Here is a 72,089-nt window from a genome sequence, read left to right as displayed (position 1 = left end):
CCGTACAGGTAATGCCTCCATATCTTAAGAGCATGCACTACAGCTGCTAACTCCAAATCATGCGTCGGATAAGTACTCTCATGGACTTTCAACTGTCTAGACGCGTAAGCTATCACCTTCCCTCGTTGCATCAACACGCAACCTAACCCTTGATGCGAGGCATCAGCACAAACAACGAAATCCTCGTCGCCATCGGGTAAAGTAAGGATTGGGGCTTGCGTGAGTCTCTTCTTCAATTCTTCAAAGGCTTCCTCCTGAAACTTCCCCCAACTGAATACTATCGACTTTCGGGTCATACCGGTCAGCGGTGCGGCTATCTTGGAGAAACCTTCGATGAATCTCCTATAGTAGCCAGCTAACCCTAGGAAGCTTCGTATATCAGTCGGATTCTACGGAGTCTTCCAATTCGTTATCGCTTCAATCTTAGCCGGGTCCACGGTTATCCCCTCCGGATTAATCACGTGACCTAAAAATTGCACTTCCCTTAACCAGAACGCGCACTTCGAAAACTTGGCATACAGCTTCTCTTTCTTCAGAGTCTCCAATACCTCTCTCAGATGCTCAGTATGTTCAGATTCGTTCTTTGAATAAATCAATATATCGTCAATGAAGACGATAACCGACTTATCCAACATCGGCCGACACACCCTATTCATCATGTCCATAAATGCTGCAGGAGCATTTGTCAGACCGAATGACATTACGAGGAACTCGTAGTGTCCATACCGCGTTCGAAACGCTGTCTTAGGGATGTCTGCCTCCTTCACCTTCAGCTGATGGTAGCCTGATCTGAGATCTATTCGTGAGAACCAACTTGAACCTTGCAGTTGGTCAAACAGATCATCAATCCTTGGCAAAGGATATCTATTCTTTACCGTAAGCTTATTCAACTCACGATAGTCTATGCACATTCTCATACTTCCATCCTTCTTTTTCACAAACAAAACCGGTGCGCCCCACGGAGAAACACTCGGTCTGATAAAACCCTTGTCTAGGAGTTCTTGCAGTTGGGACATCAATTCTCTCATCTCAGACGGTGCTAGACGGTAAGGCGCTTTCGCGACAGGTTGGGCTCCTGGTATTAAATCTATCTGAAATTCTATTTCTCGCTCCGGTGGCAACCCCGGAAGATCCTCAGGGAATACTTCTGGGTAGTCGCGCACAATAGGAACATCTTTCATTTCTTTCGTCTCGGCCGTAGCGTTGACAACATACGCCAGGTAGGCACCACACCCTCGCCTTAGTAAACCCTCAGCTTTTATCATCGAAATGGCATTAAGCCCGGAACTTTCCTTATCACCATAGACCGTTACCGCGCTACCATCCAATGACTTTAACCTTATAATCCTACTCTTACATACTATCTGAGCCTCAAACCCAGACAACCAATCCATACCCAAAACCACATCGAACCCTCCCAAGGTCATAACGTACAAGGTAATCGGGAACTCATGTCCCTCCAATTCTATCTTACAGTTCTTAACCATCTTTGTTATTTTAACCGAAGTGTCACTAGCGGTTTCTACTATAAGGGTCTCAGACACTCGGCAACATTTCATTTTAGCTAGTTTACTAAATGGTGTGGCTACAAAACTTTTGTTTGCGCCCGAATCAAATAATACAGTAGCGGAAACACCGTTCACGAGAAACGTACCTGTGACAACATCCGGAATCTGCTTGGCTTGTTCTTGAGTCAGCATGTAGGCTCTAGTCCTTGGCCTGGCTTGATCAGCATCTTTCCTTCCACTACCTCCAGCTTCACTCTCGGTACACTCCCTAGCAAAGTGACCTGTCTTACCACACTTGTAGCATGCAGGCTTAGAACTGCACTCATGAGCATAATGACCTGCCTTCCCACACTTGTAGCAAACATTCGACCCAAATTTACATTCCCCGGCATGTATCTTTCCACACTTATGACATGTATCCGAACCCTTTCCCCACCTACACGCATCACTGTGCGCCTTGCCACAAGTCTTGCACGACCTGTTCTCCCAAGCTCTCGGCTGTTTGTTCTTAGGGTTCCATATCTGGGTACCGGGTCGTTTAGCAGGAGCGACCCATTTCTTCTCTTTCTTCTCATCTCCCACCACCACATCATCCGCAACCAGGTCTGCATAAACCATTTCTGCGAGTTCGACAGCAGAATCGAAAGTAGTAGGTTTACTTGTTCTGACTAACATGCGAACTCTCTGTGGTAATCCCCTCACATAACACTTGATCCTTTTTGCCTCAGTGTTGACCATATCGGGCACCAACCTGGACATTCGATTGAACTCGGTGGTGTACTCACGGTGTGTCATTGTCCCAGCTTTCAAGTTTAAGAATTTCATCTCCGCCCTTTCAACCTCGGCGTCAGCACAGAACTTCATCATCACTAACTCCTTCAGATCATCCCACTTCATCTCTTTGATCTCTTCATGGGTCTTCCTCTGCTCCACACTCTCCCACCAATACATAGCCTCATCTACGAATGACTGAGTAGCATAACCCACAGCTTGGTCGGGACGGCATTCGCTAATGCGGATAACCTTGTCCATAGCGGTTATCCATTGGAGAGTAGCGATTGCGTCTCCCAACCCGGTCAGCTTTGGCGGGTCGCATCCTTTGAAGGACTTATAGCTGCACCCACCTTGTCCTCTTCTCCTATCATCGACTTTCACAGACTTATCCCCACTCGAGGCCCCTCTTTCACCTTCCCCATCCTTCCTACCATCACCCCCCCGCCCCTTCAGCAGTTCGTTCACGGCTTCCAGCAGATCCTTCGGGATTCAGGTTCTTCACAGCAGCAACTACAGCCTGAACAATGGCTGCTTGAACTGCAGGGCTAAGTTGAACTTCCTCGTTGTTGTTCTGGTCTCCTCCAGCTGCGCTTCCTTCATCTTCGGTGTGGGAAGCTTCTTCTACCGAGGGTTGCCGGACAAGACGAGGCCTGCCACGACGCCCAGTGCGACCCCCAGTTTCAACAAATTCTCCAGCTCCAGCCATTTGTATTCTAAAGGGGAAAACACAAACATCATCACTCAAGGAACTATTTAGTACAAGGATAGTAAGGCTAACAGGTAATAACAGTGGCCAGTTGTGACTAGCTGATCACGTTACTTTCCGTGTCCTATACACTTCCCTTTATGAGTCTATTTGTGCTGGTTCTACTTAAGCAGTTTGTCAAAGTAAACAATCAATTATTCCTATCCCTGCCGTTCACATATCTTTCCTTTCTCATTAACATATATCATTTAATCATACACCTTACCTTTACTGTTCTTGCTTGAGCAACACATGGCATTCTTGAACTGGCATCTTCTTTCCTTTCTTACTTATATCTCATACTCTGTTCGAGTCTAAGCATGTAGGATGCTTAAATCTCTCGAACTTTGCTCTGATACCAACTTGTAAGGCCCCGTTACCGGTAGCCCTACTTTCGTGTTGGATTTACTCATAAACACAGTTCTAAATATCAGAGTTAAGTAAAACATTTATGCGGAAAATAAAACTTTCATAAAACTTTACATAATTCATAACTTGTCTCAAAACATCCTTTGTCTTTCAACATTTAAGCATTAAATTAAAACATCATAAGTCTTCAGATGCCAGATTCTTGTTCAGTACCATGTGTCTCCTCAAGCGAGCTGCCTCATCCTACTCACCTGCGTGCATACTAAAAGTCAGCTACGCTGAGTGAGTTCTAGATAATCACATAATCATACCATTCACATAACATTATATTCTTTCATTCATACTTTTATACTTTCATACTTTCTTACATTCATACTTTCTTACTTTCATACTTTCATACTTTCATACTTTCTTACTTTCTTACTTTCATACTTTCTTACTTTCTTTTGTATTATCTTACTTTCATATCTTATGTTATAAAGAGCATTACGCCCTACATTCCTCGAGTATTATTAGGGCTCGGTACCCTCTTTCCTCGAGTATTATTAGGGCTCGGTACCCTCTTTCCTCGAGTATTATTAGGGCTCGGTACCCTCTTTCCTCGAGTATTATTAGGGCTCGGTACCCTTCTTCCTCGAATATTAGTAGGGTTCGGTTCCCTAGTTCTCGAATATTAGTAGGGTTCGATTCCCTCTTCGTTACCATACAACCATACATCATACCTCGAGTATTATTAGGGCTCGGTACCCTTTTCGTAACCATACAACCACACATTATCATTTCTTTCTTCTATTATCTCTATCATGTTCATACACATAAACATACATAACATACTTACCTTATACATAGCGTTACAACCTGACAGTACGTGCAATATCCGAAGATCGTTCACGTACCATCAAGCAATCATTCATACATTTCACATTATCCACATAAGGCATACACTTATCTCTTAGGATAAGTGTATTAACAAACATATTGAGTATGCACACAGCCCCGAAAACGTAACACATAAATGGGGCTAGAAACTCACCTGAACACGGTTACGTTCTCCGTTGATCGTAATCCCTTTCTTCAGTTGTGCACGGCTGACTGTATAACAAGTATACATATCAATTTAACTATCACTACTTATAACATCTTTCTAGTCTTAATTACTACCCACAACGAACGGGGGTCCGGGGGCAGCGCCCCTGGCAGCAGGGTCTAGGGGCGGCAGCCCCTAGCAGGGTCCAAGGGGCAGAGCCCCTGGCTGGGGTCGAGCTGCCAGGTCAGCTTGGAAAAATTTTATTTCCATTAACTGTCTTAACACATTTTCCATTACGTTTTTAATTTATTTTCTAAACGAACTTCACTTTAGGCGAAGTTAAACCTCGGGCGAACTTGGCTTCAGGCGAAGTTAAACCTCGGGCGAACTTGGCTTCAGGCGAAGTTAAACCTCGGGCTAACTTAGCTTCAGGCGAAGTTAAACCTTAGGCGAACTTGGCTTCAGGCGAAGTTAAACCTTAGGCGAACTTGGCTTCAGGCGAAGTTATCCTTAGGCGAACTTGGCTTCAGGCGAAGTTATCCTTAGGCGAAGTTGGCTTCAGGCGAAGTTATCCTTAGGCGAACTTGGCTTCAGGCGAAGTTATCCTTAGGCGAAGTTACGCTTGAAGGCGAAGTTACGCTTGAAGGCGAAGTTCATCAGGCGAACTTAATCTTAAAATTTTTAGGATGTTACATTTACCATGGGTGAGTATGCACAATTTCATCTGTCGGCTTGCAAACGTTGTGTCCCTTGTATTCCGTTTCTTAATGGTAATAAGACGCGAGTAAGGGGACAACGTGTGTCTAACAGCGGATTTTGATCAAGTCAGTAGTTTTAGTACATAAGTACTTTTGCGATCAAGTTTAATGACTTATAAAGCAGCTTAGTCTGCGGGTTTGCTTTTAAAGCTTGTTTTAAATATTCATTGAAATGAATACCCAGATGATAAACCGCATAAAGACCCGATGGATCCAGGAACCTTAAAGCATCCCATCAATACAGGATTTAAGGCCATAAAACCATACATCATTGAAGCATTAACCACTTACTGATAGCTATGTTTTAACAAATTTAAACAATCATTCAGATTTAAAAGGCTTGAGTATGACCAGCTATTACATTTCTGCCATCATTATCAAGACTTTTGTTAGAAACTAATACCCCATCAATTTGGAAATTTTTAAGTTTATATCACTTATTTTTCCTTACTTGTTTGTTTTAAAGGTCTACCAATGCATTAATACAGTTAAGCAAACAGCCTTTTATGCCTACTTTTTACTGGATTTGGGACGAGATGATCAATGTACTATCATCTTCCCTTTTGCTTCAAAAAGTCATTTTGAGGATCAACATTTTTTCAATGTTTTTGGGTTTTTCACATTTTTCAATGTTTTTGGTTTTTCTTTGAACTATTTTCAATGTTTTTGGATTTTTCAAATTTTACAATGTTTTTTGTTTTTTTTTTAAATATTCTCCCCCTAAAATCAAAAACCGTATGAAAAACTATTTATAAAAAGAAATATGACTCTGATGTTCAGGATCACAAGGTATCCAACACACCTGTAATCTCGGTAACCCCTTTTTCAACACCGACCAAAACTTTTAAACCATTAAGTTTTAATAAGTATTGAAATCGTGACTCATCAAAAGCTTTGGTGAAAAGATCTGCTTTTTGTTCATCGGTGTGAATTCTGTCTATAGTAATCAGCTTCTTTTCGTAACAATCATGAATGAAGTGATACCGTATCTTAATATGTTTAGTTTTAGAGTGGTTTACCGGATTCTTAGTTATCGAGATAGCTGCATTATTATCTACGAAGATAGGGGTAGTAAGAAAATTCAAACCGTAGTCCCGCATCTGTTGTTGTATCCAAAGAACCTGAGAATAGCAACTGAAAGCAGCTACATACTCAGCTTCACAGGTAGATAACGAAATCGTGGTCTGTTTCTTGCATTGCCAGGTGAGAAGTCGCTTGCGGAAGAACTGACACCCTGCCGTTGTATATTTGGCATTCAACTAAAAGCTTCCATAATCTGAATTAGAATACGCCCTTAACACAAACTCATCGTCTTTTGGATACTAGAGACCGACCCCCTGACATCCCTTGAGATAGCGTAGTATTCTTTTAACGATCATGAGATGTGAAACCTTCGGATTTGACTGATATCGGGCACACAAACAGGTAGCATACAAGATGTCTGGCCGAGAAGCAGTCAAATACATCAATGAGCCTATCATAGATCGGTATAAAGTTTGGTCAACCTTCTCCCCGTTGGGATCAGGACCGATACCATGATTCAATGGTAGAGGAGTGCTGATTGCCGATGCATCAGCAATGTTGAACTTCGTCAATATGTCATTGACATACTTTGTCTGATGGATGAAGATTCCATCCGGCAACTGTTTGACTTGAAGTCCAAGAAAGAACTTCATCTCCCCCATGGCACTCATTTCAAATTTCTTCTTTATGACTTCTTCAAATTGCTTGCACAGAACATCGTTTGTTTACCCAAAGATAATATCATCGACATATATCTGCACGATCAGTAGATGTCCATCAACAGATTTGGTGAAAAGTGTACAATCGACTGTACCTCTGATAAACCCGTTGTCCAAGAGATGTTGGGACAACGTCTCATACCAAGCTCTCAAAGCTTGATGGAGACCGTAAAGGGCCTTATCAAGGAGATACACTTTGTCATTGTGGATCGGATCGACAAACCCCGGTGGCTGTCCCACGTAGACTACTTCACTAATCTTCCCGTTAAGGAATTCTGACTTCACATCCAATTGATAAACTTTGAAACCTTTCCAAGAAGCAAATGCTAGAAAGATCCGAATTGCTTCTAGCCTTGCAACTGGTGCATACACCTCATTGTAGTCGATACCTTCTCTCTGGTTTAATCCCAACACAACAAGTCTTGCCTTGTTTCTAACAATGATTCCATTCTCATCCCTTTTGCACTTGAACACCCACTTGGTGTTAATCTGTTTCTTGTCTTCAGGTAAGTCAACCAATTTCCAGACGCCGAGCTTCTCAAACTGCATAAGCTCCTCTTGCATAGCATTGACCCAGCTTTCTTCAATTAGGGCCTCTTTATACGTTTTCGGTTCTACCTGAGAAATAAAAATTTTAAATGAGAATTGATTTTGTAAAGGAGAAACCTTAGAATAGAAACACCGGAGATTCTGATCGATTTGACGTCTTATTTGCACTCCAGCATTCAAATCTTCTATTATATTATCCTCAGGATGGTATGATAAAGTTCTCGGCACCACCTTGGTAGATACTGACACTTCAGTTTGGAGATTATTCTCACACACTTCAGTAGAAACAGTGGATGGAGAAATAGCTTCAATAATCTCCTCATCTGATTCACCATCATCATCAAAAACTGGATTAGTTTCTGGAACATCATCAGAATGAACATGGTCAGGAACATCTTAAGGAACAGACGCAGGTTCTTCAGGCAAAGTCACTTGATTTTCCGACAATTGTTGATTGTAAATCATCGTCAAAGTTTCTTCAGAAAATCTTCCTCAGGGAGTTTGAAACTCTCCCAAAGATTCTCATAATCAAACAGCCATGAATCTCCTGGTCGTTGCATGGTAGGAGAGTATCGTTGACAGTCGACATTTTGTACTTGAATAATCTTGAGGAGGCTAGGAATGTAGACATGTCTAAGTGGACTAGCATACCCCACAAAGAAACCTTCAATAGATTTGGGACCAAATTTCCCATTTGGGTCAAGAACTGTACACGTTGATCCAAACGGTTCAAGCCACTTAAAATTTGGTTTTCGACGATTAAGTAACTCAAAACACGTCTTGCCAAATTTCTTTACTGTATACCTGGTTGAGTGTAGAACAAGCTGCCGCCACTGCTTATGGCCAAAAATTAACTGGTAATTTTGAATCTGAAAGCGTAGTTCGAGCTGTTTCAATCAAGGTTCAATTCTTTCGTTCAGCTACCCCGTTTTGTTGTGGTGTGTAGGGCGCACTGAATTCATGAAGAATCCCCCGTTCATTACAGTATTCAAGCATCCTGTTGTTCTTAAACTCCGTCCCATTGTCACTTCTTATTCGACGTATCGGTAGATTATACAAATTCTCCAGCTTTTTGAATAGGATCATGAGGGAATCATATGTCTCATCTTTTGATTCCAAAAACATCACCCATGAAAATCTTGAATAGTCATCAGTGACCACAAGACAGTAAAGTTCTCCTGTTATACTTTTAGCATTCACTGGACCGAATAGATCCGTATAAAGACGTTCAAAAGGTAGGTTGATGGAATTAACAAGTTTCTTTGGATGACATTTCTTCATTTGCTTTCCCTTCTTACAATCCATGCATTCTTCACTTAACTGAAAATTCCTCAAGTTAACTCCTTCTACCAGAGTCTTGTGAACCAGATGGTTCATTTTCCTCAAACTTATATGTCCCATCCTCCGATGCCATAAAATGGATTCCCGTTCAGATGCTCTTAAAATGAAACACTGAGCAAACCCTGGAGACATTGATGCAGTGCTCATGTTCATTACGTAAAGATCATTTACTCGTGGAGCCCGCATAATGATCCACACTTCAGGTATTTTGAAATCCAGTTTCAAAATCAAACACTCTCGGTCCGTAAAGTGTGTAGAGAAGTGTTTATCACAAATCGATGATATACTGAGCAAATTATTCTATCTCAGAAATGTAGTTGACGTTCTCGAATGTAACTTTTCCATTTGTTAATTGCCCTCTCCAACTATCTGTCCTCCTTGGTTTCCAACAAAACTGACATACCCTCCTCTTATTGATTTGACATCATTCAGCAAGTAGAGAGTACCTGTCATGTGCCTAGAGGCTCCATTATCCAACGAGAATCGTGGGATCTTGGAAGCCCCTGCACATACAGTTAACAGATTAGTGAAACAAGGAAACCCAAGCCTTCTTGGTCTTGGGTTGTTTGAATCTCTTGTATAACAACTTAATTTCATCATTTTCTGAATCACACGAGAAAGAATCTCCACTGGTTACATGTGACTTAGACTCAGTTAATATCTTTTCAACAACCTCTGGTGGTTTAACAGCATTTTTTACCACCCAGTTTTGACCTGCAGCTTGTCTTTTGTTATAAAATGGTGTTTGAATTGATTTTGAAATTTTTGATTTTGAAACATCATTTTTAACAATATTTTCTCCATTAATTTTAGCAGGCTCATTTCGTCTTAAGAATTTTACATTTTCTGAAACATTCATTGTTTTCTTCTCACTTACATAACCTAGGCCAGGTTTCTTGCTCACAGTCTTTTGAGGCGGAATGTGATCATGTTTATATCTATTGGGACAAGCATAAAACACATGCCCAACCTCATTGCAATTAAAACAACGTCTCCTATCAATGAACTTATTGATTTGAGATGTAGTTTCAACTTGTTCACGTTCAGCTTTCAAACGATAAAACTCATCATTTGATTGATTTCTAAAGACCGCTTCTTTCTCAGATTCAGAAGTTTTGCCATGCACAAACTTAATCTTTTTATCTTGAAGTGGTTTAACTCGATTAGATTGCTTGTTATTAAAACTTGTTTTAGCAAATCTTTTAGATTCTACAACTTCTTTTTCTTTACCCGATCCATCAGTAACCATTTCCTCAGTCAACACTGATTCTGCCATTTTTACACCAGTTGACAGATCACAACCTGAACTTTCATTCTCATTCTTTTCAGACTTATCATCAGCAAGCTTTGAATTATCATGATGTGGAGTGTTAATTTCCACATTCATTGCCTTTTAAAACCTTTTGGTTTCTTGGGTATATAAGCATTCCACATTGGTGGAGGCACGACATGATAATCTTCTTTTATATTCTCATTCTCATTTTCCTTATGAATTTTTTTTTGGGATAATGTGATCAAGAACATAAGATGATGATGCATAGCTCACTAATTTCAAATTCACCCTTTCCGTCTCAATCCTTGAGTGTTTGAAGCTCAAGTTTGAGTGCAGTATTCTCGTCTATGTGTCTGTTAATGGCAATTTGTTTGTCTTCAACCATGTGTTTTAACATTGAAATGGTTTTCTGATCTTGTAAATTCCTTTCCCACAAATTCTTTTCACACAATTTAAGTTTCAAATATGCCTCATTAACAACATTCAGATCAAACAATGATTTGTCATAGTGTCTTTTTAACTCTTTAATTTCAAGAGTCTTAAAGTCACATTCATCGCAAGGTAATTCACACTATTCACATAAATTTGAGTTTAGAGTTACCTCATTTGCCATGAATGCTTGATCGGTTGGTTCATCACTTGAAATTTCTGAATCTTCATCAGTGATGTCTTTCACCACACTTTCAACAGACTTTTCCTCACCAGTAGCTGATTCCTCTTATTTGACTTCGGGAATTTCCTCATCTTCTTCCACTCCAAATTCAATCTTACCTTGAGGTACATCTTCTTCATAGAACCATCCTGCAAAACTTTCTATAATATCAGGAGGAAATAATGAAATAAGATAGTCAGAAGGAACCTCATGAATTTTATCATATGTTCGAGGAAGTTCTTCATTGGAAGTATCATGATCAACGTCTTGCACAACCTTGTAGATTTCTTCGTTCACAACCTTCAACACCTTGTCCAATCTTTCATCATTAATCACTTGATCTTTACCCAAATCATCTATCATCTCATCAGACTCTTTAATCACAGTCTCAACCTTATCCTCAACCTCACTCTCATCCATTTCTTTTGTTTATTTTCATCAACCACTTGATCCACATTAGCTTGGAACATCGAGTTCCAATTGAAACCTTCATCAACTTGAGCTGTAGCTGCCTTTTGTTATGAAGTTGATGCTTCAATAGGTTTCTTTCCCTTTGATGATTCTCCATCTGGACGGTGATATATTGCATGTTTGTAGTAATCTCGTCCAAAAGGATTTGCATCATTATCCTGCACACTTTTGCTAGTGCATTCCCTCTTGAAATGTCCTTTCTCTTTGCAACGAAAACATCTCACTTTAGACTTATCAAAGCCTAATTTTGATGTTGTACCATCAAGCACATTCCTTCCAGTGATTTCTTTGAATCTCTGAGCTCGTCTTATCACACTTGCCATGCACCACCTTATGTCAATCATCTCCATATCTTCTGGGTCGATCTGATCATAATCTTCTTTTGTCATATTATAGTTGCCTATCCGTCCAGCAACCAAACATTCATAGGATTCCAGAACTGATCCGAGAAAATCTATGTGTTCCTTGATAGTGTCAGTGGTCATGTTTCCCATATTTTTCAAATTCACAGCTATATTGCACTGTATAACTTCAGAATCTTGTATACTTGTAGCTGGAATTGTTCCTGAGTAACTACTACTGTACTGAGGAGTAGCAAAAACATTTGTCACACATGCTTGGCTAATTTGTTCAGCACATAATGCAGTAGGAATTTTGGGATTTGAAGAAACACTTGATTGAGAACCCTTGTAATATAATCCCACATCTTGTGATACGGCTGTCAATTTCATCTTTTGTTTCTTTCTTAGCTCCAGGTCATGAGCTTCAAGCTTCTCGATAAAACTTGCAAGATTCAAACGGGCATAAGCAATGGGGTTTGATTGCTGAATCATGATAAAGGTACCCCATTCTTCAGGTAATGCATCTGCAAGCTTATCAGTGTACTCATATTCTGGCTTGTCAATCTTCAGCCTTTTCATTTCATTCACCAGGTAGCAGTATCTTTCAATCAACTGTGCGAAAGATTCACCCTTAACTTGAGTAAATATATCGGCTTACTCTTTCTCATGTCAGGGTTTCCACGATCTTTGTTCAACAATGCATGCCATATTGAATAACAAGAACCATTATGCTGCAATAGTTGAAAGATCTCGGCTTTGATGGCTTGTTGAAAGAGATTTAACATCTTTTTCTCCTTCAGGAACAAAGACTTTCAGCATCAGCAATTTGAGATAATCAGTAATTTTCCCCGTTCTCATTCTTGGGAATTATGTACTCTTCCTCCACGGCAGTCCATGTTTCGTAGTTCAAAGCTTAAACATTCGTCTCAAACTTGTCAGCCCATGAAGGATAATCTTCCATTCTGAGTAGCTTAGGAGGTTTGTTGACTGTCCCCATTTCATTTTCCAAGTTAATGTTTTGAAGTAGGATAGACAGTTGTGATACGAACGTACTTAGGTTTTCCATTTTGATAAAAGTCAACGGATATGTATGAAATCAAAGAAAGTCAACGGATAAGTGGATGGTCAACGTATATGTCTCTGGTCAAAGAATGGTCAACGTATATGTATCAAATCAACGTATATCTAAACACCGTATAACATATGCGGCGTATATGTTATAAGCCGTATATGTTATGCATGCGTGATCAACATATACGGTGCTAAGGCATAAAGCTCTGATACCACTTGAAATGACATGTGATCTTGATATAGATTACAATTATGATCTCTGACTGTTACATATTGAATCTCAAAGTGCGGAATCCATTGAGATTGAACTCACTCAAGTAAACATTAAGCTCATATTCATTAATAACATGAAAGATTACAAGATATGACACTTTTCGTACTTTCTCTCTCTACTCTCTCTCTCTCTCTCTCTGAAAATGACCAAAAGTCTACATACAAACGCATAAGTCCCCTATTTATAGGAAACAACATGAAGACCAACAAGTCCGTATATGTTATATGGCGTATAACATATACGCCGCATAAGATATGTGTTCTTGTGGACTTATGCGTTGAACAAACTATACCAAATACATTTGACATGTTAATCCCTATACAATCATATCTAATACATCTAAGACCCTAGCAATAGACATTATACTCTAACACTTTTCTTCAACTATAGCTCAGCTGCTACCTTCATTAAAACCTCAACAGGTGCTGCTAACTATAAAAAATTATTATTATTAGGGTTTTAGAAAGCAACCCATGATAATATAATAAATAATGTTCAAAAACTCGAAAACCAAAATTTCGGTTGTGTAGTTTGGTTTTAGCCTAAAACCAAACCGACGGTGCTGGCCTACGCGCACCCCTAATTTACACTTTAACTACTTAAAGTCTCTAAAACTAAACCATAATTCACAGAAACCTAAACTCAAGAAACACATTATTATTTGAGCATAAGCATAAACAATTCATATTAATCCACTCACATCAGCACATAACATATTAGGCATGTTTCAATGATTTTGCACATAAAATATTTTGAAAACGTATTTCAGATTGAATCGAAACTCACCATATTGCTAAACACCAGCAACAGCACACAGTCAGCCCCAAGGTCGACAACTGAGTTCCATTTTTCAATCGATTTTTTATTATCAGCAGGTTGTACAACGCTTTCAGACAATAGTTCATGAGTCCTAATTGCAGAGGCAACGTGTAGAAGCTTTGATGAATCGGGCATCTGGGTATTGATCTTTGTTTTGCACCACCGATTCCACAGGGTTCGTCACGTTGAGTGAATTAACCCTAACTAAATTCAACTCAGCAAGTTATATATAATTTAGGTAACTAAGTTTTTATAAATCTGATTACAATATTTCAATTCACCATAAAATTGACAAAACTACAATATTTCAATTAACGGTGCAACAGGACTGCAAATATATAAATCTAAACATATAAAACAAAATTAGGGTTTTATAGAAACAAAGGTATACCGCAAGTTCTTCCTTCATCATTATAGGCGGCCATGGTGACAGAGAGATATATAGATTAAACGGAATCTAAGATGTAGGGTTCAAAGTCATCAATGTAACAATCAATTGAAACAGAGGAGTGAAGAAGGAGAGGAGTAAAGGCCGTTGTGGATGGTTAGGGATAGGATTTGAGAGGGTGGAAGCAAAAGAATTGGGAAGAGGACTGGAAAGAGAGAGAGGAGTTGTTGGATCTGTTGTAAAGGAATGAGAGGTTTTAACCCATTTTTCTAATATGGGTACCGAGACCCGTAGATACTGCCCATAACCCTCGAATTTTATAGATTTAAATCAACGAGAAGCCATCATTTTCAAATGAAGAAATCTGGTGGCACGAGAGGGGGGAGCGACGTGAGGGCTCCAAATGTAGGCAATTACATATATTGATATAAATAAATATATATATATATATATATATATGGGAGGGTTAAAACGAAAACCCTCCCCACTTATGAAAACCATGAAAACCTTATCACAACCATTCATTCAATCTCATCAATGATTGGGATTTAAAGAAGAAAAAGGTGTATATTAAATTCATTCAAATAATGCATTATAGTACCAAAATGGTGTTAAGGTAATTTGGTATTACAAGTCTCATTTATATAGTACTGACAGGTAGAGGTGTTCAAAAAACCGGTTGGGGAACCGGTTTACCGGTTTAAACCGGAAACCGGTTTTTACGAAAACCGGTTTTTTAAAAACCGGTTAGACCGGTTATTGAACCGCCGGTTAGTACTTCGGTTACTCATTCGTGGACAAAAACCGGTTATTGAACTGGTTAGTAAAAAAACCGGTTAAATTTAAAAACCGGTTATTAAAAAATCGGTTAACCTAAAAACCGGTTAACGGTCAAAAACCGGTTAACCTAAAAACCGGTTAACCGGTTTTTAGGTTAACCGGTTTTTGACCGTTATAAAACGGCCATATGACCGTTTGGGTCCTTTTTTGCCCTTTTTTTCTTGATTTCTAGCCGTTTTTTTTAACATTTTACCCCCACAAACAACTATATATAGTTTAGGTTGGGTAGGTTAGCTCACACTCGATTATACAACTCTACTAGCTCTAAACGTTTATTTCATACGCGATTATTTTGTTATCTCACACTCAATTATACCACATTACCACTCCATACGCTCTTATTTCGTAGTCGTTTATTTCATACTCGTACTCGTTTATTTCATACTCGATTATACGCTCTTATTATCATGGCCTCCCAAAGTGCTGCTTCATCCGTCAACATGGGTGCCTCGAACACAGACATAACGGTCGTTCGGATCATCCCCACGAAACGAAACCAAGATGTGTGGCAACATTTCGACCTATGCGAACTGTCTAACGGTCGCCAAAAAGCTCGATGCAAGCACTGTTTGAAGTTCTATGCCAAAGATGCAAACTCCACTTTAAAAGCGCATATCCAACAGCGCTTTTGCAAGGCCTTGAAGGACGAAGCGGGAAGTAGTTCGCAGCCGGAGATGACGAATCAAGGAGGGGTGTTTACGTACGACGTTGAAGCGGTACGTCAACAGTTTTCAAACTTTGTGATTCAACAAACACTTCCTTTCAACCACTTCGACAACCCTCAATTCACGGAGATGATGCAAAACTATGTTCAACCACGCTACCAACACGTAAGTCGTTCGACCCTTAGAAGAGATTGTCTTAAAGCATGGAAAAACGCTAAATCCGAACTAATTTCATACTTTTCAAACTTACAAACTGGTGTAAACTTAACAACGGATGTTTGGTCGGTACCTCATGGTTCGCCCGACTCATACATTTGTGTGACGGCTCATTGGGTTGACCCCGAGTCGTGGCAAATGATGAAACGAATCGTTGCGTTTCAATTGTTTGATTACCCGCACACGGGTAGAAATATTTTTCAAATCTTGGATAAAGTCATTCGACAATACAAAATTGAAAATAAAATCTTTTCAATTTCGTTTGATAACGCGTCCAACAATACGGCCGCGGTTGGCCATTTAAAATTAAAGTATAAACCTATTTGTGATGGAGCGTTTTTTCATAGCCGATGCATTGCACATATTATCAACTTGGCTGTGCAAGATGGGTTAAACGTGATCGAAACGCAAAGAAACAGTTTTAAAAGAATGTTACGAGATGTTTTTAGCAACAATAAAACATTTTCAAGATACAAAAAATTTTGTGTAGAAGCTAATTGTCAATGGTTGGGGCCAAATTGGGATTGTCCAACAAGATGGAACTCGACTTGTAATATGTTTGAGAAAGCCATCCAACAAAAAGAATCATTAATTGCGTTTCATCAAATTTTGTCAAGTAGGGGTAAATGTGCACCATATGATCCTAGAAACTGGTTATTGATTGAGATCGTTACGGAGGTCCTTCAAATTTTTAAATCTTGCACAACTAGTTTATCCGGGGTTTACTATCCAACAAGCCCCATTGCTTTACCAAAAATTGCTGTCATGTGCACAAAGTTGAGTGAACTTGATTGTAGGGGTGCACCTTATTTTGATATGGGTGTAAAAATGAAAGAAAAATTTAGAAAATATTTTCAACAACTACCCGCTGTTTTGACATGTGCTGCTGCGTTAAACCCTTGCATCAATGTTGGTGGTGTTGAAGCTTTAATAGAAAAAATTTGTGATGAGCTTGGGTTAAACGACGATCAAAACCCCTATTATAGCCAAACTTTAAAGAATGCTTTCAACACCACCTTGTCAAACATGTATGATGTCTACCTTACAAAATACGGGTCGTCTTCCCAAATTCATGACTCGTTAAGAGCTGTTGCCCAATCCCAATCCCAAACCGACCTTGAAATGGGGATGTACTACATGATTTGGGAAGACGCCGGTAAACGTCAAAGGGTAAACACCCCAAGCAGTGAACTTGGAAGGTATGGTGGTACCAACTTTGTGAAACACATGACTCCGGATGAATTTAGAAGTCTTGATTTGCTGGCTTGGTGGAGAGGTAAGGAGGATGAGTTTCCGATCCTCGCCGCTATGGCCAAAGATTTACTAACGGTCCAAGCTTCCACGGTAGCTTCGGAGTCTGCTTTTTCTGTTTCTGGCAGGGTTATATCGATTAGGAGGACTCGACTCACTGCACCAGCTATAGAGATGTCGATTTGCTACAAGGATTACTTGGACTCTTTAGATAGGGCACAACATCAACGCTCACTCGAGGGGGAAATGGAGTATGAAGCGGGCTTGTATGAAGACGAGGTCAATGAAGGACACACTCAACCAATGACCGATGAAGAAGCCGCGTACGACGATTACCTAAGAAATAGCTCGGGATCGGGTAGCGAAGAAAATTAGTTAAAGAAACAGCAAACATGGAGGCAAATCATGAGTAAGAAACAGCAAGTTGTTCATGTAATCGTGTCTAAGCATTCTTTTTCCTAATATGTGTTCTTATTTACTTGTTGATTTGGATTTTTCTAATTTAGTTAAAGAAACAGCAAACATGGAGGCAAATCATGAACAAACTGCGATTGGGAACAACAGGAGCATCTGCTAGTTCACGATTTAATGTTTGTATTTTTGAGTTAAATCATGAACAACAGTTCTTGGCAGAGATTTCTTCAGTGTTAATGATTTAATGTTTGTATTTTTGAGTTACGAATATGCGATAACGATTTAATGTTTGTACTTTTAATGTAAAAACTATAAATGAAAGTTATGTGTTTTTAATCTTTGGTTTGTTGAAAACACATTCACCAACACACACTCATACTCATCTTCCAAGCAAAGAACTCTAACAACGAAAGCAAAGAATGGCTTCGGTCAGTCCGTTTTGCCTTGTAGTTACCGGTTTGTTTATACTGTGAAAAAATAATGGTCTTCATTAAGTACAAAATATAAAAAACAAATATTCGTATTTGAAACCGCGAAATTTAAAAAAAAAAAAAAAAAAACCGGTTATTAAAAAACCGGTTAATAAAAAAACCGGTTTATTAACCGGTTCTAACCGGTTTCTAAACCGGTCCTAACCGGTTAGACCGGTTAGGGTTTTGACAGAAAAAACCGGTTATTAACCGAACCGATTTTTTTCCGGGCCAAAAAAAACCGGTCCGGTTAATAACCGAACCGGTTTTTTTAAAAAAACCGGTTTGTGCACATCTACTGACAGGTGTCTACTCAACTTTTCTTTTCTCAAATTATCAAAAGTCAAAACCCCACATTTCACTTTTTAATTAAATTATCAAAATGAAACCCCTATCATATTCAACAAAGAGACGAAAAAGAAATGCTTTTAGAGATCCTATTATAATTTATAAAAATCTCCAGTTCACTTTTCATCCAAAATTTCATTTTACTCTCTAAATGTGTTAACTTTAAAATTTTTACATATAAATATGGTTAGTAAAAATGTAATAAATATGTTAATTTTAGTATATTTAACAAATATATTATATAAGTTTATATGTAAAAAAGTTTAAAGTTTTATATATATTTACTTTAAAATTTTTAAATATGTAAAAAAGTTTTCAATATATGTAACATATTTTTTACCATATTAAACAAGTTTATATATTTTTTAATAAATATATAAAATAAAGTTTATATATTTAACCAAATTTCAAATATGTAACAAAAAACATACTTTTATAGTATATGTAACAAATATATTATATAAGTTTACATTTTTTTTTAAATATTTAAAAAAATATCTTATATAAGTTAACATATTTTTATAATTAGTAAAAAACATATTATATAAATTTACATATTTATATGGTTAGTAAAACATGACATAATAATCGTAAAAACAAAAATACATATATAATATTTATAATAACAAAATTGCAAAATATCAACATTCTTAACAACATTCGATAAAATATTCACATTTTTATTATATAATATGTTTTCAGATTATAAAACAAGTAAACTAAAAATAAAGAAGGTGTGAGAGAGAGATTGATATTTCTGTACTTTTTCCACACTTTGTATTTATTTATTTTTAAAAACCAAGTCATCCTTCCACCGTCAACACATTTAGTTTCCTAAATCCATACATTTCGATTACCAAAAAATGAGATCTAAACTTAAATACAAAGATAAGATCTGAACTAAAAATAGAAAAATGAAACTTGGATCTTTATTTTTAGAAAGAGAAAACATGGGTTTCCGGTGACGAGACTTTCAAACGGTGGTGGCAAGGCGGCGCCGCTAGGGTTATCAATGGAGCAGTTGTTGTTCTACATTTTCTAGATGATGATGATGATAGGACGACGGAGGTAAGGAGGAAATGTGATATCACCTGTGGTGTTGTGCCTTTGGTGGATCTTATGTGTTACTCTTGGAATATTAGAGAGAGAGAGAGAGAGAGAATAATCATTTATAAGTGGAGAGAGATGATAAATGGAGAGGATGACTAGATGTTGTGCACATGACATAGTAAAATATCCAAACAAAAAAGACCTTTATACCCTTAGTCTAATAATCTAACAAAAAGTGAAAGAGCATATGTGGCAAAATGTAGATCAAGTATTGAGTTTCCAAAGTTTCCTTAAATGAAATAGGTTTATATTTTATACATAGCATGCATATATATTGTAACGCCCGTCAATTCCGGTTTCAAGAATTAAGGATTGTAGAGTATGTATAATTCTCGGGATTTATCCGACGTTCCTCAGAAGCCTTTACGGCATCCTGGTACGTCTCATCGCTTAAAATTTCTTCCAAGTTGCATTATTATTATTTTCCGGGGGCTAGAATGAAAAAGTTTTATGATATAACACTAAACAAAAAAAAAAACTAAACCCTAGTTCAGCATTCTGTCCGATCGGCCAAGGTTCCAACCTCCCTCTCTTCTTTTCTTTGACTTTTTGATCGATTCCAAGCTCCTAGAAGTAGTTCAAGGTAAGTACTACAATCCCCAACACTCTTTTTGCTCACCCCTAATCGTTTTGATGCTCAATTTTGCCGAACTTTTCGTTGGACGGATTTTCGGCCAAGGTGTAATTGACCCGCTTCCCATGGATAAAAATTAGAGTTTCCGGTGTTGAAAGATCCCCAGGTATGGAATTTACATCATATTAAAATTTCGTGGTCATTGGAGGTGTTTAGGTCGGTCAATCGATTTTAGTTCAAAAACTAGGGTTTATCGGGGGTAGATTTGCAAATTGTTGAGTTTAATGCGTTAATTGATCAGGTGACCGACTGAATCAGTTTGTACAGCCCAAGGGGGGTTTAAGAGCTGTGGAAAATTTACTTTTTTTATGCTCGGGGCTGTTGTGGTTAGTGCTTCGTCAATCGAGTCGGCGGTGCGCGAATTTTCGTTTAAATGTTAAAGTAAGAGTTGTAAAAAGGAACCGTCAACCCTATCAACTCGGGTGACATAATCTTGATGAATGAAAAGATTTAAAATGGAATTTGGTCCATTTGGGGCTGATTCATTTAACAAATGGTTTTAAGGTTTATTACACGCGCATTCGACCCGATTTGATTACCCTTGGGCGGGCCTTGGGCCAAGGGTTGGGCCTTGGGCCAAGTTGTTGGGCCTTGGGCCAAAGTGTTGGCCTTGAACGGCCCATTAGGCAAGAGTGTTCTTACGGTCTAGTTTAGTAACGTGTTGTGTATAATTTACAGGCCCTTGCTTGTGATTGTGCACTTAGGGATTTCCTAGCTCGTTGCAGGTGTTCGATTGATTTCAGGTGAGTTCATGATGCCCTTTTTACTCTTTTTACTTTTGGGCTAGCATGCACACCTAAGTGTTTTCTTACATGATGAAATGTTTTTAAACGAATTTATATAGGCTTGCTAGCATATGGTAGGCCTTGGGATGTTATATATATATATATATATATATATATATATATATATATATATGTATGTATGTATGTATGTATATGTATATACATTATTGCTTGGCCTATATTTGGAGATGTTGTAATCGTTTCTACTACTGATGTTGTGTATGCTTACTTTGTGTTTGCATGCACTGATGTTACGTGTTTGGGTTGTACGTTTGCTCGACCCTGATGTTATATATGGATGTTATATATATATACTGTTATATATATAGAGATGTAATTGAAAGGATGTTTACATATACATTTTGTATATGTATGTATGAGGATGTTTAGTTTTCGGTAATGAAGATTTGATGGATGCACCCTTTTACTTTTTTAAAACTTTTGGTATGACTATCATAACTATTATTACTGATATTATTTACTTAAAACTTGAACTCACTCAGCTCAAGCTGACTTTGTGTGCATGTTAGTGTGAGTTTCAGGTTAGGAAAATGATGCCTTATCGCTTGGACGTGTACGAAGCTACTTGGATGGTGAAGGGCATACGGGAATTGAAGTTTTACTATTAAACATTTATTTTTAAAAGTTTTTATTTAAAGATAACTATGTGGATTTTGGGCAAAATTCCCGGGTTTTGGGAACTTATTTTATTATTTATGTTTTCCGCTAAATTATACTCTAAATTGCTTATTTTAATGAAATGAATCATTTTTAAGTTTAAATATTTTTACAAGTTTTTTTAATGATTACCAACTGTGGGGTTCCCGGGGTTCGGGGCCTTACAAGTTGGTATCAGAGCCTTGGTTCGAGGGATCCCCGAATGCTTGGACTCGAACTGTAAGAAAAGAAACCAGTATGCCCACCGTGAGTAGCTGCACGCCAAGAGGTAACTGTTAATTAATTAGTCATTCCTTTAAATTTAAAAGTTCCCGGTATGTGATTAACTTTTTAAGTGTTAGATGGAAGGCTAACGAGGTTAGGGGCAGGGGTGGTTAGGATGGGCGGGTAAAGTAAACGACTAATTACACTTGATCAACGTCATTAGCAGTTTACCCTTACCTTAAATGTTCTAATTACCACTTGTACTTGACCGTGTTAAAATTCCGTCTTTGTAGGGAAAAGTTATGGTTAATACTCGAGCAGCTAAGAGAGGTGGCTCTAGTGTTCGTGGTCGTGGTCGTAAGCCACGTGCCGAAGCCGAGAGTGAGATTCCTACTTCCTAGCAGGACACCCCGATTCATGAGGAGGGGGATAACCCCGCCTTAGATCCTGCTATGCGCGCAACTATCGCGGATGAGGTTTACCAGGTGCTCCATAGCGCCATTCCTGAGATCGTTGCTTCTCACTAATACCTTTCAAGAATCGTCACCTTCTCATAGTCATCGGTATAATACTCTGGTTAGCCTCAAGCGACTTTCATTTCGTTTTCAATATTATGAGCTTTATCTATGGTTTCCGGAATCGATTCAGGTTTTGTAATTTGGGGGTCGCCAATTTTCAATTGAATAAGGTAGCAAGTTACATTCTTGCTCATATAATATCTATATCTGTGTATCGAGGATTGAAATTACTGGTCTCACTTTCCTCTAATGTTTGAATATTGATTGTTTGTTAGAAGATTAAAGACCGTATTGGGGTCAATTAGGGATCTAAGTTTCATACATAACTTACTAAGGATAAGATTTTTTTTTATTTTTTTTTTCAGTTGGGTAGTTGTTACAAATCAGAAGAAGGTATTTGGAGTGGATTAGTCAGGGAACTATCATTCAGCTTGAATTGCTTTCTTAGGATGTTTAAGGAACACTTGTTAAGGGTTCCATTTTAGTTTGTTTCCCACTTCCAATGGGGTATCTCGAATTGTTGTAGCATTTCCGAGGATTTTTAGTATTCCCCCAGAACTTATAATAGTGCACCCTTTACAACACATGAGCCTATGATTCCTTCATAGATTTCGCTTGCATCTTTATACTAGTACTCAGTTTATCCAAACATCTGGCCTGACTTTTCCTTGTTCATCACTCGGTTATTAAGACTATAAAAGTTTAAAGTTCAAGTTTTGGTTACGGATAGTATAGTTCTTCTCATCCGTGTTTCGTCATTGGGGTACTAGGTTTTGTTCCGTGTACGGGATCACTTCTTTATCTAGAAGAGGCAGTATAACAGTTCTATTTCTATATATAACCTTCATTTGAACTCAATTAACTAGTCCATACTGACTATTACACAATGACTCCTCACTTCCACCGGGAGTGCATCGATAGGGAATAGCTAGTTATTTAGGTTAAGAGGGTAGTTTTTCTAGTAATATGGTTAGTATTTATAGTCTTACTTTTGGTGATTTCTATAGTATACAGGATTGTTATTTACTAGACGGTATATTTTCCAAGGTAATAACTTATAGGAACGAAACGTCTATCAGTGTTCATAATAAATAAACTAAAGTATATTAGGCATTACTAAGAACGTACATGTCACTACATTTGTTCTATCCGGTTTATTCACAATACATGACCCCTAGTCGAGTTGGACGTCGATGCCGGTCCTTGCCTTTGTCTTTCCATCACAATTGGGTTCAATCTAGGGCAGTCTTTCTTGATGTGCTCCATACTACCACACTCATAACAGGCATTACGGTTTATTATGGGTTGGTTTTGGTAGACTGGTTGTTGTCGTGTTAGTTGAGGTTGGGGTAGTTGTAAGTCCTGGAGTTGGGTTGGTGGATTTATAGTATTCATAACGGTTCTACAATTTCGGGCATAGTGTCCCACCTTCCCACATTTGTGACACACATTGGTCCGACATTCACCAACATGATGATAACCACATTTTCCACATCTAGGAAAAGGCCCGTTATACTTATCTTGCTTCACATCGGAACTGATCATAGCGTAATTTTGTATTGCAGGGCGCGCACATTTATTCTGTTGTCTTTCTTGTATTCCCGCTCCATAATTGGTTTGTTTTGTACCAGATGATTCCCCGGGCATTCTTAACGCACCACTTCTAATCAAATCAGAAGTTACAATGCCGGCTTGTAACACGGCATTTTCGAAAGTTACAGGGCCAGTTGAATTAACCAAACTCCTGACTTCGGGGGCTAAACCCCAAATGTAGCATTCAGTATGTTTAGATTCTGGAGTAACTAACCATGGGACTAGACGTGCCAGTTCGTTAAAGCGATGGGTATACTCCAAGTGATCTGCACCCTTCATTTCTAGATTCCAAAGTTCTTGCTCTAATTTCTGAATTTCGTTTATCGAACAAAAGTGTTTTATCATAAGATTTTTAAGTTCTGTCCAATACATACGATTGGCTGCCTCTTGTCCTCGAATTTGCACAACAGTATTCCACCACATTAGCGCGTGGTCTACAAATGTAGAAGTAGCAAATTTGACAATACAATTTGGTGGAAAGTTAGTGATATTAATGATGGATTCAGTCTTTTCGATCCACTTTACCAGTCCATTTGGTCCTTCAGTACCGCTAAATTCCATAGTTTTACCTAGCATGAAGTTCTTAAGTTGATATCCGTGTTGCGGGGGATTTTGATTGTTACAACTATTGTTCAAGTTCGGTGGGAGATTATCATTATTGAAAGTAATATTGGTATTCAACGGGGGAGTATTAGTTGTGATAGTATCAGTATTTATCGGGGGAGCATTTGTGGTTGTATTAGTATTTGTCGGGGGATTAGTATTTACGGCCGCGTTAGCGTTCGGCCCTTGATTTGTATTCATAGTTGTATGGATACCAGCAGCGAATTGTGCTGTTATTGTCGGAAGTACTGTTTGTAGTTGTCGAGCGATCATCTCGGCTATATTTGCCTCAGACAACGTGTTTACTTTCTTCGGGGCCATTCTATAACAATAACCGATTATCCCACAATTAACAAAATTTACATACGCTAATAATCAAAAAAGGAATTACAATAACAAGTAATCAGGTATTTCAATTAACACGTATATATCACACGGGTTTGTTCTCGAGTTTGAATACTAAGGATAGTACGTAAAATTGGCCTAGCAACCGCCAAAGTTTGCATATATATTAAAGTTGTCATCTCATGACAAGAAATTTTAACCCAATAGGGGTCAATGTTTGTATTAAAAATGCCCAAATCGTCCTCCATATTAGTATAGCGCACCACCATATGCTTGTATGGAGTATCAGAAGCTATACACGACAATACCGTACTATCCTTATCTATCAAAGCACGCGTTATAACAATTATAAATAGTTCACAATTTGTACGACAATTGTTCCTATACGATCCCATTATTGGGAAGCTGTTTTTGTTCGGTCTCTCCCGTAGGTAGATATTTGCTCGTTACGAGTTTAATCAGTACGTTATAATGGGAATGCATGTGTATATTCCACCTGACTTCTGAATGTTTGTTAACTAATATGGTAAAATATATTCTTTCGCCAGGTCATTCAGTATTCGTAGGCATGTCGGACTTAATAAAATTATTAGTTTGCTAGTTAGAGGTAAGTAGGTTCCATTCCAGTCGGGGCACGTCATCATTTCGTGATTATGGGGTTTTCATTTTATAATAACCGATTGAAATCGTGTAATATAGGAGAGGTTGAAGGTTGTAGAACATAGATGATTCGAAAAGTTTGCTAGTTAAGGAGGTTCATCAGAATTAGTTGTACTGGTGATATGTAAAGGAAATTATTATGATTAATATTTCTTTTTGAAATATCATTAATACATTATATGTACTGGTAGTCACGTTCTGTTTATAGAATTAGGGACTCAATAAAGTAGTTATTATATTTATAATTCAATAAGTTAGATTCATCACTAAGTATTTCCTCCAGGGATGGTGTTTATTTTTCAAACAACAGAAATCGAAGGGTGACCAGAAAATAGTTTAGTTTAGTGTCAAAGAAACGAGTACATAAAATAAAGGTTAGACCCATGCTGAGAGATATTATATGTATATATATATATATATATATATATATATTCTTGAAATCATTGTCTATAGAACACACCTCCCATGATTCTTTCCCAGGCCTTGCATATTAAGTTCCTTAGTGGTTTCGTCATATCACCAGATTTAATTTGAACTCGGTTAAGCGTTCTCGTATTCTCATTTACAGGGAACACCGGTTCATTAGTTGTCATAAGGCTACCCGATCTCGATATCCTTTGGTGTAATAGTTAGTCATAAAATAGCATTTTCCGATAGCTTTAATCAGAGGAGAAGATATTATTAATTAGGGTAAAAATAAAATATTTTATTTATTATGTATACATATTATATTAATTGTAATAAAATATAATATTAATTTTAGTAAAATATAATTTTAATTAATATAGGGATTAGTATTGATCATAACCGATTATAATGTTCGTTTCGATAAGATTCCATAATATCGGTAGTACCGTATGTACACGTTCCCTATACCTCGTTTCAGATTAGCACGTATGCACCTTACATATATACTCATCATCACCTTTATACATATATGTTGCCATTTTTACCTATCAGTATGTTCCGCGACTTCTTCCTGAATTCCCTCGTACAAGCAAGTCTGTTATTACGTTCCGGACCATAATAACTCACTTGCCCTACGAGTTCATCCCGGCATCCATCAGTATCTATCGTTACTCATTATTAAATTTCCCAGTGATAATCGAGCCTACGGTTAAATTATAGGTATCCTAAGGGATAACCTAATCCTTTATAACCAATGGCTCTGATACCAACTTCTGTCACACCCCGTTAAGAGAATTACATAAGCGTAAAACGGAAATGCAACAGATACAACTAGTATCAAATACATTGTTCATTAAGAAACATTACTAACTAATTTACAATATATTACATCGTTCTAACATCTTTTACAAACTAGGTGATACAATCAAACCGGTTCTTCAATTAATTTACTTCTAACTCAAATGCCCATGACATCAATCACCAATCAGACACGTAACGCACAGGAAATTACTTCTCATATCTGATTACCTGAAAAACATGTTAAAACAGGTCAGCTACAAATAGTTGATGAGTTTCATAAGTTTTAACGAAATCAGTTCTGCGCACCATACAGTCATAGTTTGTATGTACACGCGTATATAAGAAAATGTATTTATATTTTATATATGTATATCTACGTCTTTATATACTGATATGTATGTGTATAAGTTTATGATAGAGTTTGAAACTACGATAAAATCATGACTGCTCATTCATACTTCGTGTCTTCATTTTTCAAATAAAATCAACCCCTGTGGCCCCCTTTCCACCAACAACGCTTCCACGTAAAATCACCACTATGGTCCCTCTTCTGACCACAATGGTTTCACTTAAACTCAAACATTACACGTTGTATACACAAACAATTATTATTTTCTACACATAGAATTTCCTACACCTATCCACATAGTATGTATATATATATATATATGTACACAATACACAAACACATATATATAGTATTTATCACGTATTACTAATCATTGTGGCCCCCTTTCCGCCCACAACATATATAATCATAATATTTTCTTAACACTCATGTCATAATCAAGTTATTTCGTTTATTAAGTTGCAGCAGGACTTGGCTCATAGGCCATACTCAACTTTAGTTTAGTACTATTGTGGCCCCACCTCTTTCACCCACAATAGCCCCATGGCCATTACAGACCACGTTATTCACCAATGGCCATTACAGACCACGTTATTCACCAATGGCCATTACAGACCACGTTATTTCCTCAACCTGTTGTGTTTAGCATTATATAGCGTATTTGTATAAACAGGTTGTCGCGTATGATTTCATTATGTTTTGGCATTCGTAGTGTTTCCATTTAATATATCAATCACGATAATAATCACCTTTCCTCAGCACGTAGTTTATCATTATGTTTGTAGGAATTTTTCATATATGAAGGTTCAGGTATTTTTCGTTATGAACCGTTTTCAGATAGATAATGCATATGAACATGCTTTTCACCCCAAAATTTTGTAAACAGTTTGAAAAGAGGGGTCATGAAACTCACGGTTTTGTAGGCACTCAGTGCGAGATCAGCACGGGGTTCGTTTCCCTTGCTATCACTTAGTCCCTATAGTCCATATTATAATAATATTAATATTTTAATATTATTATAATCTCAGTACTAAATTGGGCTGTATAACTAATTTGGATATAACTGGAACGCCCAGAAAGTGACAATAGGCTTAGGTTGTGATGTTGTTCAATGTCTAATACTTAAAACCGAACTTGGCTCAGATTCCCGTTTTCCCAGCTGGGCCAAGTTGTTTGTTTACGCGTTCAGAAAACAGTTATGGGGAAATAAGCTTGGGTAAATGTATTGGTTTATAAAATGATTAAGTTATAAAGAATGATCACATACTGGGGTACCGGATTAGCCTCGGGGCCCGTTTCCGTTTATTCAGTTTGATTTAAGAAGAAACGTGCACAATCCATCCGGATTGTCCAGGTTTCTCATAGAAAAGTTCGTTTTTACTTAATTAATCCAAAAATATGATTTTTGATCACTCTTGGTGTTTTGATATTCCCGCAGGTTCGTTAGTCGCGAACTTGCCGGTTTTTATAAAAACTGAATTTGTTTAATCTTCAAATTAGCATAATTAATTAACCATTAATCATTAAATTATAAAAATTTAGCTACTTATCAATTAAAATATGTGGATTTTAATAAAAATATTCTGGAATTATTTAATGATTTATTAATTTATAAAAATTCATTTTATCAGCTATATTTCGCCTGAAAATCGTCCGTTTATCCCAAACAATTTCCAAAAATTCCACAAAAATTCCTGAATACTCAAATCATATCTCAAAACAACCTGTATTAATTCCAGAATGTAAAAAGCTTGTTCAATATTCTTTTTGGCCCAAATTCGGCTATAAAAATTCGCACGAACGCATATGTACAAAACACCTTTAGACTTCTCCAAATGATCTCAAAATTCATATGTGATCAAAATACATCAAATATGAGTTCCCAGAAAAATTTCATAATTTTTGGAGCATTGTAACTATTTTTCCCCATTAAACGTCCCAATTCAGTTATAAATTCGCCAAATATTCTCGGATGGTCGAAAAATTACCAAATTTTAACAGGTACTCAATGACATGGTCCCTGATATCCCTGAAACATTTCAAGGCCTAATAATATGCACATCACAACCTTAACCTAAACAGCCCGTAATCGAGTAAATCGGTATTACCTTTGCGGTTTTGGTTCCTTTTCGCTCTCTTAATCCAATTTTCGGGTTCTTGTGCTTCTATATAAGCTAGGTACAGATCCTATATCACAAACCAAGTAGGTTTCATCAATAGAACAGCCCTTTAACTTAGGGTTTCGGCTAGTGCACAAAAACGAACTTTTTAAACCGTAAAAACGCCGTTTTAACCCTTTAATCCGTGTTTATGGCCAAAAAAACTATTAAACCAGGTTCCTCACCATGTTTATGATCAAAAAATGTTTATGGACCATTTTTAAGGTTTTTACATGGTTAGGAATTATTTTTGGCAATCAAGCTATGTTTATATGGTATTAATCTAGTTTAAACGAGCCGAAAATCGATTATTTATGACATCTTTACCTAGTTCTTGCTGGGTTTTGAAAAGACCAAGTTGATATCCAGATTATTCACAAGAAAATGACTTCAAAATATCTTGAACTTGTTTAATATGTAAAGGAAAACCAAGGGTAAAAAAGTCTTTTGGCGGGCTGGGCTTGTTGGGCCCTCTTTTGGGCCCATTTGGCCCACTTTTCTTGATTTACGTGCCCAAACGTGAAATGCCGAGTCCAAATTTATTTCGGGTTCGGTTTTTGGCGACAAAAATATATCGGGTGCGACAAACGGAGCGAAAACGAGTGTTTTTCGGCTAGTTTTGTGTAAAATTATAAAAACATACTATACATTTGTAAAAATCAAAAATATTTTCACGGATCGCTTAAAACATTTCAAATAAGTGTTTGGTAAGTCTTTTTCGGTTTAACGGATGATACAATGCTTGGTTTGTAACTATCTTTCGCGTTTAAATCTATAGCGGGTAGTTAAACGAGCATATTTTCATTTAACTTGTTTGCTATCGAACTAAGACCATATTACTAATATTTTAGCTTATATTAAACGTATATCTCTTATAGCGGGCCCCTCGGGATATCCGGTTCATAACCATACCCGTTCGGTTATTCGTTTGCTTGTTATGCAATAAACGGTTAAACGCTTATTTGAGTTTGTAAGAACTACGGTGTATCCGATTTTCTCACGAATGTCACACATTATTTGTACGGTGTTCTTTGCGTTATTTAGACCGACCATAAGAGTTTAAAATACTTATTTGAACAAAAGGAACTGAATATGCGCCAACGACGATGGTTGGAGTTGATTAAGGATTATGATTTGGATATTATGTACCACCCCGCTAAGGCTAACGTGGTGGCCGACGCGTTGAGCCGGAAGGAGAGACCGAAGCCGATTCGTGAGAAATCCTACCAGCTTATTCTCAAACCCGACATTTTGAAACAAATAGCCAACGTCCAGAATGAGGCGTTGCAGGTGGAATGGATTATGTCAGAACGTGTTTGGGGTCAGGAGAAATTGTTGGAAGACGTCGGTGACGGGGTGAAGTATAAGGATGGTCGTTTATGGGTACCAAGGTATGGGGGATTCAGAGATAAAATTTTGGATGAGGCACACAAGTCGCGCTATTCTATTCACCCGGGGGCGACCAAGATGTACCAAGACTTGAAGAAAAACTATTGGTGGCCTGAGATGAAATTTGAGATGGCTCAGTACGTGAGTAAGTGTTTGACGTGTCTACAAGTTAAGGCCGAGCATCAGAAGCCATTTGGGAAACTTCAGCCGTTGGAAATACCTGAGTGGAAATGGGAGCATCTTACTATGGATTTTGTGACTAAACTGCCTCGTACTCCTAGGGGTAATTATGACACCATTTGAGTAATCGTGGATAGATTGACCAAGAGCGCCCATTTATTGCCGATTCGAGAGACTTTTAATTCTAAGCAGCTGGCCGATGTGTTTATTCGTGAGATCGTCTCTAGGCACGGGGTGCCGGTATCTATTGTTTCGGATAGGGATACGCGTTTCACCTCCAGGTTTTGGAAAAGGTTTCACGAGGAGATGGGCACCAAACTCCTCATCAGTACTGCTTATCACCCGCAGACGGATGGTCAGTCCGAGAAGACCATTCAGACTCTCGAGGATATGTTGCGGGCTTGTGTTATCGACTTTGGTGGTAGTTGGGACCGTCACTTACCGTTGGTGGAGTTTTCGTATAATAACAGTTATCACGCCACGATTGGGATGTCACCGTTTGAGATGTTGTATGGTAGGAGGTGTAGGACTCCAGTCTGTTGGGGTTCCATTGGTCAAAAGCAGTTGGGTAGTTTAGAGGTGGTCGAGGCTACGACTGAGAAGCTCGACAAGATCAAAGCATTTATGAAGGCCGCGCAGGATCGTCAGAAGTCTTATGCAGATAAAAGGCGAAGGCCTATTGTGTTTGAGCTTGGGATCGGGTTATGATAAAAGTTTCTCCCTGGAAGGGCATTATTCGTTTTCGTAAGAGGGGGAAGCTCAGTCCGAGGTTTATTGGCATGTTCCGTATATTGGCCCGAGACGGTGAGGTAGCATATAGGCTGGAATTGCTCGAGGAGCTCGCGGGGATTCATCCTACTTTTCACGTCTCCCATCTGAGGAATTGCCTAGCGGATGAAGAGGCCCATGTGCCTCTTGATGATATCGAACTCAATAGTAAGCTGAACTACATTGAGCAACCGATTGCTATTCTTGACCGTCAGGAGAGACGTTTGAGAAATAAGGTGGTTAGACAGGTGAAGGTGCAGTGGAAACACCGTAGGGGTTCCGAGGCCACTTGGGAGTCAGAAGGCGATATGATGAAGCATTATCCGCAGTTGTTCCTGTCGCATCGGGATTCGGGGACGAATCCCATTGTAAGGGGGTGGACTTGTAATGCCCGTTAATTCCGGTTTCAAGAATTAAGGATTGTAGAGTATGTATAATTCTCGGGATTTATCCGACATTCCTCAGAAGCCTTTACGGCATCCCGGTACGTCTCATCGCTTAACATTTCTTCCAAATTGCATTATCATTATTTTCCGGGGGCTAGAATGAAAAAGTTTTATGATATAACACCAAACAAAAAAAACACTAAACCCTAGTTCAGCATTCTGTCCGATCGGCCAAGGTTCCAGCCTCCCTCCCTTCTTTGCTTCGACTTTTTGATCGATTCCAAGCTCCTAGAAGTAGTTCAAGGTATGTACTACAATCCCCAACACTCTTTTTGCTCACCCCTAATCATTTTGATGCTCAATTTTGCCGAAACTTTTCGTTGGACAGATTTTTGGCCAAGGTGTAATTGACCCACTTCCCGTGGATAAAAAATAGATTTTCCGGTGTAGAAAGATCCCCAGGTATGGCATTTACATCATATTAAAATTTCGTGGTCATTGGAGGTGTTTAGGTCGGTCAATCGATTTTAGTTCGAAAACTAGGGTTTATCGGGTATAGATTTGCAAATTGTTGAGTTTGATGCGTTAATTGATCGGGTGACCGACCGAATCAGTTTGTACAGCCCTAGGGGGGTTTAAGGGATGTGGAAAAATTACTTTTTTTATGCTCGGGGCTGTTTTGGTTAGTGCTTCGTCAATCGAGTCATCGGTGCGCGAATTTTCGTTTAAATGTTAAAGTAAGAGTTGTAAAAAGGAACCGTCAACCCTATCAACTCGGGTGACATAATCTTGATGAATGAAAAGATTTAAAATGGAATTTGGTCCATTTGGGGCTGATTCGTTTAACAAATGGTTTTAAGGTTTATTACACGCGCATTCGACCCGATTTGATTACCCTTGGGCCTTGGGCCAAGTTGTTGGGCCTTGGGCCAAAGTGTTGGGCTTGAACGGCCCATTAGGCAAGAGTGTTCTTACGGTCTAGTTTAGTAACGTGTTGTGTATAATTTACAGGCCCTTGCTTGTGATTGTGCACTTAGGGATTTCCAAGCTCGTTGCAAGTGTTCGATTGATTTCAGGTGAGTTCATAATACCCTTTTTACTCTTTTTACTTTTGGGCTAGCATGCACATCTAAGTGTTTTCTTACATGATGAAATGTTTTTTAAACAAATTTATATAGGCTTGCTAGCATATGGTAGGCCTTGGGATGTTAAATATATATATATATATATATATATACACACATTATTGCTTGGCCTATATTTGGCGATGTTATAGTCGTTTCGACTACAGATGTTGTGTATGCCTACTTTGTGTTTGCATGCACTGATGTTACGTGTTTGGGTTGTACGTTTGCTCGACCCTGATGTTATACGTGGATGTTATATATATATATATATATATATATATATATATATATATATATAGATGTAATTGAAAAGATGTTTAAATATACATTTTGTATATGTATGTATGAGGATGTTTAGTTTTCGGTAATGAAGATTTGATGGATGCACCCTTTTACTTTTTTAAAACTTTTGGTATGACTATCATAACTATTACTACTGCTATTATTTACTTAAAACTTGAACTCACTCAGCTCAAGCTGACTTTGTGTGCATGTTAGTGTGAGTTTCAGGTTAGGAAGAGGATGCCTTATCGCTTGGACGTGTACGAAGCTACTTGGACGGTGAAGGGCATACGGGAATTGAAGTTTTACTATTAAACATTTATTTTTAAAAGTTTTTATTTAAAGATAACTATGTGGATTTTGGGCAAAATTCCCGGGTTTTGGGAACTTATTTTATTATTTATGTTTTCCGCTAAATTATACTCTGAATTGCTTATTTTAATGAAATGAATCATTTTTAAGTTTAAATATTTTTACAAGTGTTTTCAATGATTACCAACTGTGGGGTTCCCGGGGTTCAGGGAATATATATATATATATATATATATATATATATATATAGGTTTAAGTTCGGGAGAAAAATGATATTACTGTGAGAAATGAATATGGGCCACTAGATTTATTTTATGTTTTAAATAAATTAAAAAATGTAAGTACAACAATAAATGCATTCTCTCTCTTCAATTAATACAACTAATATAACCATAATAAATCATCTCTAATTAATAAATATCAAAACATATTTTTTTTTCAATTGATATACTTAGAAAAATTATTGTTATAAATAATAATAAAAAAAATATCATACAAATGTGTTCATTAAATATAAACAGTAAATATACAACCTACACAAAATTATATAACATATATTTGTTTTGAGCAATAAAAACGTACAACATACAAAAAAGTATACAACTTACATATGTAATTCGACATCAACAATTATATAAACTAGACAAAGATACGCACATCCTATACGTGTGTAGGTTATATGTTTTTCGTGTGTAAGTAATATGTATTCTTATTCTTAGAACAAATGTATGTTATATGTTTTTGTGTAGGTTGTATATTTTTATTGACATTTAATACTAACATATGTAAGATAGTTTTTTGTATTATTCATGCCAATGTACCTACGTGTTGATGGATATTGATATATTGAGTTGGAAGAAATTGGTTTTGGATAGAAAAAAAATTTAATCTATGAATAAATTGTATTTGTGTAGGATAAAATTTTCGAGTGTAGGTTATATGTTTTTCATGTGTAGGGTATACGTTTTCGTGTGCGTGTATAGTTCATTGATGCTGAATTTTGTGTGTCGGTTATATGTTTTCTTATTCTTAGAACAAGTGTAGGTTATATGTTTTTGTGTAGGTTGTTTGTTGATATTTAATGCAAACACGTATAAGATAGTTTTTTGTACTATTCATCACAATGTAACTACATGTTGATGGACATTAATATATTGAGTTGGAAGAAATTGGTTTTAGATAAAAAGAAATTTTAATGTATAAATAAATTGTACTTGTGTAGGATAAAAATTTAAGAGAGAAAAAATAAGTTATAAAATTAAATGAATTCTTAATATTTTCCAATTATAATAATTTGATTAGTTATATTAATTAAATACATAACTATTACATTTATTAGTTATATTAATTGAAGAGAGATCATGCATTAATAATTTCCTCTTTTATCTTTAAGCATTTAAAACATAAAATAAAACTAGTGGTCCATATTCATTTCTCACAGTAATCTCATTTTTCTCTTGAACCATCCCTATATATATATATATATATATATATATATATATATATATATGGGTGGGATCTAAAGAGAGCTCCTTTTAAATATAGAACTAATAAAGAATTATTTTTAACTTTTTAAAAAGAATATTTTGTGATTTTTTTTTCTTCTTCCTTCTAATAAGATGATATTGTTCCTAAATAAAAAGACCGTCGATGCAGTGCATATGTGCACTAATGTGTATTGCATATAATACAACACAATTGTATTACACAATACACACTATTTTGAATATATGTAAATACAACACTAATAATTGTATGCAATACACACGATCGCATATACGCAATACAACACTAATGCACATATGTACTATATCGATTTTTTTTATTTTTGTATATAATATAAAACTATTGCACTAATACAATGCAAAAAATTGCATATATACTATTCAACATTATTGCACATATCAAAATACACAATAGTGCACATATGCAATAAAAAAAGTCGATATACTGCATATATGCACTAAGAGTTTTTTTTATTTTTTTATTTTTTTATTTTTATATTTTTTTCTAGTGAAGAATGACAACATATAAGAAGGATGAAAAAAAATTAAAAATATATTTTTTAATTAAATTAAAAATATTTCTTTATTAGCTCTTTAGTTCTCTCTTTAGTAAGAAATTCTCTTGATCCTCTTCCTATAAAATCATATGTATGATTGATATATATATATATAGAGAAACATGATCAAATACATTTTATTCTTAACATGAAAACAGTGAGAACCAATTTGCTTTTATTATTAGGTTTGTTTTTATAGGTGTTTGTTGTTATTTATTGTTTGCATTTGCTAATTTTCGATTATGAGACGCTATTAGTATTTGCTGATTTATATTTTGTTGTTATTATTAGATTTTTTCTTTTGTTGTTATAAGTGTTTGCTGGTATTTGCTTTTATTATTTTGTTCTTGATTTTATATTTTGTTGTTATTATTATATTTTTTCTTTTGTTGTTATAAGTGTTTGCTGGTATTTGCTTTTATTATTTTGTTCTTGATTTTGATTCTTTTGTTGTAATTTTTAGGTTTTTTTTCTTTGTTATTACAAATCATTGTTTATGTAGATTGGTATTGTGGTTAGTATTGTTTCTTACGTTCTCGGTTTTTTATAAATTGGTATTATTTCCTACGTTCTCGTGTTAAAATTAAAATGTACATGAGCCTTCTCCATATATATATATATATATAGGGGGTGAGATCCAGTGAAAACTCCTCTTAAAGAGAAAACTTAAAAACTCATAAAAAACTATTTTTAACTTTTTTAAAAAAAGTTTTTGAAGTTTCTTTTTTTCCACTTATTCTTCTATGTTGTTATTAGTTCAAAAAAAAAGAAAGAAAAAAGAAAAAACCCTTGTCGGTAACCTCGTCGGTGTAGTGTACATGTGTAATAGTGTGCATTGCATATATGCAAAAGTGTTTGTATTGCATATAATACAACACTATTGCACATATTTGATACACACTATAGTATATATGCAATATAAGACTAATACTCACATCAAATACACATTAGTACGTATGTGTAATACAACATTAACACACATGTGCACTACATCGACTTTTATTTTATTTTATTTTTTTCATATGATACAAATACAACACTCTACACATATACAATACATATATATTGAATATATGCAATTAAACGCTATTAAACTTAAAAATACATAGTAATACACATGTGTAATACAACGATATCGACAGTAATACATATGTGCATTACAACGGGTTTTTTTTCATTTTTTTTTATTTTTTTTATATTTTCGAGCAAAGGGTAAGAAAACATAAGAATAATGGCAAAAACAGAAATTTGAAAAGATTTTTTATTTTTAATTAAAAATAATTCTTTAAGAGTTTTTAAGTTTTCTCTCTAAATATGAGTTTTCTTTTGATCATCTCCCTATATATATATATATATATATATATATTAATGAAACCCCTAAAATCCTACATGTCGCGATATGGTCACTCCCCCCTTTATAGAAGCCACCAGATTGCTTGATTTTTAAATGGAGACCTCTCATTGATTTAACCCAAATTCATAGGTATGAGTTTTACCAAAATCAGATAGTTCTTAAACAAGTTATAACATCTCATTAAATTAAAAATTAATCTTACCAATTATATCCTATAAAATAGGGATATATTAAAATTTAATATTCAATTTAAAAAGAAAAAGATATTATTTATAATTAATAAACAATTTTATAGTAAAAAACATAAGCGGGTCATGGGTCACCAAATCGAGATAGCTTTTAAACGGGTTATACTATATCATTTATTTATGAAACTCTTTATCATCAAACCCTAAGTATATTAGAAACTTTTTTACAATAAAGAAAATTAAAATCCAAAAAATAAATATTAAAAAACAAAAAATGTAAAACAACCATTCTCTCAAGCCATCAGATTACTGTATTTGTAAATGAAGGCTTTTCACGCATTTGACCCGAATTCATGGGTAAATGTCTCACCAAACTCAGATAGCTCTTAAACGGGTTATAACATCTCAATTAAAAATTAATCTCATCAAATATTTGATATGAAAATCCTACAAAATAGGATATACTAAAAATTAATATCCTATTTTATGTAAAAAAATATATATTATTTATAATTAAGAAAAAAATTTATAATAAAGAAAATAAACAGGTATGGTTATCACCAAACCCAGATTGCTTTTAAACCGGATTATAACGTATCATTTATTTGTGAAACCATTTTATCATCAAATCTCAAGTATATTAATTATTAACTTTCTTACAATAAATAAAATTAAAATCCAAATATATATATATATATAAATATATAAAAGGAATAATATAAAACAACCCCCGTAATACGGAGGATAAAATCTAGTATGTGTGTGTGTGTGTGTGTGTGTGTGTGTGTATCAATCATACATATCTACCTATATAATAAAAGAGTGGGTTTTCAAGAAAACTTCTTTTTTTATAATTAACAAAGGGTCTTCAAAATGCCATATGGCAATTCCTATTATTTTTTAATTATTTTAAATTCAAAGCACAACATCTTTCTTTTTATTTTAAATTAACAAGAAGTCTTCAAAGTGACACGTGCCAAGTGGATTTTTCATCAAATTCTCCTTTTATGTTTCACCAAATTTCTTTAAAGTATCACATGGCATTTCTTAATTACTTTAATTCAATTTCAAAATCAAACTTGCAATGCTTATCATATTCAGAATTTTTTTCATTCCAATTCACATGTTCTAACCCTATCAATCATTATCTACCTATTACATTGAAACTCATCAGTATTCAAGATAACTATCAAACCTTTGTAATCAGATTCACATATCCAATCTTATTCCGCTCACGTTTTGAGTCCTGATTAAAGGAAAATCGAAGGATAAGAAAAATGGTTTGTAATAACAAAAGGAAGAACCACTCGCAAATATCTTATCAGTCTACACATCATAATGCAACTTTATATCACCCTTATCATACAGTTAATTGTAAGTATTTTTAAATGACCGACTTGAGTTCATGTTTAGTTTAAAATAATTGTAAGTGGTTTTATTGAAATTTAATTGATATACATTAAAAATTTTCGATACATATGTTGCGATGACTGTAAACCAAAGTCAATGAAATGTTTTGAGAATTGTAATATATATATTTACTTAAAGTAATATAATTGTTTATATAATATGAACCTATTATCTATATATATATATATATATATATATATATATATATATATATATATGTTTTTTTATTTTATTTTATTATATTTTTGGTCAACCTGTCCCGTATGAAACACGGGTTCAGACATAATGATTATAATAATATTATTGCTTTTCATACTAACCTGGACACGCACCTTTGTCGCTCCCACATTTGTAGTCGGGGGCGGTGTTGATTTGGTTAGTTTCAGTGTTTACCCACCCGTGATTGTTATTGTGCATTTTAAAGTGTTTCCGTCCGTCCACCGCTAGCAATCTAATCTAATCGTAGATGACGGTGCTGATAACGGGCGTCAGCAGAGGTCTGGGGAAAGCCCTCGCCCTAGAACTGGCCAAGAGAGGCCATTCGGTCATCGGCTGCTCTCGCTCTCAAGACAAACTCAAATCTCTACAATCCCAACTCTCTAATTCTTCTTCTTCTTCTGAAGACGACGACAGCAAACACCTCTTCCTTAATGTTGACGTCGTAAGTTCCTTCCTACGAATTAACCCCAAAATTAAAACCCTGGCCTGAATATATATATTTATTTGTTTCCTCCAGTGTTGAAGAACTGGCACGACTTGTCATGGACAAGAAGGGGGTTCCAGATATCATTGGTAATCAAAAATTTACTTGTTATTTTTTTTTTACTAGCTTCAGTTTATGATTATGATTATTATTATTATGTAAATATTAGTTTCTACATTGTCTCTCTCTCACATTTGTTCATGCCTATACTTTTTGTTTTATGCCTTCATTTCCATAAATAAACTACTAATCTTACCCTCGGATGGGCAAAAGTGAAATTGCACTAATTTTGACGGTATTTTACTAATCTCGTGAAAATAACGTTAAAAGTGGCGGAAGGTTAATCAGGCATCATGTGGTGGCGTTGATAGTCGAAAGACAAGGGTACATGCACCAATCTACTGGTGTCCCGATGGTTGAGTGTTATGTGCCTTAGTCCATGGCTTGATGCAAAACTACTATCGAGCCAGGGGTCTCATCGGAAGCAACCTCGCTATTCCTACGGGGTAGAGGTAAGGTTGTCTACATCTTACCCTCCTCAGACCTTACCATAGCTTTGCTATTGGTGGGATATACTGAGTACGATGATGATGATGATTTCCATAAATAAAAATAAGTTTGTCTGACATCTCACCAATGGCTGATTTTGTGACTTTCTCAAATTTATTTATTTTGCTTATAGAACAAGTATATGTGTACAGTAAATAATGCAGGTACCATAAACAAAAACAACAGATTATGGGAGGTGCCAGAAGAGGAATTCAATGCTGTCATAGATACTAATTTAAAAGGAATTGCAAATATGTTACGACATTTTATTCCCCTTATGATCGACAAAGAACAAGGGATTATCGTCAATATGTCATCTGGCTGGGGAAGATCGGCTGCAGCACAGGTAACAACACATTTTGAAAATTACAAAAAAATTAATTAGTTTTAAGTTGTTACATTCATTGGTTGTGATTTTGTAAAAATGGAAATAGGTGGCCCCTTATTGGTCCGCCGCTCATTGGACTTCGGTCCTCTTTCACGCTGCTTGCAAGACCACGGTCCGCTGCTGCGCTGCTAGTTAGTTAGTTTTTTTTTTGTCTAGCCGCTACCCTGCTGCATTGCACGTTTCTTACAGGATTTTGGATGTATCATTGAAGCCCATGGATAATATAATCAAGCAAAGTATGGTTTCGTTGGCAAAAGTTTGGATTTCCAAGTCGATCGAAGCACGATTATCTTAATTAGTGTTTTATGTTTTTTTTCCTTATGTTTTCCCTCTGAACTTCTGGTTTCCTTCCGTTCCGACTGCGGGGGAGTATTGGATTATATTACTATTATCATGTATTATTAATGTGAGCCCACGGGCCCACCTTAGGTCTCTAGGGTTTGCATTCCGTCTCTATATATTGTAATACGTTATCAATGAATAAACAATCCAGTATTTTACCATTGTCTAACATAACCAACATGTGTTGTCCTCCTAAGTAGGCTGATATATGACAAATTTTTAAGACTGTTTGAAGTCTTAATTGCTCTATTTATGAGCCAAAAGTCATAATAAACCTTGATGATTGTTGTAAGTTGATCCAATTATTGATGAACAGATTCATCATTTTTTTCCCTCAGTTGATTATATAGCCAACTCTTTTGAGAAATTTGGACTGTGGGTAAAGTTACCCTTTTGTTCCTACTTAAAATACATCTTTTGATCAGTATTTGACTTTGACTCACCAAATTTATTTCCAGACAATACAATTACTGTACTATTTCACCAGTCATTCACTTAGAAGATCCAGTTTGACTTTGACTTTTAACTTAAGATAAGTTTGTATCAGTTGTACCAATTCTTTTAACAGATTTTTGATGCATTTGACTATTGGTAAGCATCAAGTATGAAATCTTAAGCCAAATCACACTACTTCATGGTACCAATGTATGGTTTGCTTTAGAATCCAAGGACAAAAACCTCTGCTTCAAGAGCACAACTTGCATTTCTAGTTGACTTTGTAATTAGTTTGACGAAATTAAAATATTTTTAGTTTTCTTAACTAGAAATGGTGTATGGTTTAGGGAATTATTATCATTCCTTAGTTTTGCACAATAAAACAGTGTTTTTTATTATCAACAGGGGGCCAAGGTGATCCATTTCCGGTTTGAATTATCAAAACTATCTCAAGACAGGAACCGTTCAAGCACTTGGTTCAATATATTATTCTCTAAATTGATTATCTAAAGTGATCGTACCAAAGCTAGTCAGACGATTTGAGATTCAAAATGTTTTGTTTACAGTTTAGTCCGATTAGAGACTTGAACTGGTTGTTTGACCTTTGATATTTAAACGTTGTCTTTTTTATTTATTTATTTATTTTCTTTATTTCTAAAGTATCTAGTTATTTATATGTATTACAAGTTTACAACTATAGCACCTTTGTCATTTTAATATATATATATAATGAGAGGCATCAAGGATAGGAACGTCCAGGCGAACCCTTAAACCCACAAACCTGGCCGTCCAGGCGACCCCGATTGTTGTGAATTATTCATCTTTATTGATTATTCAAAATTTTGAAAATGAAAAAAGACGCACACACCCTTTATCTATCCAATAATTTGAAACAATACATTTATTGATATGTAAATGATACGATATCCATGCCCAAACACACCTCAATCCGCAAACTACAAAATCAACAGTCCAAAACCATACCATGTCATATCTACAAAACAACTCTACAAAAACATACTATAAACATCATCATCATCGTAATAGTAAACCAAATTCAATTTCATTTCTTACAACTAATAATAAAAATCAATCTAATATCTATAACCAGACCCAGGTGGTGCTGGCGGCAACCGGTTCGGGGTGCGGCGGCTGCCAGAGTTTGATCCTGAACCCACATCACCATTCTCGGATGGGTCACTGTTCCTGCGGCTATGACCATTAGACCCGAGCCTAGATCCGAGGCTCGTGGGTCCATTAGCGGCACCATCAAAAGCAGATCTCCAATCATCACCCGGCCCACTATTTCTTGGACTCTCTGTTTCATTCAGATGAAAAGCAAAAAACTAGATTATATCCATATACTTTTATTATTGGAATAACATAAATATATGATTTGTTTGGTAATTTATTATTACCTGCAGGACTAGTAGTACCGTTTGACAGAGCACCTGAGGCTGCAGCTGCTCGATTGTCATGAATGCTTAGTTGTCGGGTGAGTTTAGAAAGCAGGCTTGATTGTTTTTGAATTTTCTCTCTTTTGCGTTTAACATTACCATCCTCTTGAAGCAGCTCTTCAATCCTCGGTGTACTTTGGGAACTTCACACCAAAAAATATATGTATAAGCACCGATTTGGAACAGATCAAAAGTTGACCAAAGTCTATTTTTAATGACACTGCTTTATTTTTAATGACCAAACTGTATAAAGTTTATTGACGAACTGGTGTTTCAGTTGAGCAAACAATAAACTATGAAGTCTTCACATATGTAATAACTATGCTAGACTTCTAGTAACTGACGTTTACTGTTGATTTCACATATATGTGTAATTAAAACAAGTTTAGAGACTTTAATTTACCATAAATGGGTTAACAAACTTTTTCATGCAAACTGAGAAAGTCGATTGTTTTTAAGCAATTAAGAGGAGCTTACCTTACAGAACTGTATAACTTATTAAGCATATCTTCTTTAGACTTTTCCACTTGGCAAAGAACAACCGCCTAAAAACCAAAACACGGATATGTAAAAACAGAATAAATATTAATAAATAAATGTTAATAAATAATACCTTTGGAACATTGGCAGCAAGGCTGTTGAGAACAGCTTCAACATAGCCTCTTACTTCCTGAGCCATCCAACGAAGTTCTTCCTCCGGGTCCGCAGGTTTCCTAACCATTGTATCCTAAAAAACACAATAATCATCCACTCACTTAGACACGCCAACAACCTAAGAAACCCAAAAATCAAATATTATGTAACTCACAAGCGACCCTTCTGATTGACTATGGCGAAGTGGAACACCATTTTCTTTAGTAATGACTTGACCTCCTTTCGCACCAACAATGGTTCTTAACTTGTTTAACCACTCAACTTTTTCCGCAGCACTCTCTGCCTTTAGTATGACGGCACTGTGAGCTGTGGAGTAATTTAAAAGTCAAGTTAGGTATGTTATTATTTATAGCACAAATGAAAAGGAGAAAAAAAAGGAAAGAAGGTTTACATTTTAGAACAGTTTTGTATGCAACTTTGCTCATTATCTTGAATGCCAAACTGGGTGCTTTTTCTTCTGACTTTGACTTTTTATCCTTTGAACTCTTGGCTGGGGGTTCTTCCTCTTCAATTTCTTCTATATTGCATTCCTGAAATATTCATTCATTATGGGAATTTGAGATCCAATAGTAAGATGACAAGTGTCTCAAAAGATAAACATCAATTTCCAAATACACATACCTCCAAGGTGATCACGCCACGGAAATTTCTCTCTTCTTGTTTGTTGGTGTAACCAAGCTGCAGTTTAAAAAAATTAAAAAAAAAAGAAAATCTAATCACATTGAACTTACAGTTTACAGTTTGCTTAAAGGCCAATTAAAACATTAGAAGACAAAAAAAATATTACAACTGTGAAGGTAATTAATCTACACGTATCAAATCTTAGCGCGTCATTTCTCAGGAACTTTGTGCATATCTGCTTAGAATTCTTTACTAACCTTCCCAGTTTTCTCATTTAAAACGAACCACTTTTTACTCCATCCGTTAGTTTTTGAGCTTTTCTTCAATAAATATCCTGCACAAACAACACAAATAAACTCTAAATGAAAATAAATGATTGCATACATTCAGTATATGATTTCACATAAAAACTCACAAAAACACAATTGTATGTAAAAAACAACAGTGTTTAGGTTACACACACACACATTATATATATATATAGGGGTGGGTTTTAGTGAATACTCCCCTTAAAGAGAAAACTTAAAAACTCCTAAAAACTTCTAAAAAACTATTTTTAACTTTTTTTAAAATTTTTTTTTGAAGTTTCTTTTTTTTCCATTATTCTTATATGTTGTTATTGGTTCAAAAAAAAAAAAAAACTTGTCGGTATAGTGCGCATGTGTAATAGTGTGCATTGCATATATGCAAAAGTGTTTGTATTGCATAGAATACAACACTATTGCACATATTTGATACACACTATTGTATATATGCAATATAAGACTAATACACACATCGAATACACATTAGTACGTATGTGTAATACAACATTAACGCACATGTGCACCACATCGACTTTTATTTTATTATTATTTTTTTTCCATATGAACAACACTAGTACACATATACAATACACAAATATTGAATATATGCAATAAAACACTATTAAACTCAAAAATACATAGTAATACACATGTGTAATACAACGGTATCGCACAGTAATACGTATGTGCATTACAGCGGGTTTTATTTTATTTTTTTTTATTTTTCGAGTGAAATATAAGAAAATATAAGAATAATGGCTAAAACAGAATTTTGAAAATATTTTTTTATTTTTAATTAAAAATAATTCTTTAGGAGTTTTTTAGTTTTTCTCTCTAAAAGTGAGTTTTCTCTTGATCCTCTCCCTATATATATATATATAATATCACATATAAACAATATGAAAGAAAAGAACCTGCTGTAATCTCCCCATCAGCTCCAGCAGTTTTTAAAACAGGTCCTTCGGGTGCATCCTTGTCTTCCTTTTTATCCTTCATTGATTTTAAGTTCCCTCCTGTTTGAGGACTAGCTGACTGTAAAAAGATAATAAAAGGTATAAGTGTGACAAAACCATAGTAAAATACAGAAAGGATGTGTTTCGTGAAAATCAATGTTACGGTTAACAAAAACAAGATGTACCCTATTTAGTAAGGACTGTTCTGCATCCACAGCCTTCTTGGAAGATTTGTTCTTGATCTCTTCCTCCCGTCTCTGCCTATCCATCCTGTTAAAAACCAGAAATAAAAATGAATCACCAATTTTATTGAGTATAACAATAATATTCTACAAGCTTACAAATTAATTACAGCATAAATAAATTCCTAAAGCTATGGATTAATGGCAAGTAGTAGCCACAGAACATTCTATAACACCTAGTCACATATTGCTACAGGTCACAATCAATATATAAATAAGGTTGGTTGAATATTTTAACTGACACTTAGAATTTTAGAATATAACACTTTCAGTGTCTCTTTTTTCAGAGGCTAACTGAGAAAGGACTATTAGGAGTCATAAAGCAAGTAATAGCGAGTATATGTAAATGTTACAAATAAAAGCACATTACATTTGACAGTTTTTATAGAAAATATGAGCCACATGTAATGTAAAAAGTGTTGAAAGACACTATGGGAAAAGATCAACAGCTAATTTGATAATATTGAAAAAGCATTATGAAAACAAAATACTAAGACTGTAGAAGAGATTCTAGGAAACCATGCAAAAAGCAAACGTGTGTATATATGTAGATACTTGAAAACTTCGCAAAAACCACTTCTAAACAATAATTTTTTTTTTCATTCTTTTTATATCTTTGCCAATTAAAAGAAAATTATATATAGTTAGCGAGAGATATATATGTAGCTAGTAAGCTACATATGTATTTTGTTTTATTTTCTTTGCAATACTAACCTTATAAATAAAAGAAATGGAAAAACAATTGGTTGGTTGGCAGTAGTTTTGTGTGTGTGTGTGCACGCGAGCATTTGTTAGTGAAGATGTTTGGTCCAGAACAAAAGGTGCACGTACCTTCTCTGGACCAATCGGATGAAGTGCTGAGGTGGAACAAACACACGCTCCATGTCAACAAGAGCAACCACCATCTTCTTTGCATCATTCTTAAAATCCTCCAAAGCAGTAGTGGCAATTGCCACAACCTAATAAAAAACATAGAAGTCAAACAAATGTTTTAATAAGCAAAATCCACGACAAGATAAATTACAACATATGTTGCAAAAATTAATATATAATCACCTCCCTCTTAAAATTAGGATATCTTCCGAGTCCAGGTGTCGCGTTTGCTGATGCTGAAACTATATCCACAAGCACACGATGAACCTGCACCATTGAAACCAATCAGACAAGAGCGCATACATACATAGACACACACACACACACACACACGCATATATAGATATATAGCACAAATGTGTAGTAAATAGTAATACCTCATCAACACAAAGACGAGACGGTTCTTTGGCAAGCTCTAATACACCTTTAATTAAAGACCGAAGACCTTTTTCTGGAGATATAAGATAAGGCTGGTAGCCATCTGCCTCTAGCACAATCTGACACAATTTTCCATGTCATTTAAAATATAAATAAAATTAGAAGGTAAAAAAAAAAAATAATTAAAAAGACTTCCATTACTGCATACCCTCTTGACATTATTTATATCAAAATGTCTGTCTAGAGGAAGCTGTTTGATCCTATTAGGAAAGTTACCCTCAAAACTTGCCACTACTTTCCATCCACTTCCCTGAATCAACACACAATAGTAATATTAAAAAAAATGTCGTTTAAAAATATACATTTCATGAATTGAAGCTCTTAACTATAATGTTACGAATTATCACCTCTCCGGTTGTAATGTGTTGTAGAAATTTGTCTTCAAATTCACGACAAAGTTCCAAAGCCAAAGCACGTGTACCTTCAGAGCTGCTAACCATTGATTCTCCCAGTCTTACCAACTCATCTTGCACGATCTGAGATTTCCCTTGAAGCCTACAAAAGTTTTAGACAAAAACTAAACTTATACAGACAAAAAAACTTAACCCAAACTTAGCCTCCAAGATAAACAATCTTATCTAATATTAGACTCATACCATAAACAAGAACAATACCAAAATAATAAACTAATCCTAAAAATACCAAACTAAAAAGACCATAACCCATTTAGCATCCAAACTTGCACTTCACATGTGAACCAACAAGAATTAGGTTCAACTGTTTATTGTTCAGTCGGTGTCATGTCAAACAATAAAAACACATTGTGTTAGTGTGAAGAGTGGAATTTCATGTTCCTTGCTTCTTTAATTACTTGATTGTATTACACGTTAAAATATGTTAAATTTACAAGCTTGGTCAATATATATATACACACGCGCACGCACATATATACATAAATACGCATACATATATATGGGATAAGTGAATATGGTGTAAGTTACATGGGAAACATCAAATCTACGCTGTTTTGTTAAATCAAATAAATCTCTTTATTTTGGTATTTCATCTTCATCCATCTCCACTAGTTTCACCACTTATTACCACTTATTATTCATCATTCTGCAGATCTACTTGTAATTTTATTTGCCACTTACAGTTGATATATCTTGAAGCCCATCTAGCAGGCCACTGTCCAGTTCAATGAATTGTTGAAAGCCTATCAAACATGTGGCCTACTAGAAAGATATTAAACTTTGAATTTCAAAAGGGGTTTACACCAGAGTTATTAATAGCACTAGGCGCATAGGTCTCATCTAAGGCATAGGCGCAAGGCGCAAAAAAAGCCAGGGCTTAAGAAAAAAAAACGCACTTAAATGAAAATATTAATAAACATGTTATGTATTAGAAAAATAATACTATTATTCAAATATAAAAAGCAAAAGCTATTATGTAATACGCATAAAAATTAAAAACTAAACAATAAGTTCAAAATCTTAAAATATAGAGATTAGAAAGCTAAAAAGATTCATAAAAACTTCAAATATTATTTTATTAGTTCAATAACAAATAGTTTTAGAATTAAACCTATCATTATTTATAAAAAGGTAATCTTAAGTTATCCATTTGGTTACTGTAGTGGTTACTGTAGCACACTAGCAGCAGTGCACAGCTACAATATTACTTTAAATTATAATATAAAACAAAATGAACTTGTTGCAGCTTTTCTGTGCTTCTCCTCTTCCTTCCAGGTAATTCTCCTCCATTTCAGGCCGAAATTTACAGGTTTTGGCCGGAATTTTCATATTTTAACCGGAAGTGTGCCTCGACCGCCATCAGGCGCTTTACCTGTGCTGCGCCTTGAATTAGCACCGCACCCAGCGCGCTTTTAATAACTATGGTTTACACCATAAATAATCATCGAATTGTTTTTCTGGCCTTTTACTAAAAAGCCACAATAGAAGTTGGGAAATACATTTTTTTAATGATTATCTTTTATGTAATTTTGATTTATTGCCATTTTACTCACACAGACCTTCAACCATTTCAAAATAGACCCAAGAGACCTTGTATTTCATGTTCGCATATACACATCGTGTAATTGCAACAGAAGATGGTGAAAAAATATTATAAATAGATCGGGAGAAAGATGGACGATATGTGGCGAAATCTATGGGGATGAGCGGGGATAACATACCTATATAAAATGATTTAATCAAAACGATGTAGTTTTGATAGGTTCATTTTAGAACTCCCAAATAATTGAACTTTAACATTTTATTATCTTTATATATCTAACATTATTTAGGGTTGTTTTGTCATTTATTATATGTGGTTTTATGATTATATATATGTAAATTGGTTTTTACACACTAGTAAATTGTTTTATAAGAGCATTCACATCTCTTCCCCTATCTCCAGACTCCAAAGTAGAAACCCGTAAAATTACACTAAAAATCACTACCTTTTCTCTCTTATTTTCAATTAAATAATACTTTTCTATACTTTTATCATTTCTCCTCCACTCACAACCACTTTCAAAAAATATTAAAAACTAATCGGGTGGGACAGTAACTTTTCAAATACAGAAAAATCACTACAATTTTTTCTCTCCTCCACTCACAAAGTCACAACACCCTAAACCACTCCCTACATTATAAAAACCTCCTCCCAAAAAATAGGGTATAGGATGTGAATGCTCTATTTAATGATAAAACTACCTAAAACACCCAAAAAAAATACCAAATTTAAAAAATAAATAAATAAATGACTAGTTGTAAAAAGTTCTTAAAATTGAGAGTTCTGTAGAGAACCTACCCCTACACACACACACATGTGTGTGTGTGTGCACATGTAACTCTTTAACATTTAAGGGGGCTTTTAAGTGTTCCTTGGTTATTTAACTATTTAATGGTTCTCATTTAAAGCTCCATCTACATACATTTGTGTGCATGTGTATTCAGGCTCACACTTCACTAACCATTAGCCAATTATTAACCTAAAGGTTAATTTTGCAGTAAACAAAAAAGCAAAAAAGACTAAAAATATAACAGAAAGAGAAAAGATCTAACCCTGATAAAAGACTTGGAAGTCTAATCTTCATACGACTACGAATTTGATGAGCTAGGGTTTCAACCAAAGCTAATCTGCCAAGCTTATTTTTTGGAGCTCCTGTCAATATAGATTTCAAACTTTCACTTTCAGCCTGCCATGCAGTTTCTAATGAGTTATCAGACCCCACACTTCCTGATTGTGCTGAAGCAATGGAAACCGATTGACCAATCAGAGCAACCCATGGAATATCAGCTGCACTTCGCGGTCCTTGACCCATAAGGAGTGCTTGACATGCAGCAAGAACTTTGGGATCTGCAGATGCTTGGTCAACTTTGCTAATAACACCAATTGTTCGCGTACCTATAATTAAAAAAACACAACATATTTTCAGCTCAAACATCCAACTAGTTTATATGAAATGAGATTAGCAGGCCATAAGCATGCAAGAGAACCAAAGGAACACGAACAGGGTGTTCACGTTCGTGCATTTAACTTTAGAGCATGCATAATTAATTGAACAAAGTTTTTTGTTCATGTTCGTTCGTTAAGAAAATGATCATGATCATGTTCGCGTTTGTTCGTTAAATATTTAAACAAACAGTTCACTAAGGTAAACAAACACAAACGAACTTAAATTAAAATTTAAAATGGCAGGACGACGATGGAAAAGGCGGAAGGCCAAAAGAGGCGATAATATACGGGCTTGTAATTTAAAGTTTGGTTTAAATATAAAAAACATAACCTAATTAAAATATATTGATATATACATACACACACATGATATATATGACATTTTCTATTTAAATTTAAACAAACGAACATAAACACGCGTTCACAAAGGTAATTAAGCAAACGTAACATGTGTTCATGTTCCTTAACTAAATGAACAAAAACTTATCTTCGTGTTCGTTTATTTAATAATAAACGAACTTCCCACTTTACGACTCAATGAACGTTCAGTTTACAGCCCTAGTGGGCCAAGAATCGGGATCAAGAGTGAACGCACATTCTCCGTCGTATTCTTTTGCAATTCTGAGGGCTTTAGCAGAGGAAACTTCTGGTGCCTGGGCAGCAGGTATTATAACCAACAAAATTGCATCGTTGTGTTGAGCATATTCACTCTGCAAGAAATACTAGGTTGTTAGATCAAAAGAAGGATATCAGGTTACAAACTAGATATAGATTTCCAACAAGTGCTTCCTTGCATTAAAGCACATTCCGGGAGTGAAAGGTCATAGGGCTCATTGACATTATCTATTTCTCATCTTTCCTTTATGGGGATCATAGATCTCTCTTTTCAAAGAGAAAACATTACAAAACAAAGCATGTTTGTAAACTATATATATGCTTGTAAACAAAGCATTACAAAACGAAGCATGAAATGAAGACAAGTTGACAGTAACACACCAATGAATCATCAAAATTTCCTTTCTCGACTCCAGGAAGGTCAATCAATTTCAAAGGAGGAGCTACAAAAGAGTAAGATTTAGTCAGGAAAATAAAACACATGAGAAAAAAATAAGAAACAAATGCGTAAACAATGTTACAGTATGTATCAGAGCCAACATAAGTTTCAAAGAAAGAACATATTCAAATTTCAAACTAACCTGTACTCGTTTTCAGCTTCAAATATATTTCATCGCGGCTCTTGCTCGATATTTTACTAAGCCTGTCCTGTAAAGAACGACGAAGAGCACCTATGATTGAATAAAAAAAGAATTTAAAGTGTCATCAGATTGCCAGCTCATAAAATATAAACTGTGAAACTCCACTGTTATACATCCAATAGTCTTCAAGTAAGACAAGAGGGTGTGATAGAGGTCTCACTTGCAGACACTGATTGAGATTTACTATCAATGTGCAGCACAATTGTTTTGTTGCTTAAGTTTTCATCCCTGTTTAGGTCGATGCATATAGGTGCACGCGTGGCACCACCTTCACCAGTTGGCTGTACAGATAGACATTAGATACAGGTAGATTGTTGCCAATTTGGAATGTCATAATTTATGCACTAAATCACGACAAATATGCTAAATACAGATGTCTAAAAGGGAATATTAATGAAGTAAAAAAGAAAAAACAGAATAATGAAATTCTTACCAAAGCAGGATGTCCAATCAAACTGTTCAAAACTGCTGATTTACCTGCGCCCTGAACAATTTTAATCCAGGGTTAGAAACTAGGTTAGCTAAACAAACGGTAAAAATAAGCTCTAATGACTAAGAAGCTAGAAAAACCAACAAAAGCAAACAGCAGCTACCACACAAACAAACAAATTCAATTTATGACAGGTGCTTCTTTAATGTAATAACAACACAATTACGAAATCACAAACAAATGGCAACCCAATTCAAGAAATTGCAGACAGCTCTGCAATTAGTCCAGAGCTTTTAGCATAAATCCTGACCAAGAAAAAGAGTTACTAAATCAAAGTTGCATGTGTTTCATTATTGTAAAAACAACACAGTTCAATTACAGATTTCCAAGAATCTAGGACAATGAATAAATTGATCATTGAAGTATTACAACACAACGCACATAAACAGGTGAATATATATCCACTGTCATTATTTAAAATAAAATTTTAATATTAATACAGCAAAAAAGATGTAATATCTTTTATTTAAATTTCAAATAATATGTCATGGTTCTCACACCCCCAGTTTTCAATTTGCTAAAAACCTTAACAACAAACACAAAATAAAAATGGAAGATGACTGATGACAGCCAAAATGAAGATACTATATCGCACAATTGAAAGCACCATGGTATCATATTATATGAATCATGACGCGTTGGTTATGACCTACCAGGTATGTGTGAACAAAGTAACAAACTATTGATCGTCGCATAATCTATACAATTTGTGTGCTTAAGTCTCAGAATCATGCACCTTTTTTTCATGTTAAGACATGCTACTTTACAATGTTAGTTATTTTCAGATTGCAAAATCAGTTACAAACTTTTAATGTTTTCTATTCATTGTTATTACATTATTACAGTGTTTGATTGATTTAAATGTAATTATGTAAGACAGCTTTATAGTAATCCAACCAATCGTGTCAAGTTCAACCCAGTTCCAGGATTAAACCAGATGTTGTGGCTAGCATAGACCATGCCCATGGTTCACTACTTTTTGATACGCAAATACGACAATACGTCTATGTCATAGTTGTCAATAGCGAATAGCGGTAAATAGCGACAAGCTACCTATACGCTATGTAGCGATAGCGGTGAAATAGCGGATGCTATTTGATGTTTAGCGATAAGGCATTAGAAAAAAAAATTATAAAAAAGTAGCAATAAATACCACCAAAATAACACTTATAATCAGTAAATAGCAACAAAGAAGCAATTATAATCAATAAATCCTATCAAATTAGCAATTATAATCAATAAATTCTAACAAAATAGCAATTATAATCTTATTATTGTATAAAAATTTATATCAAATACTGAAAAGAAAAAAGAAAATTAATATAAAACAGCGATTACTTAATTGTCTATATCTATACTATATATAAAGCATGAATGAAGGACCTCTTAAATTTTAAGAGGTACCAAACTTGTTGCTTCAAGTACAAACTATAATGCATAAGATTTAGACATGTTAGGGGCAATTTAGTCTTTTGACAATTTTGTCTTTTAGCAAAATAATGTAGGGTTATTGAAAAATAATTACAAGTTTGGTCCTTTAACTTTAATCACATTTTGTTAACTTATAGAATAGTTACATATATACCCCTTATTTTAAACCAACTACCTCCACGACGTTTAAACGTTTATAACTTTTTCACACGTTAATATTTTTTTAACAAGCATTATACCATAAAAACGAGTATTTTATTCTCTTTAATTTGAGTATGGTATTGCTATACTTTTTTCATTTTAAAAACATAACGTGTTACGTGATTGCCATTATGGACCGGAAAACGGGTCGGGCGGGTTCTGTTGTTCTAGTAATGGGTCTAAAAGGTTAAGGTTGGAAATGGTTGATAAAATAAAAGTTAATTTGGTTTGGGTCGGGTTAGAACGGGTTCGGGTCAAAAGGGGTCAAGTCAAAACGGATTTCGGGTTAGAACAGTGTCAGGCGGAACGAGTACGGGTCAAGACGCTTTCAATGTAGCGCACGTGCGCACACCTGATTACGCGTGTACAGTCGTTGTGTGATGTGCTTACTAACACCAGTTAAGCTTCCTATGCCGCATAACGAGCATACCGTCGTCGGGTTACGCAAATACTGTTGTGAAGTCACGCACGTACTGAAACAGTAACACCGTCACGTGCTCGATGTCATGTTTGTGTGCATACCCCGCCGCATTGCGCGGGCACCCAGCTAGTTATCTAATAAAATCCCTTGTTTTTCTCTAATCTGGCAATTAAGATTTAATTAAAAAGAAAATACCCCAATTAGTGGAAGCAGTTAAAATTAAATTATAAAATACCCTAACTAGCTTCTCATAAACAACGTAGCCACTTCCTGATAATATGCAGTCTACTGCAAACTCTATTTTGGAAAAACTGAAATCTGAATTCGGATTTTGGAAGCACGCTACTTTCTTCATGCCAATCTAATAACCAAATGTCAGGTTCTACTAATTCTCTTCTTAAAAACCCTACAAAACTCAAAATAAAAAAAAATAACCGCTATTTTAGCGCTATTAGGTCGCTAAATGGGATTTAGCGGGAAATAATCTATACGCTACGCTATTCGCTATAGCGAGCGCTATTGACAACTATGGTCTATGTGATAATGATACAATCATAACTTTAACCAACAAAGCAAGTTACGTTTCTAATATACCTGATATCGGAAATGATTACACTTTCCACTTATAATATCAAAAGTTTTAGCAAAAAGCATCAACTCTTAGAGTTAAAGTAAGGTTGTAAAAATTAAATGATTTAAATCCAATCTATTTCATAAGAAACTACAACCAACCATTTCATGTGACCACATGCCTTGTAATAGTTACTATTCAACCAAAATCTCAAACTTAATTTATGAGTGAATTATTAAACCAAAGAACCATCAAAATCAGGTAGACTGGAATAAGTACTCAAAAAAACATCAAAATCAGGTAGACTGGAATAAGTATTCAAAAAAACCATCAATAAGTGAAAAGTATATAGCAACTTCTTCAAATGGTGTGACCTCATTATCACGCTTTTCTGTTTCTAAATTTCCCTTCAAAGTATTTAAAATTAAAAGATCAGACATCAGCCTCCAACACTAGCCTTCCCATCAAGATAATCAGCATGTGATTCATGAATCATAATAAAATGAGCATTATAAAGATACAGCAGCAGGTATTTATATGTAGTTGTAACTACTAATTGAGACGCAAAATCAAAACACAAATTCAAAATCAATTCAAATCAACATTAACCTAACTTATATAGAATTAACAAAGCCTGATCACCAATCCACACCATATAACATCAACACAATTCAACAAGTACTGACTCGATTCAATAACAATTCTCACAATAAACGAACTTAAATCTTAAAAAATCAGTCACTGATCCACACCGTATAACAATCGACAGAATTAAACAATACCGGCTTGATTCAATTACAATTGTACTACTACATGAACTTAATCTTAACAAAACCAGATGACCGATCCACACCATAAAACAACCAATTCAATTATACAAGTAGCAGCCAGATTCAATCAGAATTCTCGCAATAGACGAACTTAATCTTAACAAATCAGATGCGATATACAACAGCTCGGTTGAATGACAATTGTACTAATAAACGAAAGTTAATCCTAACAAAACCAGATCACCGATCCATACGTAGATGAATCAATACAAGTAGTAGGTGGATTGAATGGCAATTGTGATAAGGAACAAGTAAGTTACTTACAGTGTTTCCAAGCGCAACAACGTTTAGAAATGTGGAGGCACGGTTGGATGATGAGTCAACATCTTCGTCGTTAAGCAAAGCCGCGGCCTGGCGCATGGAATCGGAGAGCTGAAGCAGTTCTTCGATGGCGTCCATTGATGTATGGGGAGGGAAGAGATCGAGAGAATCTAGAGGTGGTATAGATAGATAATTGAGATGGATCGGAAGGTTTTGCTTTCTAGGGTTTCTGTTGAGATTTATTTGGAGAAAGAAATGAACAAGTTGAATTTTGCCTTGCCTTGCCTTGCCTTGCCTTGCCTTGTGTGTAAATGTAAAGAGAGAGACAGATGCTGGTGAGAGAAGAAGAGAGGAAAGGAAGATCTGCTCCTCCTAGTTTCTGTTTTTTCACTTTCCACTCTAACACGTTTTTTATTAATGCTTTAGGTGTTTTAGTTTTATAAAAAGACAAAACTTTAACAATACTTTTTTTTTTCAAATTGTTTCTCGACTTACCTGTGGTGTGGTAACTACCCACAATGGGAAGTTTTCCACGGTTATTCATATACGAAAAGGCTAAAAATTGTAAATTAAAGAAGAGGGTTTTGAGGTAAGATAACCTTATCGGCTGTGATGGAACTGGTCGAAGAAGTAACCCTCGGGACCCGGCTAAACTGGAGGAATGAGAAAGTTTGGTTAGGTTGTTGGACTCCTTAATATGGACTCAGCTAACGGTGATTCTTGGAGCTGACTTGGTGATCCTTCTTGTAATTTTTCGGTTCGTTATGTTGGGAAGGATTATAAATGATGAAGTAGGGGTTGGCCATGTCGGTTTTAAATGGAGCAAGTGGGTTCCTCTTTAAGTGTAACATCTTTGCATGTAGGCGGCAATAAATAGGCTCCCTACCTGAAACCTTACTTGGCTGGAGCATCGAGGTGGAGTCGACCAAATATGTTGTTTGCGACTCGGGAGACTATATCGTGGATCATATCTTCTCAGGTTGCATAGTCGCTTTGATTATTTGGCTACTAATCAGTGCATGGTGTAGAGTTCCCCAAATCTTTGTGTTCTCGGTTAAAAACCTTATTGAGCTGCATGAGCATCATGTTTTGGGTGAAAAAGGAGAAGGAAATACTACACGGCATTGTGTTCATCGGGTGTTAGCGGGTGTGAAAAACCACATATGAAAAGTTTCATGAAGAAAAAGAGATCAAGATTGAAACACTTGAACTTTTTTCTGGCAAACATAGGCTAGTTAGGGGTGTCTGGAATTCCTTATTTTACCTTTTTAGACCACTCCCATTTGGGAGTATACTTTCTTGGTCGGTTGGGAAGATAGCTGAATTGGAATTAAAAAGAAAGAGTAAATTAGCCGAGACGGATTTAAAGTTGGCGATCAAGTCGGCCCACCGACTGCTAGGCGGTTGTGAGCCTAGTAGATTTATTTATTTTAAATTGTTTAATCCACTACTTATCCACTTTAATATCTACCTATACTAACTAGCAAAAGTGCCCGCGCGTTGTTGCGGGTTCACGCAAGTTATCTCCTTGTATTAGTTTTTAGTGTTTGGTGTGGTGTGTAATAGGTTATCAGTGTAAGCGAGTTGCCGCATGTGCATATATATGGTTTGTTGTAATTTTTGATGGGGGATGCGCACTAAAATATTAATGTATGCATATACATTGGATACATTGTGTGCTGTGAAATATTTGTTAATAAAGTAAGTTTGTATGGGTTTTGTGAATTTAATCAACATAAAGAATTGAATGTGTGTTAATTGGTGAGTACTTAGAGTTTAAATTTAATCAGCAGATGAAAGAAATGCTCAAATTAAAGTCACTAAGTTGTCTGTCAATGAATTGTAAAAAGGGTAAAGTGATATACGTGATTTTATTGTGCACATGCATATACGCAATTTCTGACGTGGCAATAGAAATTTGCGTGATGCTCCAAACTCCCACCTACTATTTGGCATCGCAATGTCGTGACAATGAAATGGGCGTGATGCTCCAAACTTACCCACCACCATTTCCGAAGTGGCATTACCCTTTTCCGTCCGGTTCTATAGAATTTATTAGGGGTGGCAATCTTGATCCAAACCATTTTAAATGGGTCAATTTGGGTTATTTTAAAAATCATATGGGTTGGTTTGGGTCATAGATTTTAATAAGATGGGTCAAAATGGGTCAGTTAAAATTCCACCCTCTTATTTTCGGGTCAAAATGGGTCGACAAATTTAAATAAATGGGTCCATTTGGGTTAGTGTTTTAAGGAAATGTGGCAAGCTTGGGTTGAAACGGGTTTTGGATTGGAACGAGTTCGGTTTAGGTTTCGAGCCGACATGAGCTTTCGCACTGGACGGGTTGGGTTTTGGTATCCTTTGTTTCTTTTTGGTCGGTTTCGGAGCACTGGATGGGTTGGGTTTCGGTTTCTTTTGTTTGTTTTTGGTCGGTTTCGGATTCGTTTTCGGCTTTTTGTTTCATTCTTGTATGTTATTTCAGTTTCATTTTTGTTCTGTTTCAGTGTTTAGTTTCGTTTAGGTCAATTTTTTCGGTTTTGATTAATTCGGTTCGTTTTTGGTTTATGTTTCGTTTCCGTCGGCTTTCGGTTTCAGTTCATTTCTTGGGTTTTTTTTTTTTTTTAGAACAAGGACAACGGCGCAAACGTTTTAGTTTTTTTTACATTTTTCGTTTTTTATTTATATTTTGAGTTATGATTTTTTTATTAATCTTTTAGAATTTTTTTGGGAGGGATTTTTTATTAACAATAAAAACCCCTCCTAAAATAATTCAAAAAAATTAATAAAAAATCATAACTCAAAATATACATCAAAAACGAAAAATGTTAAAAAACTAAAACGTTTGCGTCTTTACCCTCGTTCTTAAAAAAAAAGACAATCCGACCCGTTTTGACCCGTTCCGACCTTGACCAATTCCGACCCGGACCCGTTCTGACTCAAACCTTTTGACCCTAACCCGTTCCGACCCGAACCAAAACAACCCTTTTTATAGTTGACCCATTCCGACCCTAACCCGTTCTGACCCATGATCCGATTCGACCCAACCCAACCCATTTGCCACCCCTACTATTATGTGTTCAATTGAGCACTCTGTCCTCGTTGGCTCTTAGCCGATCATCCAGTGCCTACTGCTATCATTTTGTTGATTGAAGGTTTTACAACAAAACATTCTCGTTCTCTTCTCTATGCTATTCTCTCATTTTTTTTCTTCCTACGGGTCCTGTTAATCGATTACATTAGAATGATTTAGGTATTGTGTTGGTTTTAAATTATGAGAATTAATGTGGGAGTGACAAATAACATAACTTATAGGTTTTTATTTATATTTTTATGAAAGATAAACTTCATTCTAAAACACCCAACAACCACACCAACAAAAACACAAAACAAACTAGTCCCTCAATAGATCATAAAGGAACCAACAAAAAACAAAGCAAACTATATTAAGGTAGATTCGCACCAGCTTGGGCAATTAACTAGCCTATGCTTGATCTATTTTTAAGCCAGAAAAAGGTTAAAGTGTTTATGTCGCTCATTTTGTAGATTGAAGGTTTACTGCAAAACATTCTCTCTCTTTTTTCTTTCTTCGGGTCCTGTTAATCGATTACATTAAAATGATTTAGAAATTGTGTTAGTTTTAAATTATAAGGATTAACATGAGAGTGACAACTGGCAGAACTTATATGCTTTTATTTATATTTGTTTGAAAGATAAACTTCATTCTAAAATACACAACCAACCACACCAACAAAAACACAAAACAAACTAGTCCCTCAATAGATCCCGGAGGAACCAACAAAAAACAAAGCAAACTACATTAAGGTATATTTGCACCAACTTGGTCAATTAAGGGGGTGTTTGGGATTGCTTATTTTCACTAACTTATAACTTATTAACTTTTTAAAAAGTTAATAAGGTGTTTGTGATTGCTTATATTGTGAGAGGAAAAGTTTCATAAGTTACACTTTTGTAACTTATTAACTTAATGAAAAGTTATAAGACTACTCACATTCACAACCTAACCAAACTCAATTTTTCATTAAAAAACTAATTTATCTCTCTTCCACATGCATAACCCAACCCAACTTAAAATTTCACTCTCATTCACAACTCAACCAGTTCAACTTTAGATTGAATAAATTTATATATCATGATAAAAATAATATTATTATTTTTGTAAAAAATATATTTTTCTATAAAAATAATTATTTACTATAATCTATAAAAGTTAATATAAAGACTAAATCAAATTGCTCTATTTAAAATCTAACAAATTATTTGAAGACGGAACATTCTAAGTGTGTATATATCTTCATTGTTTATTTCAAACTAGTATTTTACCCGGCACGTTGCGTCGGGACTGGTTGGTAAAACTCGGACGGTGGTAAAACTCAAGCATTGTCGGTCTCAAGCGTTGAGGCAGTAAGTCAACGCGAATTCTGTTGGTTTCGATTACATGCGTTATTATAGCGGAACTAAAACCAAATATAAAACGAAAACAAAAAAACTAAAAATTTAGGTAGACCAATGAGGTGAATTCGGTTGGTAAAACTTGAGCGTTTATAAAACCCAATCGTTTTCGATCCTGATCGTTGAGGTGGTGAGTCTATGCAAATTCGGTCGGTTTCCGTCATGTTTGTTACGGTATTGAAACTAACAAAATCGGCATCCGATTCGTTTTCGTTACGATGATTATGGTACTAGAACTAAAACAGAACGCAGTGAGTCTACGTGAATTTGGTCGGTTTTCATCACGTTCGTTATGACATCGAAACAAAATCATAACAAATAAATGTCTTCCACCAAGTGAACCCAATAGAGTACTTGTGACACCAAAACTCTTATTTAAACACAAATAAAAAAATTAAAAAAAAAAGAAACCCTTAAAAATATATATTAAAAGAAAAAAGGAGTGTCCAATTAACCAAATTAAAACCTTTATATAATATAAAAGTTTGTGACACCAAACTTGTAAATTATACTATATATAATATAAAAAATTTAAAACCTTTAGTATTTGTTTAATATTAAAGTACTTACTTTAGAATCCATGTATTACACGGAATTTATCAATGTGCAAATTAATACAATAAATTATTTGAAACAAATAAAAAAACCTAAATAAAAATTTTAGAAACAATTCAAATTTTGTTATATTGAATAAATATTGGGTTGATCAGCTATTAATGTCACAAATTCCTAAAATTCTTTTTTTTATGTAAATCCGTTTTTGCATATGAAAATAATTTTTAAATTAGATAATATATTTGTATACATGTTTTTTTGTTATGTTACAAAATATAGATATTTAAAAAAGTTAAGATATTAAGAAAAATGATTTAATTTTTAAATGCACATGTAATCTAAGAAATTGTAAAATATGAAAAGTTCTTAGAATGTCTATAAATAAATATTAGGAATTTGAGCAGAAAAATTTAGCCAAAAAAGAATACGGAGCTGCTACATCATCCTCATTATTTTCTTTTATTTATATCTATATCTATATTATATTATTAAGCATTAGTGATGGACAATGAAGGTAATTTCACAATTGCATGATAAGGATAATACGGACATTTCACAGTTGGGCAAAAAAAGTAATTTGAAAATATAACGATCCGTTCTTAAAACCTTTGGTACAACTTCTTGAAGCTTCTTCTTTTATGAAATTACTAACCATTTAGGGATGCAAAAAGTTTTTACATTTGTTTCATTAATGCAAAGGTTTGGAAGACATAATAAAAGTCCACTAAACTCCAATGAATCATGTTTTATGACGCCGGAAAACTTAAAAGGCCCGCCCCTTCATTTTCCGTAACCCATTGTTTACTTCACTTATTAAGCCCCATAATTATTTCACACTCCTCTCATCTCTTCCTCCCCGCTTGAAAACGTATCGCTACGATAGATGCAATACCGTGTCAAATTGCTATGTCAACACGTCATTTTCGTCAACGTTGTTGCTTTCGCTGGTGAACGGGTTAGGGTTCCAGTTCACATCTATTGTATGCAAATATTCTGTTGTCGTATTCTTAAATCCAAGTGGGCTTATGGGTTTTGATTATTAAATTTTAAAAAATATAAAACTCTTTAGTGTAGCATCTTTATTGCTCCAAAATTATTAACTTTTTAACTGGGTTTCAGTTTCCTCTTCTCAGAGACGTCTTATAACGATGCTATGAGCGCAGCCCTCAACGCTTCTCACGAGGATGGGGAAAAGGCCGGCTTCCTGCTTGGTCTAGGGTTCGTTGAGAAAGGCATCCCGCCTTCCAACTTCCCTTTGTACAATGTTGATACTGAAGTTGTTTACGACCAAGCAGTGAATCAGTATGCCGCCTTCCCGCATCCGGTGGTGGAGAAGGTGAATCAAGTTGCTGCTGCTGATGATGGGCTAGCTATCCTTAAAGCTTTCCTTGAACTGCCACGCTCTACTGACGGTGCTGGTCCAAGTGGAAGTGGCCCTGAAGCCTGATCCTGAAGATCCCTTCCCACTGCTAGGATAGATTTAGCTTGTATAGATTTATTTTCTTGTAGGCGGGTAGTTACCCGGCCATTCTTGTAATGAATATTATGAAATATAAATCTTTGTGCGGGTAAGACCGCTACTTTCTCTGGATTCCTTGCTTTATAAACGTTATATGACTTGCATACTTTAGTTTAAATTAGCAATTTTCCAAGTGTAGAATAAGTTAACCTTTGAACGTGGTAGATAATAGGTTGAAGTTTTGCTTCCTCTTTCGTGATTGTGCGGGTAGGACCGTCACTTGCACTTAGTAGGATGGCTAAACTTTACCTACGTCTGACCTGCGTGGAGGTTTTCCTCATCTTTTTGAAATTTCTAAGTATTTAGGATAAGTTAACCTTTGAACGTGGTAGATAATAGGTTGAAGTTTTGCTTCCTCTTTCGTGATTGTGCGGGTAGGACCGTCACTTGCACTTAGTAGGATGGCTAAACTTTACCTACATCTGACCTGCGTGTAGGTTTTCTTCATCCTTTTTTGAAATTTCTAAGTGTTTAGGATAAGTTAACCTTTGAACGTGGTAGATAATAGGTTGAAGTTTTGCTTCCTCTTTCGTGATTGTGCGGGTAGGACCGTCACTTGCACTTAGTAGGATGGCTAAACTTTACCTATATCTGACCTGCGTGTAGGTTTTCCTCATCCTTTTGTTAGAAATTCTCTGTTTTGAATAACCGTTCGACGCGCGGTTGTTAATAGGTTAGTGTTCAGTTTCCTCTCATGATTCATGCGGATAGACCGGCACTTTCATTTAGTGGGATGACTGAACTTTTCCCCTTCAACTGACCTGCGTGAAGGTTTGCCGTTTTTTGGGTTTATGCGGGTTTTGCCGCCTTCCCCACGCAACGACTTTCCACGTATTTATGCGGTGAAAACCGGCATATCCGTGTTGAATAAATTAACCGTTCGACGCGCGGTTGTTAATAGGTTAGTTTTCAGTTTCCTCTCATGATTCATGCGGATAGACCGGCACTTTCATTTAGTGGGATGACTGAACTTTTCCCCTTCAACTGACCTGCGTGAAGGTTTGCCGTTTTTTGGGTTTATGCGGGTTTTGCCGCCTTCCCCACGCAACGACTTTCCACGTATTTATGCGGTGAAAACCGGCATATCCGTGTTGAATAAATTAACCGTTCGACGCGCGGTTGTTAATAGGTTAGTGTTCAGTTTCCTCTCATGATTCATGCGGATAGACCGGCACTTTCATTTAGTGGGATGACTGAACTTTTCCCCTTCAACTGACCTGCGTGAAGGTTTGCCGTTTTTTGGGTTTATGCGGGTTTTGCCGTCTTCCCCATGCAACGACTCACACTTATGTATGCGGTGAAAACCGGCATCAGTGTTAAAAGTATAAATGTAAAATCATCAGCGTCGATGTTCTAAGGAGAATCATTTCCATTAGAAGTGGCTCTGGGCTTTTTCTTTACAAATTTGGAATTGATTTACATGCAAACTGTGTAATTGAGCTCCATTCCATGTTGTTGGGATGGGAGTGCCATCGAGCCGATACCTGGTTCGGGATCTCGTTCTTTACGCAGCATGTAGTCTCCATATTGAAGCTGCAATTTTATTCGTGTTTTCCCCAGCTGGGGTTCTACACGCATCAGCCTGCTCAGCGTTCATTGCGCCACGAGGTGCGCGAGCGTCCCATCTCTGACAAATGCTTCGACCATGTCCTTTACGTCTGTGCATTCTTCAGTGTTGTGGCCTTTTGTCCTGTGAAAGTCAGTATTTGCTCCGATCGGCATTGGGACGATGTCGGATTATTGGAGGCTTTGGCCATGGGAGCTCCTCAGTGGCGAATATCTCGGTGACGCTTTTGGTGAGCGGCGTCCATCTGGAGTTCTGGTTCGACTGTATGTTACCCCTTCCGCCTAACCGATGTTGCAAGCCGGATGAGGTGTCAAAGTTTACCCTTGACTGCCAAATGCCTAGCTTCCGCTTTTTGTTTAATCGGGCGGTAAGGACGTTGTCTTCTCTTGTTTTCTGGGTGTAGAGGTTTGTGCTCTGTGGGAGATCTCTACCCAGTTGCTTCTCCGTTTCCGCAAAGCGTTTAGCTGCTGTCATGATGGCATCCCATGTGGATGGCATGCCATCTTTACCCGTTAAGGTGCGGATGAGCTCTGGGTCGTTCGCGCCCTGGATAAAGGCAGCGCGAACAAGATCTTCGCTAATGTTACCCAGACTTAGCTTCTTCGAATTGAAGCGAGTGATGAAGTCTAGCAAAGATTCATCTTCCTCTCGAATGCATTTGAGGATTGTCCATTGCTCCTCGGTATACTTTCTTTGCTGGCTGAAGTGTTGGCTAAACTTCTGTTGGAAGTCTGCCCAGTCGTAGATGTGGTTGACCGGTAGACGATCGAACCACGCTCTAGCAGCCCCAACAAGCGTCATTTGGAACATGTAACACCACGTAGGTTCCGTCCAACTACTGACGGTTGCCCCCGCTATGAATCTGTTCAAATGATCATCTGGGTCAGATATACCATCATATGTGCCTATGCTGGACATTTGTTTGGCACTTTTTGGGGCGATTGCTTCTGCAATGTCCCTTGCAAATTTGGACGTTCCCGCGTTTGCCACAGTTGGTCTGAATGTTTTGGAGAAGTCACGTGGACTTCCACCTGTGTTTTTTGGTTTGAAGGCTTCTCCAAAACGCCTTCTCGGTTGGGAGTCCGTTTCCTTACGCTTCCCTTTTGCCCTATGGCGAGGGTTTGCGTCGGAGTCGGATTCCTCCGAGTCATCGTCCAAGTATTCTTCGAATTCGTCAGCCTGTTGGACGGAACGCAAGCGTTCGTCCAACTCAGCTTGGAATTCCTTCTGACGTGCCTCCGCCCATGCCTTAACTTCATCGAGTGTTTGGCGGGGGAGTCTTGTTCGTTTCTCTAACTGGGTATCGGTGAATCCCAGTGAGCGATTATTTACTACACTTGCCCCAGCTTGGGTAACTGGGGTAGTGTTCGTAAAATTTACTTCACTTGCCCCGGCTTGGGTAACCGGGGTAGTGTTTGTAAAGACTGTGTAGCCGGTATTCCCCCCAGTAGCTGGGGTTGTGGTTACCGGAGTTTCTTTAACCATCTTTCCAGAAGTTTGAAAAAAAACTGAAAAGAAATGAAGTTCTAGCTTTTATGCACGGATGGCGCCAATGAAGAAACACTAACCGGACCCCGGGCAGATTACGGGTAACCTGGGGGTTAGATAGATGTTTCCCACGAGGGGTTAGACCCGGCAAAGATGGTTCTTCTGATAACCTGCAAAACAGACACTGTGAGCTTGTCACTGAGAAGGGGGGGTTCCTCCTTGTGACCACCCTCCGGCGTGAGAATCAGACTAGATTGCTCTTTAAATATAAATGTATATTAAGAGATTGCTAGAGCAGATATCAGGTATAATATGATGATAATGTGATAAGATATGATGGTCATACCATTTGTGGTATTTATAGCCGAAGGTAGGTTTCCAAGGAGGTGTGGCCGGCTGCAATAGTATTCCTGTTCCACCAACAGTGGCCTACGCACGTGCCCTGCTGGTAGTTGGTGGGTAGGCAGCGGCTGATAGTGACCAGGCCTGCTGTGTACTATTCCTTTTCCACCAACTGCCGGCTATGCACGTGGTATGACAGGAGTTGGTGAGTAGGCAGCGGCTAATAGTGACATACAGTACAGGAGCATGCTGCTCGCCATACTGTTGTCAATAAGCTGTCGTATCTTTAGTCAGATCTTTTGCCCATACCTCGTCAGGTACGGTACAGAAGATCTTCCCGTATCGTACGGACTGGCTTAGTTGGGCGGGAGTATTCCCCCTCCCGCCTTTGTCGGGATTGTTCCCGGCTTTGCTCATTCCTTCAGGTGACACTGAGTGATTGAGAGCTAAGTGCCTTGTGCGTGTAGCCTTGCTGCGCGGGTGGCCTTCCCTGATGGCTTGTATCCGCAGCTGCGGGAACAGGCAGAGTCCTTCACCATTGGGAGGCATTTCCTGCGGGAACAGCTTGCGTACTGCGCGTAAGGACGTCACGTCTCTGAGCATGGTTGGTCCTGCGGATCCAGTTGGTTTCTGCGCAGACGTCCCTCTTCAAGGTGAGTCTTGCGGGTCCAACTGGGCTCTGCTGGGACCTACCTCTTCATGTACTAATCAGACCAATAGGTGCTTGTTGTCTATAGTTTTCATGGCGTATTGCAACTTATTCCAAGAGTAACCTCCTTTAGAGATAGGCCAAAATTCATGTACAAAGGTGAGTTTATTTCCAATCTAAATTCTTTTTCAATTTTAGTTCATGTAGTGGTTGAATTTGATTCAATGCGTTTAATTTTGAATTTGAGCATAGCTGGTTAAAGATTATTTTGTTTTAAGAAAAGCAAAGATAATGTTGAATTGAGTGGCTGAGTTTGGTTTATTTAGTTTAGTCTTGAATTTGTGAAATTTTTAGTTAAAAGATGATTTTTTTTGTTATTTGTTTTTTAATGTTGAATTGAGTGATCGAATTTAAATTCATGTGTTTGATTGTTAAAATTCGATAGGGAAATCAAGAATTGTGTTGGGTAGGTGATTTGAAGCTATATGCAAACTTGTTATAGAGACCGTGTAAAGATATGAGTCTTGAAATGATGAGGGATTTCTTTTGGAATGATGAGCTTATGTGGAATGAAACTTTCTTCTTGTGCTTCCATTGAAGTTAAATCTATAAGTTTTGCCATCTTTGGAAACTTGGTACTATTTTCATGATCATGGTTCTTAACTACTTGCAGACTTTGATTTTATCAGCGAACACGATTAAAGAATGGCCAAGTGCAATCCTGTGTTGCTTCATAAGCTTGTGTGTTTGAAGCTTGATACTAATCCAGTTAGACATGCAAATATATTTGAAATTTTAATACATGATTTAAAAATTTGTCTTAGTTTTCATATTTTCAGATTCCATTGGATGGGTTTCAAGTTCCTTACAAACTTTAGATTCTAAACTTATGTGACAATGCTGGATTTACCAGAAAATCTTGCATTTTTTTTTTGATAGAGTTGATGGAACTTCTTTCAAGGTGAGTTTTATAAATATTTAGCTTTTTGGTCAGAATGACTTGTAACTCATAAACTTTTACTTATACTGAAAAGGAAGGATGCATATTTCTGAGATAAGATCGGATATAATAAGTTTGCAAAATTAAGAATTCTTGATATGAGTCAAAATTGTCTTCAGTTGGTTCCTAAGGTGTTTCTTCCTGGTTTAATGACGAGTGTAAACGAGCTGCGGTTGTCTAAATTTATAGTATATTATTAGTAATTAACACTTGTTGCAGGGTTTAAAAAACGCTACATCTCTTTGGGAACTTTGTCTTTAAGATAGTGGCATCAGCACAGTTAATCCTGAACTCGTTTGTATACAACTTTTTATGTTTTCATAGATTCTTAATTTTTTACTGTTTGAGAGGCGTATTAAATATAGCGGCGTCTTGTACCGATGTGTTGATTTCCAATCTTGACCTTCCTATCAATTGTTGCAAGTTGCAAATTCTTGAGCAGGAGGTTATAACCGGAAACTAAGTAGCAGCGTGGCTTTTAGCAATTGAAAAAAATGTGCGGATCAAAGGGTTTTTTGATAGTTTTCTGGTCATATTTCTCAAATTTGGTATCTTGTATTTTGAACTCGTGCACCTGGAGCAGCTTATGTTTTCGAGTATTTCATCTTTACAAAATCAGTTAACGTCACTATTTATTTCAACTAAATTAGTTGTAACATCTCATACTTACATATTTCATTTTATAAAAAGCCGAAAACGAATCCAAAACCGATCAAAAACAAACAAAAGAAACCGAAACCCAACCCTCCAGTGCGAAAGCTCATGTCGGCTCGAAACCTAAACCGAACTCGTTCCAATCCAAAACCCGTTTCAACCCAAGCTTGCCACATTTCTTTAAAACACTAACCCAAATGGACCCATTTATTTAAATTTGTCGACCCATTTTGACCCGAAAATAAGAAGGTGGAATTTTAACTGACCCATTTTGACCCATCTTATTAAAATCTATGACCCAAACCAACCCATATGATTTTTAAAACAACCCAAATTAACCCATTTAAAATGGTTTGGGTCAAGATTGCCACCCCTGCATAATAGTGATCTCTAAATCTATTAGTAGGTTACTTTGATTGGGCTTTTATTGGGTTTTGAGAGGAACGGAAATAACTAATAATTTAATTCAAGGATAGTTGAAGCTATATATACCAATGCATTTGTTTTTAATTTTGAATTTATTATTTATTAGTCTGCTTTTTAATACCATTAACACGGTCAGTTAATTAACTATACAACCTTAAAACTAGCGTAATAATTAGAGTTTTGATTATTTTTAGGAGCTTTTAGAGCATTCCCAATCGCTTTTGTAAATTATAGGATATGGTTTTAAGTGGTTGTGATAGATTGAGAAAATAATTGATATTTTATAAATTTGGGGAAATATTGTTTGCTCTCATTTATTTTTTAAATTTTTTTTGAAATTGGTTGTGAGTAGAGAAGAGAAAAAACTGTATGATAAATGTATAAAAAACATTATTTAATTGAACATGAGAGAAATATATAATAATTTTTAGTATAATTATAGAGATATGAATGAGGGATGTGCTAAGAATGCTCAACTTCTAATATATAAAACAAACATAACCATGTAACATATATCATTAGATAACTAAAAATAATTGAAAAATGACTTTGCTTATTAATTGAATTGGATTTTGATGACGGGGATCGGCATAACAAATGCAACTATTATGTTTAAATAAGAAAATTTCTGTTTAAATTCGAATAGAAAATCATGAAGACCAAACAATTCCCTCTTAGAGAAGAAGGGATCCGTCGCATAATGCGTTCAGATAATTACTAGTTTAACTTTAAGTACTTGGGATTTATAATTGTGTAATTTAAATTTAATTATATCACTAACTAATTATAACTATGATTCATATGTTTCATTTAGATCATTTAATTTTTCAAAAATTTAAAGTTATAAAAAATATTTAAGCTTAGCACCCTAATAAAATATAGCTGACTTTAGAGTAACATGCTAAATCCATTTTAAGTTCCTTTTTTAAATGGCTATTTGGTTCACTAACCGGCCACTGGCCCACGCAATATGTATTCCCAAAATATGGAATTGTTAAATGCTAGGCTGGCACGTCCCCGAAGAAAAGTTCGCACATCAACCCGCCCCATAAATTATAGATGACTTTAGAGTAACATGCCAAATTAGTGATTATAAATGATATTAGTCTATGTGTCAGATTAGGTGGATTAAATAAATATGGTGATTGTCTAGTTGATAGCTTATGTGGATAGCCAAGTTAAAGACCATGTGAAAAATAGGGTTTGCTTTAATAGAGTAGTTATATTAGTTTAGATTAGATATACTTTTTCACAAATAAATAAAATAAAAATATAGTTAAAAGTATATTTTTAAAAATATTGGTCAAAATGTCTATTTTGATCATTTTTCTCGGGGGATTTGTATCGAGCAAGTGAGGACCATTGTCTTTAATTTTAGAGTTAAAACTAGGTAACATAGTACACGTTCAAACTCTCTTTTAAGTTAAATGCGCCAGACTTGATCTATACCACCATGGTGCGGGTCGTAGAAAGTAGTACACAGTCAAACTCTCTTTAAGTTAAATATATGCCAGACTTGATCTACACCACCATGACTCATGTGAATTTGTTTTTTATCTTAAGGTCTTATTTCGACCAACCATATTCTTGAATGGAGTCATGAATTTGTTTATTATCTTAAGGTCTTATTCCAACCATATTCTTGAATTTTAATCTGTTGTGTTCCTGTATTTTATTTATTTATTTATTGCTTTATGTTTATGAGGATATTCTATTTCAAATTTCTATAACTTCTTACAAACAGACATGACTTTATTACGAAATTATATGAACTTTGCATTCTTCAAGATGACTTTGTTGCTTTATTGTATCATAAAGCAATTGTTGCTTTATTGTATGGCAAAGCAAATGCCAATTAATATGTGCAGCCTCTGTTTAGTTAAAGATGTACTCGTATGAGAGTGACCTCTGTTTAGTTGTGTTTAATTAAAGTTGTACTCGTATGAAAGTGACGATTTGTAGCTAGCAATTGATTAAACCGGGCGGTCGATTCACGGCAACGACAGACGCTATATCATCCATAGGTTCAGATATATTATCAGCATAGTCCTTGTCAACTAAGGGGTTTTGTTTGGCTCTTAATGGGATGGTTCAGATGTTCATGTCTTATTCGATCAGATATTGAACTATTTGTTTCATCCAAAACCCACATCTTAATGGCTGAATGGGCCTCTTACCCATTCAGCCACAAACCAACGCTGAATGGAAAAACTACCTGATTACCCTTCTCCTCGAACTCCATCCAAAACGCATTTATCTTCCTCTCTTTCGTTCTCCATTTTCGTAACTGTCAACACCACAACCACCGTCCGTCTCCGCCACCGTCTCCGTAACTACATGATTAGGCTCTCGCTGAAGAAGTTCCGATGGGATTAGGTCAATTTTATTCTTGTAAACTTCGTTATTTTAACCCAATTATTATACAATATTTGCAATTCTTAATCGATATAGCTTAATATTGTGTGTACCATCGATTAGGTTTGACAATTTTGACAAGTGATGGTAGGATTTTTTCTAATATGTTTCAGTTCGGTTAGACAACCTATAAATGATTAAATTCAGTATGCAAAGCTATTTGATATCATAGATGATGCTATGAAGCTTTCTGGACCATTGTATACTGGACAATCATAACCATTTAGTTTCGGATAATTGGTTTTTGCATATTGATTCACTTCAGTTATTGGTCGGTTAACCTTAAACTAGATTTGGTCTTGCAAACGGGGCTGCTAGCATGTTAGGTTTCAATTAATAACCAGCTATTTTACTTTGATTAAAGAATGAAACTTTTTATATGAATTAAACCAACAAATCAAAGCCAAATGAGCATATTCAAACAAAAAGACAGAACTTACAGCGCACCACTCGAGGTTCGGGTTATTAGGAAATGGCAGCCTTTCAAACGGGCTGAGACATGATAAAGTTATTAGATAAAAAAAAAACTCTTATAAAAAACAAATTACATAGCCGTTTAACAACATTTGTTTGCTGATTGAACGATCAACGTGAACCGCTTATACTCAATATCGAGTTAAAGCGATTCATAAAACATATGAACTTATTAGACAACAGATAAACAACAAATTTACAAAAACTTGAAGAAAAATTAACCTTTAAATACGTTTAACACATATTACAACAATATGTTTACTAATCTTCGTTAACATCTTTTTAACAACAAATTATGTTGTTAAACAAGTAAACCAAAGTTGTCCGTCACACACTTACCAAATATTAATGCCCCCATAGTTATCAAACACTTTCAGAAAGATGTAATTGAAGTTGTGGCTATAGTGAAGAATGCACAACACGTGATTGACTTTCTTGACATTAACTAGTGCTACTTAACAAAACAACTTCTAAATGATACACGATGTATATAGTCGAGTACGGAGCACCCATAGTATGGGCAAAATGCACACAGGCGGTTGCCATAGAGAAAGACAGCGTGCCTGCATATCACTTCAACTTTCTGCAATACGAACTGTTGTATACCCGCACTAACAACAAAGATCTCCTAACAGGTACTCAACAACTTTTACCATAATTTGATTTCCGATATTTGTTGCTTTGTTATGCCTCACATTAAAAATTAATTCCTCTTAGCCTTTAAACTCTGTTCGTCGCCACAATTTTATATTATCTATTCTACAACCATTTTAGTAATAAAAATTAACGTGTACTTCATTCTTCTAAAGGAACATTTGGGGTTTTTTGAATAACTCTTGGAGTCTGTAAGAAAATTCAATTTGATTTTTCTTAGGTCTTATAATAACAAATAAATTCATCCAACAGTTAGATTTTTCAGGCAACTCTATTTAATAAAATATCATGTACGAGAATCATAAATAGGGGATGGTTTCCAAACACTCATCAAGTAAGATAAAAAAGATACAATACGAATAACTGTGAAACTTTTATTGCAAAGTAGATGCTTTCCACTTGCCTATATGGCATACAATGATGTTTTACCTGCAAAATCATT

At 35.9% G+C, this 72,089-nt stretch overlaps 2 protein-coding genes across 2 annotated transcripts; one reads left to right on the top strand and one right to left on the bottom strand.

Annotated features, from left to right (window-relative positions):
• The first annotated feature begins 39,077 nt into the window (after nucleotides 1–39,077).
• LOC143623930 (NADPH-dependent pterin aldehyde reductase-like) lies at nucleotides 39,078–40,387 on the top strand. Its single transcript, XM_077094720.1, has 4 exons — nucleotides 39,078–39,277; nucleotides 39,339–39,403; nucleotides 40,016–40,209; nucleotides 40,298–40,387. The coding sequence occupies exons 1-4, from the start codon at nucleotides 39,078–39,080 to the stop codon at nucleotides 40,385–40,387; spliced, it is 549 nt and encodes a 182-aa protein (XP_076950835.1).
• A 1,730-nt stretch (nucleotides 40,388–42,117) lies between these two features.
• LOC143623936 (dynamin-2A-like) lies at nucleotides 42,118–55,572 on the bottom strand. The gene is made up of 22 exons (XM_077094724.1): nucleotides 55,438–55,572; nucleotides 51,663–51,713; nucleotides 51,390–51,510; nucleotides 51,170–51,259; nucleotides 50,970–51,031; nucleotides 50,569–50,683; nucleotides 49,580–49,922; nucleotides 46,919–47,066; nucleotides 46,720–46,821; nucleotides 46,511–46,630; nucleotides 46,317–46,400; nucleotides 46,092–46,219; nucleotides 45,204–45,288; nucleotides 44,980–45,097; nucleotides 44,018–44,094; nucleotides 43,761–43,817; nucleotides 43,531–43,669; nucleotides 43,294–43,445; nucleotides 43,099–43,212; nucleotides 42,963–43,030; nucleotides 42,447–42,628; nucleotides 42,118–42,346 (listed from the first exon to the last, which is right to left on the bottom strand). Exons 1-22 carry the CDS (start codon nucleotides 55,570–55,572, stop codon nucleotides 42,123–42,125), a joined length of 2,715 nt encoding a protein of 904 aa, XP_076950839.1. The 3' UTR covers nucleotides 42,118–42,122.
• Nucleotides 55,573–72,089: the final 16,517 nt, after the last annotated feature.

The sequence above is a fragment of the Bidens hawaiensis genome, unplaced genomic scaffold (genome assembly GCF_021521415.1).
Source record: "Bidens hawaiensis isolate Kalapana, Puna unplaced genomic scaffold, B.hawaiensis_p1.1 tig00003644_1, whole genome shotgun sequence".
NCBI lineage: Eukaryota > Viridiplantae > Streptophyta > Magnoliopsida > Asterales > Asteraceae > Bidens > Bidens hawaiensis.
The sequence above is the reverse complement of the archived record's forward strand: the minus strand, read 5'-3'. Positions and strand labels throughout refer to the sequence as shown.

Excerpts from the sequence above, each read along its gene's own strand:
- LOC143623930 (XM_077094720.1), top strand. The coding sequence starts at position 39,078 with ATGACGGTGCTGATAACGGGCGTCAGCAGAGGTCTGGGGAAAGCCCTC. Across the intron at positions 39,278-39,338 it reads CTTAATGTTGACGTCGTAAG|TTCCTCCAGTGTTGAAGAAC; the intron begins TTCCTTCCTACG and ends ATATTTATTTGT. Across the intron at positions 40,210-40,297 it reads GAAGATCGGCTGCAGCACAG|GTGGCCCCTTATTGGTCCGC; the intron begins GTAACAACACAT and ends AAATGGAAATAG.
- LOC143623936 (XM_077094724.1), bottom strand. The coding sequence starts at position 55,572 with ATGGACGCCATCGAAGAACTGCTTCAGCTCTCCGATTCCATGCGCCAG. Across the intron at positions 46,220-46,316 it reads ATCCTAATTTTAAGAGGGAG|GTTGTGGCAATTGCCACTAC; the intron begins GTGATTATATAT and ends GTTTTTTATTAG. Across the intron at positions 43,818-44,017 it reads TAAATGAGAAAACTGGGAAG|CTTGGTTACACCAACAAACA; the intron begins GTTAGTAAAGAA and ends TTTAAACTGCAG.